The sequence below is a fragment of the Dipteris shenzhenensis genome, chromosome 27 (assembly GCF_047967505.1).
Source record: "Dipteris shenzhenensis isolate YYH24624 ecotype China chromosome 27, Dip_SZ_1.0, whole genome shotgun sequence".
NCBI lineage: Eukaryota > Viridiplantae > Streptophyta > Polypodiopsida > Gleicheniales > Dipteridaceae > Dipteris > Dipteris shenzhenensis.
Genome location: NC_141622.1, coordinates 4,406,484 through 4,478,572, shown reverse-complemented (window position 1 = coordinate 4,478,572; position 72,089 = coordinate 4,406,484). Strand labels below are relative to the sequence as shown.

Sequence of the window (72,089 nt, the reverse complement as noted above, 5' to 3'; positions counted from 1 at the left end):
CAGTATCTTCAAGATTAAATTCACATAATGGAATGGTGAGAAGCTCCCTGATGAAAGGGTCATACACATGGGCACCCATGGTGGACCATCCTTTCACCTAATGAACATGGTCAAAGTGCAACCATTGAAAACCCAAGTTACCACTTGGCCTCATCCTATTCACCAAGTCAAGCCCAGAACCTGGACCAATAGTTGACATCTTAAAGACATGAGGTTGTTGATTAGCTGATAGTTGTCTTGGGAAAAGGATACTTTGCAAAAAAGGGTATCTACATCGACGTTTCAACTCCAACAGTGAATCTAGGCCACAATCGAATCATTCTGATCCAGATGATTGCACAGCTCTTTGAAGCCTCCTCCTTTGTGACAATGGTGTTATTGTGTCAAGAACTTCATGGAAGCCAGCTTCATCCATCTCCTCTATGGCTTCCTCTTTGCCATCAAGCATCATTTCCATAACAATATCTTTGGCAACATCCACCTCGATATTTTTGCAAGAGAGTGCAGGGTTCTTTCTAGCATGGTCAGATACCATTTCATCCACTTTTCTCCATTTACCTCGACTACTTCCCTCACCAATTGGATGCTCATGTACTCCCACATGAATGGCACATCTTGTAGTATGTTCATGATCATGTGGAATGCAATAGTATATATAAGCTTTACATTGCGAAACATATATAGGAATCTGACTTTATAACCGCTTTTTCCTTATTTTTCAATTCTCTCTAGGCCCCTTTTATTACACCTTTAAAGTCCACATCAAGTTGTTTAGGTCTGTGTTTAATAAGCCACTATTTTATTGTGGTCCTGATAACAAGGGAGGGGTGTTTATGACACTTGTCTTCCCAATTAAAGTTAAGCTAGTTCTTACCATGTTTTCTTATTAGATGGTGGTAGGTATGTTGACTCTCCTCTTCAATAAAAGAGATGCTTATCAAGACTTCACATTTGCAAAAATATTATTGTCATTTCTTATCAAAGCTCTTATATACCTTTTATGCAATTTCGTGGGTGCTTTACCTACATACTCAAACTCTTCCTTAATTCTATAATGTTCTCTTTCTATCCTTTACCCTCACTCTTTTCTCTTTTCACTATGCAAAAGGGGTTGTTATCTTGTCTTCTAGACACATGTCCTTTCCCCTACAACTCTGGATGGTTGCACATAGTACACTTAAGTCATTAAGACCTTTTTTGGCTTCTTGACTCCTTTCTCTAACTTGTGTCCTGTTTTCCTTTCAAAATTCTTCATGGGATGTTTCGCTCTAATCAGAAGCTCTCAACAACCCTATTCTGGCTCCTTCTCCCTCATCCCAAGCATCTTTGCATGGTTGCACCTATTACATTTCAGTCATCATGGGGTTGGCTTTTGACTCACTTCATTGCTCACCGAGCAATTTTCTCTTTCTTTTGGTTTTTTCTTATTTCTAAGAAGTCTTCCACTCTAAACAATTCCCAAATTAGCCAACTCCATCCTTGTTATGGCTATCATATAAACATTCTTTTTTCCCCTGGTTACTTGCAAAACTAACAGCTCCCATTGCTCCAAAATCGCATGTCTTACTCAAGCACTTCTCTTACTCTTTTTCCACTGCTTATTTGACAATTCTAAAACATTACTAGTCCTGTTCGGGTAGAGAATAGGTCATCACACTAGGTGATGACCTACTGTCTCAGCTAGTGTGTTGTATCCTACTGGGGCAAAGGTGGTGGCTACATACACATACACACACACTTACTATTATCCTTTTTCTTTTGCATCCACTTAATTTCTTAAGTTTCCCTTTTCCTATTTTTCCTAATTCCTTTTCCTTCTATCGCACAAACACTTCCTAATTTTTCATGATTCCTCCTAAATTTTTTTCAATTTCTTTCTTAAAGCTCTCTCTCTCTCTCTCTCTCTCTCTCCCCCCCCATCGCCCCCCCTGGTGTGCATCTTTAACCAAATTTCTCCTATTTTCTTTCTTATTTTTTTCTCTTCCTTCCTCATAATTTTCCCTAGTTTCACTTGCTTTCCCCCAATTTTTTAAATTAATTTTTTAAAATTAACTTTTTAAATCCTTTTTCCTTTTTTTCAAATTCTCTATAGGTCCCTTTTTTTACACCTTTAAAGTCTATATCGAGCTGTTTAAGTCTGTGTTTAAGCCACTATTTTATAGTGACCCCGATAACAAGGGACGGGTGTTTAGGACACTGGTTCTTACCATGTTTTCTTGTTGGATGGTGGGAGGTATGTAGACTCTCCTCTTCAAACAAAGAGATGCTTATTAGGACTTTACCAAGCTCTAATTCTTTTTGCAAAAACATTATTGTCATTTCTTATCAAAGCTCTTATATACTTTTTATGCAATTTCATAGGTGCTTTACCTACATACTCAAACTCTTCCTTCATTATATAATGTTCTCTTTCTATCCTTTACCCTCACTCTTTTGTCTTTTCACTATACAAAAGGGGTTGTTGTCTTGTCTTGTCTTCCACACACACACACACACACACACACACACAATTCTCCTTTTTCTTTTGCATCCACTTAATTTCTTAATTTTTCATTTTTTTATTTTTTCTAATTCCTTTTCCTTCTATCTCGCAACAATCCCTAATTTTTCCTGATGCCTCCTATTTTTTTTCAATTTATTTCTTAAAGTTCTAAATCTCTCTCTCTCCCCCCCGCCCTCCCCCACATCTTTAACCAAGTTCCTCCTATTTTCTTTCCTATTTGTTTGTCATCCTTCCCCATAATTTTCCCTAATTTCATTAGATTTCCCTCCAATTATTTCATTAATTTTTTAAAACTAACTTTTTAAATCCCTTTTTCCTTTTTTTCAAAATTTCTCTATAGGCCCCTTTTTTTACACCTTTAAAGTCCACATCAAGCTATTTAAGTCTGTGTCTAAGCCACTATTTTATTGTGACAAGGGAGTGGTGTTTTCGATACCTATCTTCCCAATTAAAGTTAAGATGGTTCTTACCATGTTTTCTTGTTGGATGGAGGCAGGTATGCAGACTCTACTCTTTAATAAAAGAGATGCTTATCAGGACTTCACCAAACTCCAATTTTTTTTGCAAAAACATTATTGTCATTTCTTATCAAAGCTCTTATATTCTTTTTATGCAATTTCATTGGTGCTTTACCCACATACTCAAACTCTTCCTTAATTCTATAATATTCTCTTTCTATCCTTTACCCTCACTCTTTTGTCTCTTCACTATGCAAAAGGGGTTGTTGTCTTGTCTTCCACACATGTCCTTTCCCTTGCAACTATGGACGGTTGCACATAGTACACTTAAGTCATTAAGACCTTTTTTGGCTTCTTGACTCCTTTCTCTAACTTGTGTCTTGTTTTCCTTTCAGAATTCTTCATGGGATGTTTCGCTCCAATCAGAAGCTCTCAACAACCCTCTTTTGGCTCCTTCTCCCTCATCTTAAGCATCTTTGCATGGTTGCACTTATTACAGTTAAGTCATCATGGGGTGGCTTTTGACTCACTTCATTGCTCACCAAGCAATTTTTCTTTCTTTTGGTTTTTTCTTCTTTCTAAGAAGTCTTCCACTCTAAACAATTCCCAGATTAGCCAACTTCATCCCTGTTATAGCTATCATATAAACTCTTTTTTCCCCTAGTGCTAGGTGCTCCATTACCACCTTTCGATCGTCCACATCATGAGCCCAAGAATGCATCCAAACTCGAGTATTACGTGCACGTAGAGTGATGAGGCTACTCACCATGATCAATTACCTTCCACAGTGGGTGCATCCATAGTTTGGTAAAAAGAAAAAAACGTATGGGATGGTATGGGCAGTAATGAATCATGGCTAGACACAACCTTGGTTCTTGTAAAGTGAGTGAGCCTATTATAAGAGTAGTGTTGTTATTATGTAATGAGAGTACAATGCAAGTGACTTTTTTTGAAAGCAAAGAACTATCAGTTTGTGTTACTACTTTTGAGAGCTCCCTTGCTCTGTAAGCTACCATAGCTTGACCTCTTTCAATGGTTCAAGGACACCTTTCCAGAGATCAAAATTCAGCAATACTCAATTGAGTCATTCCGTGATAAAACTAAAGGATAGGTAGATTTATCATGTGTAATGGCTTTTTTCAAGGATATAGTCAATTAGATAAGGACCCAGAGTTTGGGTCTTCATGGAGCGTCTTGCAATTGTAGCTATCATATATGCAAAAGTGAGGGTGGATGTAAAGCTTTAGAATGTGCTTACAAGGGTGTCATGGCTCTTTGGTATTCTTTGGTGTGTCCCAAACATTTTTGGAGAACCATTCCACCATTGTCAATATCTATTGGGTGAGTGCAAAAAATGTGGTCCAAAGAAAATGTCATGTCGCTCTCGCAAGATGAATAAAGTTTCTAAAAAGGTGATGGTGAAGGTCTTCCAATTTGTGGATTTAGGCACCACTATGCAGGGGGGGAAGAAGCAAAGGAGATGCATTGCATTGATCTTATATGGTTAATAAAGGCTCACCTCAAAATATTCATCAAGCAAAATTACATTTGTAAGTGGTAGGTTGAACAATTTAAAGAGTGCGTGCTAAGGTTTCCTAAAGATATGGTAGTTCAGTGGTGGAGTTTATCAAAAACTACTCTTTTAAGGAGCAAAATGAGATTCAGTCCATGCATTGGCACTCCAGGTAGGTTATAATTTTTGTGCACACAACATGCATTTGTATCAAAACTAAGGTGAAGAAGATATTTTCACTACTTTATTTTGGATAAGGTGCACCCTCTTTGTCCAACATTGTTTTATGATACAGCATAGGTGTTGAAAGATCAAGGGTTGGAGCTTACCAGGCATTGGGTTTGGTCATATGGAGGAGCCTCCCAATTTAAGGCTTGAAGACCTTTCTACTTTATTTCTAAATTTGAATAGCTCACAGGTTTGCAAATGACATGAAATTTCTTAGATCTAGCATGGCAAGGACGAGCACAGTGGAGCTAGGGCTGTTGTGAAGAGAGCATTAACACATGAACAACCAAAGAAAAATGGATTCACCTTAGAACATGCAACAACTGATGTCATGGGTTTCTTGAGGACCAACTTGTCTCATGGGGTACTACAAGCTATGCATCTAAGGAAAGGAATGTAGATGAGTGTTTTGGGAGGCTAGAAAGGAGATGTTGATGCATCTATCTAGTGGGACTATCAACTTATGCCCACGACACAATCTATGCACTGTATTAGAGGAGCTTCACAGGGGGCTAGTAGGAAAATAGCAATCAAAACATTGTCATGCTACTACAATGCTTGTATCCCCAAGAGTCTTGGAGAAACTATAGCAAAATAAAGCATATGTCCATCTGGGAATACCACATCATTGTTCCTAGTAATGCAGATGATTTAGGAAGTGATGAGGAGCTCATTGATGAACCTATGTATGCTGAGGGTATCATGATGCGATTAGTGATGCTCTTTGCATGGCGAAAAATTTCATAGTGAAAGTAGAGGTAGACAATGAAGAAGGTGCAAACTTTTACATTTTGGAGTGTACCAAAGCTAAAGAGTGGAGTGAAAAGGCTATGTATGATGGTTGGGGCAACATAATAGCAGAAGGCTTCTATGTTGTGAAGGGCTTATTCTATGTCCATCAAGGTCACCATTGCTATAAGCTGCTTAATGATCAACTGGAGATATTATTATACTCTCATTTTATAAGGTCAATCAAGTTTCCACTAGAAGCCATTGAGGGAGAGAGCAACTTGTACTTGCTTTCATTTGAAGTGTATGAGGTAGTCTACAAGAGTATGCCTTATGATCTTTTATAGATTTATTTCCCTACCTTGCTTTTATGGTCCTATTCCCAAGTGTTTGCCTTCCATGTAAGCGTTGTAGTGTGCACTTTGAAGCACAGACATTGCCAAATCTGTTGCGGTGGCCTCATATAAGCTTATGTATTTAGCATACCCATGAGCAGCCCTCATGCTAGAGTGCTTGGTCTCAGCTAAATTCATAGAGGGCACAAATCCAGTGTCCTTATGTTGTTGCATGAATGAACCTCCCCACTGGGAAACCCGCACATCCCACCATGCCAATCATGTCTCAAGGGCAGACTCATCCTCCTTAACATGAGTAGGTGTCCAAAATTCCTTTATTGCCTCCTTACAAATTCTTGCACTACTATCTGATGTTGCTCTTCTCCAATTCCTACACAGATGCTTATGCTCTTCCTGAAATGGACCCCTGATGCATCTTCTAGTATGCTCTACCATGCTCATCTCCCAGTGAAAACCACATGTTCTCTCTTTACCTTCCATGACATTGTCTGGTCCACCATTATATACTGTTGTAACTCCAAGCCAATTCGCTCCCGCACCATCTGCCATGAACCCTCTGAATTCAGGCAAAGGGAATCCATTCTTCAACATTTGCTCATTCATTAGTTGCCAAAACTTTACTTGTGCACCAGTATCTTCAAGATTAAATTCACATAATGGAATGGTGAGAAGCTCCCTGATGAAAGGGTCATACACATGGGCACCCATGGTGGACCATCCTTTCACCTAATGAACATGGTCAAAGTGCAACCATTGAAAACCCAAGTTACCACTTGGCCTCATCCTATTCACCAAGTCAAGCCCAGAACCTGGACCAATAGTTGACATCTTAAAGACATGAGGTTGTTGATTAGCTGATAGTTGTCTTGGGAAAAGGATACTTTGCAAAAAAGGGTATCTACATCGACGTTTCAACTCCAACAGTGAATCTAGGCCACAATCGAATCATTCTGATCCAGATGATTGCACAGCTCTTTGAAGCCTCCTCCTTTGTGACAATGGTGTTATTGTGTCAAGAACTTCATGGAAGCCAGCTTCATCCATCTCCTCTATGGCTTCCTCTTTGCCATCAAGCATCATTTCCATAACAATATCTTTGGCAACATCCACCTCGATATTTTTGCAAGAGAGTGCAGGGTTCTTTCTAGCATGGTCAGATACCATTTCATCCACTTTTCTCCATTTACCTCGACTACTTCCCTCACCAATTGGATGCTCATGTACTCCCACATGAATGGCACATCTTGTAGTATGTTCATGATCATGTGGAATGCAATAGTATATATAAGCTTTACATTGCGAAACATATATAGGAATCTGACTTTATAACCGCTTTTTCCTTATTTTTCAATTCTCTCTAGGCCCCTTTTATTACACCTTTAAAGTCCACATCAAGTTGTTTAGGTCTGTGTTTAATAAGCCACTATTTTATTGTGGTCCTGATAACAAGGGAGGGGTGTTTATGACACTTGTCTTCCCAATTAAAGTTAAGCTAGTTCTTACCATGTTTTCTTATTAGATGGTGGTAGGTATGTTGACTCTCCTCTTCAATAAAAGAGATGCTTATCAAGACTTCACATTTGCAAAAATATTATTGTCATTTCTTATCAAAGCTCTTATATACCTTTTATGCAATTTCGTGGGTGCTTTACCTACATACTCAAACTCTTCCTTAATTCTATAATGTTCTCTTTCTATCCTTTACCCTCACTCTTTTCTCTTTTCACTATGCAAAAGGGGTTGTTATCTTGTCTTCTAGACACATGTCCTTTCCCCTACAACTCTGGATGGTTGCACATAGTACACTTAAGTCATTAAGACCTTTTTTGGCTTCTTGACTCCTTTCTCTAACTTGTGTCCTGTTTTCCTTTCAAAATTCTTCATGGGATGTTTCGCTCTAATCAGAAGCTCTCAACAACCCTATTCTGGCTCCTTCTCCCTCATCCCAAGCATCTTTGCATGGTTGCACCTATTACATTTCAGTCATCATGGGGTTGGCTTTTGACTCACTTCATTGCTCACCGAGCAATTTTCTCTTTCTTTTGGTTTTTTCTTATTTCTAAGAAGTCTTCCACTCTAAACAATTCCCAAATTAGCCAACTCCATCCTTGTTATGGCTATCATATAAACATTCTTTTTTCCCCTGGTTACTTGCAAAACTAACAGCTCCCATTGCTCCAAAATCGCATGTCTTACTCAAGCACTTCTCTTACTCTTTTTCCACTGCTTATTTGACAATTCTAAAACATTACTAGTCCTGTTCGGGTAGAGAATAGGTCATCACACTAGGTGATGACCTACTGTCTCAGCTAGTGTGTTGTATCCTACTGGGGCAAAGGTGGTGGCTACATACACATACACACACACTTACTATTATCCTTTTTCTTTTGCATCCACTTAATTTCTTAAGTTTCCCTTTTCCTATTTTTCCTAATTCCTTTTCCTTCTATCGCACAAACACTTCCTAATTTTTCATGATTCCTCCTAAATTTTTTTCAATTTCTTTCTTAAAGCTCTCTCTCTCTCTCTCTCTCTCTCTCCCCCCCCATCGCCCCCCCTGGTGTGCATCTTTAACCAAATTTCTCCTATTTTCTTTCTTATTTTTTTCTCTTCCTTCCTCATAATTTTCCCTAGTTTCACTTGCTTTCCCCCAAATTTTTAAATTAATTTTTTAAAATTAACTTTTTAAATCCTTTTTCCTTTTTTTCAAATTCTCTATAGGTCCCTTTTTTTACACCTTTAAAGTCTATATCGAGCTGTTTAAGTCTGTGTTTAAGCCACTATTTTATAGTGACCCCGATAACAAGGGACGGGTGTTTAGGACACTGGTTCTTACCATGTTTTCTTGTTGGATGGTGGGAGGTATGTAGACTCTCCTCTTCAAACAAAGAGATGCTTATTAGGACTTTACCAAGCTCTAATTCTTTTTGCAAAAACATTATTGTCATTTCTTATCAAAGCTCTTATATACTTTTTATGCAATTTCATAGGTGCTTTACCTACATACTCAAACTCTTCCTTCATTATATAATGTTCTCTTTCTATCCTTTACCCTCACTCTTTTGTCTTTTCACTATACAAAAGGGGTTGTTGTCTTCTCTTGTCTTCCACACACACACACACACACACACACACACAATTCTCCTTTTTCTTTTGCATCCACTTAATTTCTTAATTTTTCATTTTTTTATTTTTTCTAATTCCTTTTCCTTCTATCTCGCAACAATCCCTAATTTTTCCTGATGCCTCCTATTTTTTTTCAATTTATTTCTTAAAGTTCTAAATCTCTCTCTCTCCCCCCCGCCCTCCCCCACATCTTTAACCAAGTTCCTCCTATTTTCTTTCCTATTTGTTTGTCATCCTTCCCCATAATTTTCCCTAATTTCATTAGATTTCCCTCCAATTATTTCATTAATTTTTTAAAACTAACTTTTTAAATCCCTTTTTCCTTTTTTTCAAAATTTCTCTATAGGCCCCTTTTTTTACACCTTTAAAGTCCACATCAAGCTATTTAAGTCTGTGTCTAAGCCACTATTTTATTGTGACAAGGGAGTGGTGTTTTCGATACCTATCTTCCCAATTAAAGTTAAGATGGTTCTTACCATGTTTTCTTGTTGGATGGAGGCAGGTATGCAGACTCTACTCTTTAATAAAAGAGATGCTTATCAGGACTTCACCAAACTCCAATTTTTTTTGCAAAAACATTATTGTCATTTCTTATCAAAGCTCTTATATTCTTTTTATGCAATTTCATTGGTGCTTTACCCACATACTCAAACTCTTCCTTAATTCTATAATATTCTCTTTCTATCCTTTACCCTCACTCTTTTGTCTCTTCACTATGCAAAAGGGGTTGTTGTCTTGTCTTCCACACATGTCCTTTCCCTTGCAACTATGGACGGTTGCACATAGTACACTTAAGTCATTAAGACCTTTTTTGGCTTCTTGACTCCTTTCTCTAACTTGTGTCTTGTTTTCCTTTCAGAATTCTTCATGGGATGTTTCGCTCCAATCAGAAGCTCTCAACAACCCTCTTTTGGCTCCTTCTCCCTCATCTTAAGCATCTTTGCATGGTTGCACTTATTACAGTTAAGTCATCATGGGGTGGCTTTTGACTCACTTCATTGCTCACCAAGCAATTTTTCTTTCTTTTGGTTTTTTCTTCTTTCTAAGAAGTCTTCCACTCTAAACAATTCCCAGATTAGCCAACTTCATCCCTGTTATAGCTATCATATAAACTCTTTTTTCCCCTAGTGCTAGGTGCTCCATTACCACCTTTCGATCGTCCACATCATGAGCCCAAGAATGCATCCAAACTCGAGTATTACGTGCACGTAGAGTGATGAGGCTACTCACCATGATCAATTACCTTCCACAGTGGGTGCATCCATAGTTTGGTAAAAAGAAAAAAACGTATGGGATGGTATGGGCAGTAATGAATCATGGCTAGACACAACCTTGGTTCTTGTAAAGTGAGTGAGCCTATTATAAGAGTAGTGTTGTTATTATGTAATGAGAGTACAATGCAAGTGACTTTTTTTGAAAGCAAAGAACTATCAGTTTGTGTTACTACTTTTGAGAGCTCCCTTGCTCTGTAAGCTACCATAGCTTGACCTCTTTCAATGGTTCAAGGACACCTTTCCAGAGATCAAAATTCAGCAATACTCAATTGAGTCATTCCGTGATAAAACTAAAGGATAGGTAGATTTATCATGTGTAATGGCTTTTTTCAAGGATATAGTCAATTAGATAAGGACCCAGAGTTTGGGTCTTCATGGAGCGTCTTGCAATTGTAGCTATCATATATGCAAAAGTGAGGGTGGATGTAAAGCTTTAGAATGTGCTTACAAGGGTGTCATGGCTCTTTGGTATTCTTTGGTGTGTCCCAAACATTTTTGGAGAACCATTCCACCATTGTCAATATCTATTGGGTGAGTGCAAAAAATGTGGTCCAAAGAAAATGTCATGTCGCTCTCGCAAGATGAATAAAGTTTCTAAAAAGGTGATGGTGAAGGTCTTCCAATTTGTGGATTTAGGCACCACTATGCAGGGGGGGAAGAAGCAAAGGAGATGCATTGCATTGATCTTATATGGTTAATAAAGGCTCACCTCAAAATATTCATCAAGCAAAATTACATTTGTAAGTGGTAGGTTGAACAATTTAAAGAGTGCGTGCTAAGGTTTCCTAAAGATATGGTAGTTCAGTGGTGGAGTTTATCAAAAACTACTCTTTTAAGGAGCAAAATGAGATTCAGTCCATGCATTGGCACTCCAGGTAGGTTATAATTTTTGTGCACACAACATGCATTTGTATCAAAACTAAGGTGAAGAAGATATTTTCACTACTTTATTTTGGATAAGGTGCACCCTCTTTGTCCAACATTGTTTTATGATACAGCATAGGTGTTGAAAGATCAAGGGTTGGAGCTTACCAGGCATTGGGTTTGGTCATATGGAGGAGCCTCCCAATTTAAGGCTTGAAGACCTTTCTACTTTATTTCTAAATTTGAATAGCTCACAGGTTTGCAAATGACATGAAATTTCTTAGATCTAGCATGGCAAGGACGAGCACAGTGGAGCTAGGGCTGTTGTGAAGAGAGCATTAACACATGAACAACCAAAGAAAAATGGATTCACCTTAGAACATGCAACAACTGATGTCATGGGTTTCTTGAGGACCAACTTGTCTCATGGGGTACTACAAGCTATGCATCTAAGGAAAGGAATGTAGATGAGTGTTTTGGGAGGCTAGAAAGGAGATGTTGATGCATCTATCTAGTGGGACTATCAACTTATGCCCACGACACAATCTATGCACTGTATTAGAGGAGCTTCACAGGGGGCTAGTAGGAAAATAGCAATCAAAACATTGTCATGCTACTACAATGCTTGTATCCCCAAGAGTCTTGGAGAAACTATAGCAAAATAAAGCATATGTCCATCTGGGAATACCACATCATTGTTCCTAGTAATGCAGATGATTTAGGAAGTGATGAGGAGCTCATTGATGAACCTATGTATGCTGAGGGTATCATGATGCGATTAGTGATGCTCTTTGCATGGCGAAAAATTTCATAGTGAAAGTAGAGGTAGACAATGAAGAAGGTGCAAACTTTTACATTTTGGAGTGTACCAAAGCTAAAGAGTGGAGTGAAAAGGCTATGTATGATGGTTGGGGCAACATAATAGCAGAAGGCTTCTATGTTGTGAAGGGCTTATTCTATGTCCATCAAGGTCACCATTGCTATAAGCTGCTTAATGATCAACTGGAGATATTATTATACTCTCATTTTATAAGGTCAATCAAGTTTCCACTAGAAGCCATTGAGGGAGAGAGCAACTTGTACTTGCTTTCATTTGAAGTGTATGAGGTAGTCTACAAGAGTATGCCTTATGATCTTTTATAGATTTATTTCCCTACCTTGCTTTTATGGTCCTATTCCCAAGTGTTTGCCTTCCATGTAAGCGTTGTAGTGTGCACTTTGAAGCACAGACATTGCCAAATCTGTTGCGGTGGCCTCATATAAGCTTATGTATTTAGCATACCCATGAGCAGCCCTCATGCTAGAGTGCTTGGTCTCAGCTAAATTCATAGAGGGCACAAATCCAGTGTCCTTATGTTGTTGCATGAATGAACCTCCCCACTGGGAAACCCGCACATCCCACCATGCCAATCATGTCTCAAGGGCAGACTCATCCTCCTTAACATGAGTAGGTGTCCAAAATTCCTTTATTGCCTCCTTACAAATTCTTGCACTACTATCTGATGTTGCTCTTCTCCAATTCCTACACAGATGCTTATGCTCTTCCTGAAATGGACCCCTGATGCATCTTCTAGTATGCTCTACCATGCTCATCTCCCAGTGAAAACCACATGTTCTCTCTTTACCTTCCATGACATTGTCTGGTCCACCATTATATACTGTTGTAACTCCAAGCCAATTCGCTCCCGCACCATCTGCCATGAACCCTCTGAATTCAGGCAAAGGGAATCCATTCTTCAACATTTGCTCATTCATTAGTTGCCAAAACTTTACTTGTGCACCAGTATCTTCAAGATTAAATTCACATAATGGAATGGTGAGAAGCTCCCTGATGAAAGGGTCATACACATGGGCACCCATGGTGGACCATCCTTTCACCTAATGAACATGGTCAAAGTGCAACCATTGAAAACCCAAGTTACCACTTGGCCTCATCCTATTCACCAAGTCAAGCCCAGAACCTGGACCAATAGTTGACATCTTAAAGACATGAGGTTGTTGATTAGCTGATAGTTGTCTTGGGAAAAGGATACTTTGCAAAAAAGGGTATCTACATCGACGTTTCAACTCCAACAGTGAATCTAGGCCACAATCGAATCATTCTGATCCAGATGATTGCACAGCTCTTTGAAGCCTCCTCCTTTGTGACAATGGTGTTATTGTGTCAAGAACTTCATGGAAGCCAGCTTCATCCATCTCCTCTATGGCTTCCTCTTTGCCATCAAGCATCATTTCCATAACAATATCTTTGGCAACATCCACCTCGATATTTTTGCAAGAGAGTGCAGGGTTCTTTCTAGCATGGTCAGATACCATTTCATCCACTTTTCTCCATTTACCTCGACTACTTCCCTCACCAATTGGATGCTCATGTACTCCCACATGAATGGCACATCTTGTAGTATGTTCATGATCATGTGGAATGCAATAGTATATATAAGCTTTACATTGCGAAACATATATAGGAATCTGACAACAATGAATGCAAAGCAAGGAACCACATTCCCTTTCAACTGGACCCACATGACATATTTTTCTTAGTTTTCCCCTCCATGTGTCTCATTGTAGAGATCAATCCGTTCCATATATGGACAATCCAAATTGCAACACCTCAAGTAGCCTATACACCTACTTATTCTAACCATCCCGTTGAATGACTCTTGTGAGCTAGTAGAGTACAATGTCCAAGCACGACCATCATTCTTTTGGTCCATTCCAATCATAGAAGACCCTTCAAGACAAGGTGGGAGCTCAAACAAAACATAACCATTATAGTTTTGTGGCAACTCTGATACTTGCTCTATAGTCTGAGCAGAGGCAAAGGCAACATGCAAAGCGCTACTAAGTGGGAGCTGTCTGAGTAAGGTCATCACACTTACAGTCTCCTTACATGTCAAAATAGGTGCATGCCTTTGCTCTGTGACGATAGAAAAAACACATTCTGACTTTGCTTCTATCTTGAACCCAATGAACCCAAGCTCTCCTGCTTCAAGCTCAATGGGTCGATGAATGACACCACCATCCTCTAGTCCAATCTCCTCTTGGAGAAGAATGTTATTGTTTTGCAGTTGAAAGAAATCTCTTAACTCCAAAAGAGAAACCTCACAGATACTTGTGTCATATCTGATATCCAAAGTTTGAGCTCCATGCTTGATCACAAGGAAAGATGGCATAGCTAGATACGAGTATGGATAGCAAGCGAAAAGCAATCCAAGTGGTCTAAGGGCTAGGATGACTGGCAAGAAGGAGATTCAACTGAGTATCAAAGAAGGAGACACGAATGACTAGCTAGAAGGAGATTCAGCTGAGTATCCATGAAGGAGACCCAAATGACGTGAAAGAAGGAGACTCAGCTGAGTATCCAAGAAGGAGTTTCAACAGAATATCCAAATCAATGACGTAGCAGAGTATCCAAGGTTTGGTGGCCGCCATCCAATAAATCTTTGAATAGGACACCACATAGCCGCCATCTAATAAATCTTTGAATAGGACATCTTATCATTACATGGGATGTGCAAAGATCACGTATAAATGCTCACAAGGAGGCATTACCCTATATGATGGCAAGTCGTTGATGCTCACAAGGTGGCAGTAGCCTAAATGATGGCAATTGACGTGTCAACAAATTCAGCCATTCAAAACTAACCAGATAGTGCTAGTGCCCTAAACCCAATCCCATCATCTTTGGACACCTCTCTCCTCTCCTACACCTCCTTCCCCTCCTCCTAACCATCTCCTTCGCCATCACCTCCTTTGGGTCCCCCACCTCCTCCACCTCCTTTGCCATCACCTCGTTTGGGTCACCCACCTCCTTTGGAACACCAAAAACCCTAACGTGGCTACTTCCTGCCTAAAGAGTCACCGTCAAATGCATGCCTGCCTCATTTGAGGTCTTGGTCTTTTTACCAAACATAGACATAGACTCTTTCCATTCTCAATTTCTCACATATACTTTTTTAACGTAGAGTGAGATTTAAGTTAGAATGCAAACGAGTGCTTAACAGCGAACTTGTTAAGCACTAAAGAGAGGTGGTTGCGGCTATAATAGAAATCAGACAGACGTGGCAGCTAGGCCCATCGTGCATCCTTGGCTAGGACCAATTCACAGTCCCCATCATAATGTCGCCATTGCTGAAGTCGATAATGCGCCTTGCAGTACGAATGTCGATAGCAGATTGGCCGTAAGTTTCTATGACAACTTAGGACTGAACATTGCAATACTCATAACGTATAGATCGATGCATAAGGATGCAGAGAGTGTTGCAAGTTCACTAACCAAGTCTATGGCAGAAGGTATCCCAAATGCTGAGTCTGCATCCCTACTCCTTGATTGCACCTTCGACCTGTGGATATGTAGCTGATATAATAAGAGATCCAGGTAGGACAGCAAGAGTAACCTGATGGCGAGTCAGAACACCACCATCATAGGCTAGCCGATCTATGTGCTACAAATGATCTTGGTGGATCCAAACGTCTGGGCAGTGCACAATTTTGTGGATCGAGATCCGCATATAGTGATTTTCGACCGATCTTATTAAAGGGCATGGATAGAGTTGTGTGTGTCCCAGAGGGGAGGAAGCATGCATCTTCCTAACTTATTAGGTTTTATGAGAGCGCCAAATACAAATCCAGGAGGGAAGCTTTGTCTGGAGAAGAGAGATGCACAGGTATGATTCATTGTTTTCTTATGAATTATTTTGGGTAGCGATGCGGGGAGGCCTGAATTTTTGAATTGATACCTTTTTCCTTCTCTTCTCATTCCAACTCTCTCTTCTACTTTCTTCTCTCCACACATGTGCGAGCTCGATTAAACTCTCTCTGACTTGTGGTTGTCTCCTTGCATCCAACATGTCTTTTCTACCTTTGGCTAAGAGTAGCTTCGTCTCCCTTTCTTCTTATGCTCAACATGTCTTTTCTACCTCTGGCTAAGAGTAGCTTCGTCTTCCATTTTGTCATGACATATCTAACCTGTCATGCATAGCTGATCACGTGTCTTCAACGTCTTAGCATGTGGCTCCTTCATTGCAATTTAGATTTTTGGCTTATGCCAGCGCTTTTGCTTCGTATTTGCATATGGGCTCTTAAAGATTTTTGGTAGGTTGACGACGGTAATTAGTTTGTTGATAATCGTTGTTCATTAGTGCCTCTTCTAGCAACACAAATCTTCTTCGTGTGCCTGTTCTGATCTCTTCTAGCAACACAAAGCTCCTTGCAACTTGGCCACGACCACCCGAGGCTCGCTGCTCAGTAAACAGATCCCCCCAACTACTCATGAGAGCCCCATTTCATGGGGCTCTCAAGAGCATCCCAACAGCCCATAAAATGGGGCAAAGCATGCTCTTGAGAGGATGGGGCTCTCATGAGCAGCCCAACATCCCATGAAATGGGGCAAAGCATGCTCCCAGGGGGCCATGATATCGCAGCCCCCTGGGAGCATGCTTTGCTGGGTGGGGCTCTCAAGAGCATCCCAGCAGCCCATAAAATGGGGCAAAGCATGCTCTTGAGAGCCCCATGAAATGGGGCAAAGCATGCTCCTAGGGGGCCACGATATTGCCGCCCCCTGGGAGCATGCCTTGCCCCATTTCATGGGGCTCTCATGAGCAGCCCAGTAGCCCATGAAATGGGGCAAAGCATGCTCCCAGGGGACCGCGATATCGTGGCCCCCTGGGAGCATGCTTTGCCCCATTTCATGGGGCTCTCAAGAGCAGCCTATGTGGCTAGAAGCCACTTCAAAATCTCTTTCGTATACTATTTTTTGGAATGGTTCCTCCCTCATATTGGCTGAATTGTTAAGCAAATTCCATCCAGTTCAATTCCCTATAACTATAACTAGTTTCATCTTAGTACATTTTAGCTACAACTAGTTATATGTTAGTAAACTTTTACTAGTCTATTAACTAGTCTGAGCTGTGTATATGTTAGTTGTATGTTTGTATATTTCTTAGATGTAAGTATATTCTAGTGGTTACGTATATGTTATTGGACTATAACTAGTATATTAACTAGTTATACTTACATATGTAGTTATGATATATCAGACTAGTGTTAGATGTCACAATACTAACAAATCCATAATGACAAAATAGTGACTAGTCAGTAGTCTACTTACTTTACTCACATATAGTTAGTATACTTACGAATTAACATGGATGTTACTATGAGATGTTATTGGTATACCTGTGTTATTATACTATGTGACTAACATAACCGAGCTTCGCGTGTGCAGATGGAAACAGGAGAAAGTGTGAGTCCTACCAAGATGAGAGGGACGGGCAAAGAGAAATCCCGGACACCTCCTTAAAAAAAATGGGGAAAGAGGACCAGAAAGGTTCAAGAGGAACTCGAGGCGGGAGATCAAGGTTGGGATAAATCAGAGATGGATGTTCCTGCTAGCACAGAAGACATGACTACTGATGTGCATGATGCAGATGTGGATGATGAGATGGACTCAGTGGTGGAAGATATTTCCTTGGATCTTGTTAGTGGCGGTGATGCTATTTTAAGATGCAGGATTCTCAGTTCAGATGAGTGTTCTAGGTTGCCCTTGTGTAGACTTCTTACATATGCCAGGGTTAGGGGTTTGAGAAGTGATGTGGCTGCACTTAAGAGTACTTTCCAGTATGAGGGATATCTCCCTGAGAAGGGTGCATTTATAGTTTCTGTTTGCACTGGGAGTGGAGAGGAGACAAAGGTTACATTAGAGATCAGGCAGACTTGGTCACCGATGTGGCGAGAAGTTGAAGAAGTATTCGAGAAGGAACTTGCATTAAAGCCTGATTTGCTATACCTATCTAACAAGATGTTCTATGTGTGGGAAGGAAACCATAGAACCATGGCTTGGATGGCTGTGATTGAGGAATCATATAGAGAGACCAAAGCACGGCATATTAGGGTGATGTGCACCTTGATTGACCCACAAAAGACAACATTTGTGAGTGCGATGCCCAAGCTTTCATGAACTCCTTGTCCTCTTAAGAGCGCAAGGCAATTAACAATGCCAGAACCAAGGAGGTTAAGGGGAATGCTGGTTGGTACCCTTTGAGTAGAGGGTATTTGGCACGGCTTGTATTCCAGGTGATACTAATATTTCTATCCACCCTAAGATTTTTTTGTTATGAAAAGCCTCATTGATTGTCTGTCAATGCTAAAAGGTGCATTTTGGTTGCTTTCATTATGTCTTGCAAGTTGAATTTAACACTGATGTCAAGAGAGCTCTAGAGAGGATCAAATATGTAGTTCTAATAGAGGAGAGAGCAGTGGCGGAGAGGAAGGAGATAGATGCAGTGCAAAGAAAAATATCCGATCGGATGGGATGGGTAACTTCAATCTTGGTTTATGGCTCAAGTACATTGGTCAATTTAAAAAGTTCCAGAAATCATGCCCAGTAATGTTTTGTAGGTGCTCAATTGTCTTGAACCCCAACAAGGGGATGTTTGGAAAGCCAAGCTATTTTCTTTGAACTTTGATGCGGCAGAGAAGGTTCTCACTCTTGAAAAGATTAAGTGCATTGCCCTTGCACCATTGAAATCAGAGAAGAAAATTCAGTACCTATCTTTGTTGGAGGCTAGCACAATCATGCGAAATATGTATCACATGCCTCCTTCAGATATTCCATACCGAGCGTAAGCCAATTAAGTCTCCTTTTTTTGTCCTATTGTTTCGGCAATCATAATATTACTTCTTGTGTTTTGTTATTCCAATGCGATGGCATATTGCTATTACAGGTGGCTGGCCCGAGAAATTTTCTCGGAGAAGATTGAAACTCATGCCATTGGTGTGCTTGAGGAGCTTAAAAGCATTGGGCGGTTGTTTGCCCTACCTTCTGAGTACAGTCTTGGTCAGTATTTTGATGACATCAAATTGAAGGGAAGAAAGTGTATGTTTACCTCTTTGAAAATTAGAGAGTGTAGTGAACTCAGTGGTGTTGGGAAGGGGAAGGTAGCTACCAATTTGACAGAACTGGATCAGGCAGCTCACCGAGTCGTCTTTAGGTGAACACTTTGTTGATTCCTTTAACATGTATTCTTTTCCATTCATTGTTTGCCTCGTAATTCTGACCACTGTTACCATTGGGAATGGCTCAGATATCTCAGATGTTTGAAGAATGAGGGCAAGATCAATGAGCTTCTGAGACATTGCAAGGGTTGGACAGAGATGGCCAATCCAACTACCTGTATGTATCCTAAGTCCATGCATGGACACTCACAGTGGGAGCTTGTCAATTGCCCTTGGTGGTTAGATTTTTTAGGTGGTAATGTGCTTACATGAGAGCTTGTTTTGTACAAGCAATATTCTACAACAAAAAAGACCATAGAAATAAGCAAGGATTAGGATAATCCAAGAAGAACAACACGAAAAATAGAGAAGAAAGACTGCAAGGAAGGTTAGTTTATTTGGTGTCTTTGAAACATGCTACAGGGGGGTAGGGTCAATCAAACTAGTTGTAAATCAAAAGTATTTTGAGCTCATTTGCCCTTTTTTTCTTGACAGATAAGGATGTGGAGAGGACACCATCTCCACTGCCTACAAAGCCTTCTATTGATGTTGGTGATGGGATAGATGGTATTATTTCAATTCCATCAATCTTTGAGTTTTTTAATTTGAAGTGCATAAGACTTGGGATGAGCTTCTTGCATATGTTTAGCAATGGATTGTTTTTGTCAACAGGAAAAAAGATAGTGAAAGTTGTCACTCCATTTATCTTCTGTCCACCACTATCTCTAGAACATGCTATGCATTATGGAGGGTTGGCTACGTATGGATGCTCTGTGGGAGACTACATTTTGATGGGCCAGGACTTTGCATGTGCTAGAAAAAATGATATGTATGCTAAGATCCATGAGTTCTTTTTGTCCGCACGTGACCCTTCTATGGAATACAAGAAAAAGGGGAGAAAAGTTAAATGAGCAACAGATTTTATTTTCCTAGACTTTCCCACAGGACAAAACTTGGGTGTCAGTATTCCATTACCTTCTTGGAGTATTCTTTCTGAGGACCATGTGAAGTATGGTTTGGCCACAGCTGCAGCCACCATAGGAGATAATGGATGGCTTGCCATGCTTTGTCCCATTGCAGGTGGTGTGAGATGTTAGTAGGATTCTTGATATGTATATGTGCATTTGTTAAGCTTTCTACTATGATTTGAACTAATGCAATGAATTTCCAGGCCCTTGCTTGACATGGATGGAGAGGTATATCAAAGTCAAAGACCTTCAGATAGCAAGAAGAGTGATGGTGTTGGACAAGAATGAGTACGGCTTCGTAAAACAATTAGGGAAGGACATGCCGATATATGCTTCATCTACTTTTTTGAAAGCCTTTTGCAATTGGAAAAGTGAACAATGAAGCTGATTTAAGTATTTTTATGTAGATTCGTACTTCCATGCTGGTATTTGCATGTCGCAATGGAGCCTCCACACCCATTTTCAAGGCTGAGAGCCGTTCTCTATTTGATATGCATGGGGTGGAGTGAGCGATGACATGTGGACCCACTACATGCCTGAGATAGAGCGGACTCATGGTGCCTCATCTTCTAGCTCACAGCTTCAGGGTGCTAGGGGTGCTCTCAAGTGCTCCTTAGGATTTGTCTCTATGATTTTGGCTTTGCTATGTGTGCCAAGAGGTCTAGTTCTAGAGATGGGATGTGGCACAGGCCCTCTCATGAGGGCATGCCCGGCTAGTGGAAGATGTTGTTATTGATTTGATGTGGATACAATCATGGTGGATACATATGTGCTGCCACTAGTGCAGGCATCCCTAGCAAAGAGGCCTCATAGGGATGACAAGGATATGGGGGAGGATGAATATTCTTCAAATCCCACTTATAATCCCTTTGATGACTAGTGAGACACTTTGCTTTCCTATTGTCATGCTTTACATTGGCTAGTGGCACACTTTTTATATTTTGTGCTTGAAAATTACATTTTCAGAGAAGATTGTCATCCTTGAAGTTAGACGTTTGATTTTCGTTGGCATGGTGGAATGGTTGACTTGTCTTCATTATCTTGTTCCTCTGTGGTCAATGTTATGCAGTTCCAACTTTCTCTCTATTAATTTTGCCCCTGTAGTGCTTTGCCTACATATGCTGAAGGAATGGCTAGAGCCATGGTGAAGGACAAGCGGTTTGATCAACTTGGAACATAATGTTCACGCATTTGTAGCCCTTTTGTAGATGATGAGTGTGAAGATAGTGGTTGAAGTGTTTTGTGAATCTTTGTGCCTTTTGGAGTATTGAGTATATTGTAGGCCCCAAAGCCATATTAGCATTGCATAATGTAAAATGACATGGATTGAATGAAAGAATGGATTTATATTGTATTAAAGGCTACTCTTCATTTTGTGTTAAAGAGTATGTTGCTGTCTTGGACTCCATTGGGAAACCTGCACTATAGAACACCATGGAGTTATAAACCCCAAATGCATATTTTTTGGCTTTCCATAAAGTTTGATAGGGCTCAAAGATTTTGATTGGGCTTGTTAAAGCAAATGTTGAAGTCACCAACTATGTAAACAGGCTCCTGGGGATGGATGTATTGGAGGAGCTAATCCATAGTGGCTATCAGGTTGAGTGCGCTTGCTTTTGGTGGTTTATACACATTGATTATGGTGCATTCATGGGTTTGATATTTTTGAAGGTCGTTAGCAGACATTCGACTCCTTCATAGTGAATAAAATGTTTTGTTACAAGCACAATGTCGGTTTTATGAAATGTGGCCATCTCAATGATACCACATAGCATGACAAGTGGTTTAAACGGGAGGCACAAACTACATTCATTGGTCTGACCACTCTTTGGTCTACACCATCATCCCCAACACATGAATGCACTACATTCTCGTGTGCTAAAGAAATGAATTAAAAATTTGCCCATTATAATTTCCAAACCAACAATATACAACTTCTACCAACTTGGGTAGGCCATATGAATAACATTCATCTTGTTCCTTAATTGTTCATTCAGCCTTCGCACATTCTTTGCCTTGCAAGCTGTTGTCGTTCATTGCCAGGACCTTATTGCCCATACTTATGTGCCCTTTGCTTCCACAACTTCCATCGCCTCCCTCTATTCGTATACTTCCAGCATTTACATGCTTCCTTCCAATCCTTCCAGCCATCCTTTGCTATAGCATCATGGCAGAGTGACAGAGCCACAAATGTACAACTGGGACATCACCGATAAGGATGGTGGTGTTGTTGGTGTCATGGGAATGCGGAAGGTCTTTTGAAGCTTTATGAACTTAAGTAGCCCATTTCTTCTCAAAAGGTTTTGCACTCTATGGGCCTGAAGTTTGTAATGGGATGGGGAGGGGAGATGCACAAAGTCATGGTTTATCACATAGGTTATTCTCAAATTGCATTAATGAAAATATTAATCAAGACAGGCACATATGTAATGTGAATATTAAACTGAAATAAAATCAAATGATGAAAATATTCAAAATTAACATTGGATTCCATGTATATATAATATGATTAAAATCAACTTATTTGAGTAGTGCTTGACACCAGAACTGCTTGGACAGGTGTTTCGACTCAAGAAGCCAACCACCACTGCCATCCTTGCCACTAACAAAGAATGTGACGAGTGTTTCATGGAAGACAGCTTCTCTGGCACAAAGGAATACCTTATTAGTAAGGTGGCAAAGAGAGCTTGTGTACCTACCTTTGATTCATCTCTAAATTCATCAGATTGAAGAAGAGAACGGGGTATGTCTCTTACTGCCGTTTCATGGCTTGGATATTGGTAGCCATAGAGTTCGAGTAGGAAGTGAATTGGCTAACAACTTTCACATCAATTGTGGAGCAACAACAGTTGAAGGCAGTGGGTCAAGGCTAGAGTCACTGCTACTGAGTTGCGTCGCACCTCTGTCTCCTCTTATCTTTGACTGATTTTGGGTGACCTTCCCACCCCTGATCTCCAACCTAAATAGGAAACCGGAGGGAAAGGCAACCTAGTGCAGCCACCGGCATGAGCAAGAAGCAGAAGCACATGTTCAAGAAAAAGGGTGAAGAATCTAGGCCTACGACTAGCTCCCCTCCCCTAGGAGATCATGAGGAACAAAGAAGAGGCATCCCAACAACAAGGAGCCTCGGACAAAAAAGAGGCTTCCCAGCAACAGGAAGCCTCAACAGATAAAAAGGCTTCATAGCTCTACAAGCCTCGACCTAGGAGCTCAAGGAAGAGATACATGTGGTATGAGTACCACCCCAGCCCCAAGCCAAGTTCCTAGGAGGAGCTCAAGGTACGAGAGGAGCTACTCAAGGCAAAAAAGTTGAATCCACCTTGGGACCCCTCGTGCCCCCCCAATTATTAGGCCCAATGCACACATGACCACTGGAGTGGCGCTAGTTGCCCTTGTGATCGTTCATGTGCATTAATGTGAGTGGCACTTTGAAGCACCCTCAAGCATCCATCGGGGCACATGGAATTTGGAGGTGCTAAAAACAATACATGCATTGGGTGATGATTAGTGCCGTCAACCACTAACACGAGTCGGTATGAGCATGCCACGTGGCGTGGTTAGTGGAGAGTCCACGTGCTCCCACCGACCTTTATCATTATCTCCGTTGCAGACTCCAGAGGTCTGTTACGAGAGGAGCTCCCTCTCTAGATCTCTCGAACTCCCTCTCTCACCTCGCCTCGCGTTGCCTCCTGTACTCTCGCCTCCTCCACTCTTGTTTCTTCTCCCGTCCCTCTGTGCCTCAACCCTCTTGTCCCTTTGTGCCTCACCCCTCCCTGCCTCATCCCATGCTCCCACCTTGCCGTTCTGTTCTTCCCTGCCTCACCATGGCCATCTGCAACACTGTCGACCACCATCTATTGTGTAGCCTCTCCATCGCCCTATGTTGTGCAACCTCGTCGTCAAGCACCGACCTCCGCTACTCTATGGCTCCCATCCTCTGTGCATGGCCTGGCCTGTGCATTCAATGCTCCGTTGTGGTGTTTTGTTGTGGTGCTTAGGCCCTCAGGTGGGAGCTCGGATATATGATGGTGGCTCTTCTCCTTCGTCTCGGCAGTGCATCTGTCTTCAACCAGCTGTCTGCTCGCTTTGCTGCCATGTCTCGCTACGAGGTGCTCGACCTTAACGAAGCACTGGAGGACTTTGACCTTGACTTGAAGTTCGTCCCTAGTTTGCAACTGGAGGACCTCGCCTCTAGATGGGCTCGGACCTATGCTGATGTGTTGCTATCCTCCTCACCTTGTGGCAAGAGAGTGTTCATTGTTCCTATTCCCATGCTCTTGCCAAAGCAAGCCGATTGCCCGTCGACTGCACTAATGGACATCACCAACATGACTAGAGCTCCGCAGTGCCCTGCTGACTACCATGCTATGGAGGAGCCTGTGGAGAAATGTGACGACGATGCTGTGAAGGCTCCTGCGAAGGTACATGTTGCAAAGACCTGTGAAGACTATCAGGCTTCATGTGATGGCAACTACGAAGAGGGCTTCAGCTGGAACTATGAAGAAGTCCTTTGTGGTGTTTCTATTGCTTCTAATGGATTTGTCTATGGTCACGATGTGGGCTTTGATGGTCGCTGCTTTGTTCTAGTGAAAACCGAGTAGGTTGGTTTACTGTGTTTTCTTTCTGGGGGGCTGCCTAGCTAGAGGGCATATTATGATACACGACTATATAATGGTTTTTGACTTTTGGGCTGCAAAATGTCTCGAATTTTTTAATCTGCCCCATTTTTCGTAACAGAAGTCCACCTTTTCAGTGTAAATACTAACTATGCTATTTTCTATGTGTGCTGAGTGGCACTCCCTAAATTTTCAGCAATATATACTGAACCTATTAGCACTATTTTTGAAGCACTAAATTAATGGGGTTAGAGACAGACACAGAGAGAGAGAGAGAGAGAGAGAGAGTTGCAACCTCCTTTTCATTTCATAACTATTTCAAGATCTTGACTACATGGGGAGAGAGCTAGACAAGGGGGAGAAAGATAGAGGGCACCAACAGCAGGTTCCATGGCAGTTATACCTAAATGCCATCTACACCATTTCCTTGAGTTCTCCTCCCATTATCTTAAGGGAGAGACAGAGAGAGGGGGTGGGCTACTTGGCTCTATTTTTGCAAGTATCTGGTTGTGTTAAATAGCTCATTTATTAACTTCATAGTAGTACATGGGATGCTCCAAGGCTTGCCCACCATCATGTGGCAACACTCATGGCCCCAATCTATCACTCACTCCTAGGAATCTTGGTTTATAAGTGGATAGTGTCACTAGAACTACCTAGTATATGGACATCAAACATACTCAACTGACTAGAAAAGAAAGCATATCATATCCATGGCAGAGCACCTTATTGACTCAAAACACATAAAGATTCATTTTATGCATAGCAAGGGCAAAAAACCCATGGTAGAAAAAATATTTCTTTCTCGAGTGAGAGATGTCCTCCGCACAACTGCTACATATAAAGGTATGCACATTCGGCATTCGAATGAAGTGTAGATGAAGCTCTTGACATGAATGTCCTCAAAGGATATGTTGATGACAACCGTAGGAGCAGCTGCATAGAGCAATCATACCAAGACTCTCAAAATGTCAAATTTGGAGGACACTCCAACGATATGTAAACCAAGAGGATTCCAAAATCTACCCACAAAGTCAAAGCAGATCTTTGATTTTAAGAACATTGTATCAGCTTCAGATCAAGGCAAGTTCAGCAACAACAGTTCAAATGGAAACTATAGATTTTGAATGTATAAAACTGTGTATGTTTTCCTTCAAGTCTCAGGTCTCCTTAACACAATCCTTCGAGGCCGCATGCTGACATAATTGAACTCAACAAGTAGTACAAGAAGGAAGAAGGACGAAGATCAAAAGCCCTCAAGTTACATGTAAGGTTGAGCAACTGTAGTTTTCACAGATAAGCAAGGTTGAGCAGCATCTCAATCTGTCCATGACCACACTAACGAGAGATTAAACATGATTGCACTCAATAAGATTGTGATGCATCTTCTCCAGGCTGAGCTCAGGTTGCATAGCTATGTAGCTTCTAGTAGATTTACACCTTTTATGCCCACTATTGCAAGTCATCAAAATAACAGCATTGAGAAGAAACTTGTCACTTGTTATTTCAGAAGTAAGTAGCCTGGAGCAGTTGCAAAAACAACTCGCCTTTCTGCCCTAAGCCACATCCAGCAAGCTTCTCAAGGCAATCTTGCTACCCTCCCATGCGTAGAAACGATTGCTGAACTGTTCACGTAGAAGACTTGGTGCTAATACATGAGCATGTTATTAGTGTCCTTCACGGAGTAGCAAACTCGTAGTCAAACTCTCGCTGCTTATAAGATTAACTAAGTGCTGGTTTTCGTGGCTCCTTCCGAAGCTTGATGGCTGCTCAGAGTTATTTGAAAGTTTCGCCCACGATCCAAAGTCACACTTGAGTATCACTGAGACTCACTGATATAATCAGCATAGCTCCTAAGGCTTGGGTGAGCTAACAAAAGAAGCGCCGATTGTATGAGACAATAGCCAAACCAGTGACTAGCTTTCCAGACATGGGTACTATTGGAATCGTGATATTGTCATAAACAGCAGACAATCGAACTCGATTAAATATTATATCTCCAGCCAGTCTTCAAGCAAAAACAATAGCATACACTTAAGTAGGAATGTCAATCCCTTCATTCTCACACAAAGTGGATCAACGCAACAGCACCTCCAGCCTTTAGCTCATCAAACTGGGCTCTAGTACCAATTGTCAGAATTGTGATGAGAAGGAAGTGAACTGAGAATCACATGATGGAGACAATAGATGAAGCGCAAAGTGATGCAATAGATGATAGATAATAGATAGTGAAAGATACATGCCACATATAAAGGTTGGGCAAGGCCTCTCACCACCTCACACATGAGGTCATGCTAGAGAATCTAGCCACACCTACCTCATAGGTGGCACACCTACCACATAGGTGGCACACTAGTGACACACCATACAGGCACACATATGGTCACACTACACACACTGTCCTATATTCAATAATGTCTAGACCATATGCTAAGCTCGTAAAATTTGTTCTAACAGTAATGTGGCCCTATCTACCAACTAAGCTATGTAATCAATTAGCAACTTTTTGTTGGCCTTGCCTATTTTAGGGTTGCGGCATTATTTTGACTATGAAGCACTTTATGATGTATGGTCCTTTCTTTTTTAATGCTATAAATACACTTTTTCAATTTGTAATTAATATATGCAGACCTTTCATGACAACTTATAGCATTGGGTTTATTTTTAATGAAATTGTCTTTTATAAATTTCCAAAAGTTGCAATTACAAAATGATATTGCTAGCAAATGCAGATGTTGTGCTATTTCTATTCTAGGATCTTAGGTTATTTCCATTTTTCCCAGGGTAGTCACTAATTTCAGGGCATCCATTAAATTTTTGTTTATTTCAAGGTAGCCAATAATTTATGGTTATTTCAGGGCAGCGAAAAATTTATGGGTTGTTTCTTGGCAGCCAATGTTGTAGGGTATTTTTTCAAAAACAAAGGTAGCATTTTACTGGTTTAGTTTGGACAAATCTATGAGATGTATTAAGCCTCAATAATGTAATTTATTTTAGTGTTTCATTCCCCCAAACTGGTTGCAGGATTAGTATAATTGCAGTAGTGGAATAATGTTACTTTACTATATGGGTTTTTCTATCATATAACATGATTGCTCTCTGGATGTTGAATTTGAAGCAGGATGTTCCATTCTCTGTTCTTCAAAGTTCTCTATTCTTCTTCTTTTTGTTCAGTTCTTTAAGTTCATATACTGTCAATGATGCTAAATAGGAAGCAAGAGTTTCCATTTTCTTAATGTTTCTTGTGGCACTTTTCCATCTAGAGGACATTTGTAAATCTGGGTTTCCTCATGCCTCTAAGCCATCTTTGAGGTCCTTGATGCACTTTCCCTCTAAGCCATCTTTGAGATCCTCGATGCACTCTTCTCAGAAAACTCGAGGTTTAATTTTTGTTGAATAGCACATTATGGAAATTAACGTTCAAATTGTGAAAATTACCAGGCATTTGAGTTATAACTTTGCGCAGAGTTTGCAAAGTAAAAAAAAAAAAGGTTAAGGTTTTCAACTTGAACTGTGTGCTTCAACTAAGATAGAATTCACTATGGTAACCTCGCCCTCAAAAGTAATGCTCATGTCATGGTCATGATGGTTTTCCAGTTTATTAATGGCCAAATAAATGATAATCTTCATCATATGTGTCTTTATGCTTTCTCTCAACATGCAAACGTCTAGTTTATTAGAAATCTTATTCATGGCAAGCAAGTTAAAGCTAAGATTAGAACTGTATTTTGTGGGATGGGAAAAGAAAACGTCTCCTACATGATGGAAATGTATCTTTATCAAGGATGTTGAATGTTCATTTTTGTTACTTGTATTTACAAGAGCATTACAATCCCATGGTCATTGTTTTGCAAACATTATATGTGAACCATACGATGCACTATTTATATCGCCACTTCATTTTGAGATGCCCAAAAGGTTGCTCAACCACAATACGCGTCAAAGATAACCAAAAATTGTAGTCCTTATGCTTGAGAGTGGATGGCAACTCATAAGGCACCATAAGCCATGGCTTGATGCCATATCCACCGTCAACAATGATGTACTCACGTATGCGAAACGTGTCATCTACGAATTGCTCGCCACCAAGATATGCACTGCACTACACACAATGGAAGATATGCACTGTGTAGCCATGATGTATTGATTCCACCAATCTAGTGATTGGGGTTTGACATAATATCCAGAGATAGATTGAATTGCACCAGCTTGTGTGGCAAGGTCCATGAGGGTGGTCTTTAGTTGTAAGTGGATAAAGGCAAGAAGGAAGGGTGTGTGAAAGTTGGAGGTAGAAAGAGTAGCTTGCATAGGCAAGAAGGAAAATTGTGCAAGGAGTGAGCTCCTAGAACGACATGAGGAGATGGAATCTCTACGAGAAGCATGCACGCGACACAAATAAGCATCTAAGGTGAACACAAGGGAAAGAAAGGTGACAGAAAAAGCCCTCACAAGTTGGATTGAGGGCATGGTGCCTTCGATGGAGAGAAAGAAGGAGAGTGAGGGGGTGGAGTGGAAGGAGGGAGTGAAGAGGGAAGAAGAGAGTGAGGGAGTTGATGGAAGGAGGGAGTGAAGAGGGAGGAAGAGAGTGACAGAGTGAGGAGGGAGGAAGAGAGTGAGGGAGTTATGTGGAAGGAGAAAGTGAAGAGGGGTCAAGAGGGTGAGGGAGTGGGGTGGAAGGAGGGTGTGGGGTAGAAGGAAGTGGAACTGAAGGAGTAGGGTAGAAGGAAGGAGTGAGGGACTCTAGTGGAAGGAGGTAGGTGTGTGGAGGAAGGCGAAGGAGCTATCTGCAGGTGGCGAAAGATGGAAGGAGGGGGTGGAAGAAGGTGCAGTAGGTGGAAATTCAAGGGTGGGAGAGTCCCTGTTTTAAAAAAATGGGGGGAGAAAGGGGAAATGAATGTGTACAGCAGGTCACCAAAGTGCAGTGCCGCCTAAAAACATTGTGACACGTGAACAGGATGGAGATTCGTAGCTCGCCTCCAGGCCACCCTTGGGTTTGCCACTAGGCCGCGCACAGGCTACGCATCAGCCTGTGTGTGTGCACTGGCTCTTATGATCATTGCCCTCTTTTGTCGAGCAGTATCTCTCAAATTCTCCCCATCGACCCTGTCCTAATCCTGATAGACACTAGGACTATGAGGCCACCCAGGAGTAGTGGCAGACCATGCATCATGAGAACATGAGACTCACGGCTCGAGGACTTGACTGGCTCATGAACAATTGGCTTCCCCAACAAGTACTTGCCTATAATGTATATGTGCAGAGTAAGTACCAGGACCAGTTGATGTCATTCTTTAAAGAACAGTTGGATCTCTTGAAGGCCGATCAAATGACCCTCTGCACGAAACGTGATGATCTCTATGTTCACTTGACAGTGAACGACTTGTTTAGAGGGATTCCCCATGTAGGCTAGTAGGGCTATGCCAACCCCACTAGCAGCAAAATTCCATGTCCCCATGGCTATCTTCTCTTCCAACCAACTAACCTCTCGGAAGTGACAGCTTCCCCATCGTACCAAGGAAAATTTGCTTACCTATGTTGGCCTAACCCAGGGCCAATATTTTGCCTTGGCTTTATTGACTAGCTTTATTGTTTGCCAAAGGCTGATACTCTAGGGTTTAAGCCTTGGGGTCTACGAGCTTTGTCGCAGGGCTTGGGAGGGCAAAGGGGTTTTCTTTGAGGCTTGGAGGAAGTGGGGGTATCTTTTAGGGTTTGAGAAGAAGTACTAGGCTTAGGAAGAGGTGGATTGACGTGGTTAGCAAGAAACTGCATACATGGGGAAGGCCAAGGGTACAACGGTGAGATATTAATGGTGGCTGACCGATTGGGGTGGGTGTGCCAATGTAGTGACCACATCTTAGTGAATGATCATCATTCTCGAGGTCCTCTATTCCAAACACGTGTTCTAGGTGGAACTCATATTGACGGGCTCGGTGTAGAGGATTTTGCCACCTCAAGAGGGGATCACCACATAGTTGCCAAATATTTTTCTGCCAGTTGATTCAGAGATGTGCCTGCCTGGTAGTTGTTCCAGATGCCAAAGGAGGGTACCATAGTATTGCAAAAGGGTCTCCATGGTGGGTCGTTCGAGCCCATTGATCCATTCTTCAAGTTTCTTGTGCTCCTCCTTGAAGAGTGCATGCTGGCAAGCCACATGATCTTGAACACGGATTCAAAATCATGCAAGGTACGATTGTAGATAGAGATCGTTGGGCCAACCAGCCTGATCTGTGTATGTAATGGGAGTTGTGTCTAGGGCGTGCTGATCTCTTCGACGATGTCGATGCTACTACACCGAGTAGCGAATGGCAAGGTCGTGCTAGGATGACACTCGATGAATAGTCATGGCAGTGGCTGTAGAGTTAGGTGCCTTTGGTGCAATGATAATAGCATCAAATGAACCGTAGATGTCAGCACCTCTTTATTGACCGGCTTGAACTTGGGAAAATCAGCCGAGGAGACTTGAGTGCCTTGGTTGCAAAATAAGGCCTCAATTTCCAAGTCTTATTTGTTTCGGTGAGGAGAGTGTGGACTAGCTTTAGTTCCTCAGTCGCCACAGTGGTACATGAACTGGTAGTGGCCTTCTAAATGGAGGGGTGGCTTTTGGTAGTGTGCTAGGGAATTAGCTTGGTACTTTGTCCTACAACAGTAGAATCTAACTCATGTCAATGAGGCTACTTTGGAGGATGCTTGTTCGACTCTCCTTGGAGGTTGTCATTCTTGGCCTGGAGCTATTTGTTGGTCTTTTGCATCTGCTCCATTGCCTGCTGCACATTCGATGGAAGCAAAAGAGGGGAGTTCACTTTTAGTTGGGCCAACTCTACTGTGACCTGGGCCTATTCTGTCCTCGAGCCCTCGATAGTAGCTGCCAACCTAGCCTTGTCCTTTTGCAAATGCTTGGCTTTGCACTAGAGGTTGGGGTAGTCAACTTGTAACTTTGAGTGTGCAATTTGCAGCTTGTTGCTTTCCTCTTTCAACTCTTGGTAAACAAGTCGTTCACTATTGTCGAGCTGAATGTAGAGATCATCGCGTTTTGAGCAGACCCTTGGGGTCCACCCTATCCAACCAAGGTTAGTGAAACCATTCTCACAATTCCTCTTAGAAGAAGATTCCCCATAAAACCCAAAAGATATATCTACATAATGAATATTAATGCAAATGCTTCCTTCATTAACATTGCAATACCTTCCCTTCCAATGAGCATAGCAATGCCCTAGAATATCTTATTTAAGAGCAGACTAATATGCCAATGTCCTCGAGGCCCTGTAACATAAAACCAAATTGTATCTTTCCAATAAATTTTTGTTAAAGAAAAGGTACATGAAAGCCTATTAGAATTCCAACTGCTCTTTAAAGAATGACATCAACTAGTCCTAGTACTTACTTTGCACTACTTACTTTGCACATATACATTATTGTCTTTCAACTCTGAGTGCACAATCCACAGCTTGCTACTGCTATCCTCTTTCAGCTCTTGGTAAGAGGGCCTCCATCATGGTTGAGGCTAGGGAGGCTATTGGTTCAACATAATAGGAGTCCCGTCCCCGTGTGCCTGCTCTAGGAGGCTAAGTCTATGTGTGCAGTGACTGTTACATCCATGCAGGCTGTCTCAGCAAATGGCATGGAGGATGGAAGGAGATGGGCCAATCAGAAGCCAAGGCAACTTATTGTAACTGGTTTTGATACTTAATACATTGGCTCTCTTTCCTTAGTGTACTTGTTTTCCAATACTATTGTCCCATGATTTCTATCCGGTTCCAGTCCATCATGTCACCATACAGTTGCCTCGATTGTAATCTTCCCTAATTCCCCATGTCTAATCTATTGTTGACGATTGCACACATTCGGCAACATGATTGCACAACAACCTGAGGACTGCAAGAAAGGCATCTTCCACTAGTAGCTCAGCATGACACCGCTAACTTCCAGCAATGAGCACTTCACTCAGGATGCACAAGCACGATGCAATTTGGTTTTGAACACCTTAGTGTGAAACCCTGTGTGCAAGGCGGCTCTTTCCCCAAGCAATTACACATTGATTCGTGAAGCAACTAGTATCACATAGATAATGCTTATGAGTACTTCAAGAGATTGCCTCGAATGGTCTAGCTAAGTGGCAAAATCTTGTATATTTCTTAATGGTTCAAAGCCCAAAGCACTTCAAAAGCTCTATTTTATCATCCATGTGTATTCAAACTGCATTTTCATGACCAAAATCTTTAGCGATGATTTTTCAACTTGCTTACAAACTCATTTTTGCTACTGCTTGTGTATAAAGAGCATTATAAGGTTGAGACGTGCATGGGGTCATTAGATGTTGTCACCTACGAGCTATACCTCTAGAGGGTGTCAGTCGGCTCACAAATAGTAATAGGGCACTAAGGAGGGTGGACGATCATTACATAGCTATAGTCATGCACCAATAGCTTGTCCTTAGAGAATCCTTGAATACTATGCAACTTCACAGGATTTAGAATGGCTACTTAACATAGCTTGCTCTTATTCCCATGGATTACCACTATCATTTCCATGAACCTTGCTGGCCATTTGCAAAGGTGGTTAAGCATATCATCGATGACTCAAGCTTACAAATGCTCAAGGAATAAATTCATGAAAGCTTATGCCAACCAAAAAGCACCTCAAGTCTGCATCCGCTCAATAGCGGGCGATGATGTTGGAAGCTTGTATTTATAGTCGCAAAGCCTAAGGACCAACTCGAATGGTTTTTTGTGCCATTGACAATTCAATCGACTTGGCGTGCATGTATGTGTTGATAACATAAGTCGACTCAACAAAATGTAATTTCATAGTTTTGGGCAAGAATATTATTGAATATACCCTTCAGTTTGGCTAATCGGTCTTCGTTGTTCTCTAACCATCTCGCCTTATGGACCGCGAATCCGTGGTTTCTAATTTCCCAACTTAGCGTGTGGGCATCATGAATTGAGTTGACATCCTTGCACTCATGGACTATTTGTACAAGCGTAATATATACCTCTTTTTATAAAAGGTCATGGTAATAAAGAATATCATTCCATATGAGCGTAAAGGACTCACAATACCATTATTTTGCACCAATGTACGTATAAAAAATCCTATAAGTATATCCCTTGGATGTTAAGGGAAATTGTATATCCCTTGTATGTTAAGGGAAATTTTTTGCTATGGTAGTTAATAACCATGTTCAAGGCTAGGTTCTTGCTTTTTTGGATCAACTATTTCAAGACTGTCAAAACCTCATGCCATATATAGATTACAAATGATAAATTTAACACATTATGTGTATGTGTGTGTGTGTTATTGACTTTCTTCAATTGTATCCTCTTTGTCTCTCTCATTTCATCAAGTTAAGATCCTTGTATGAAACATTATTACCATTTTTACTCCATCATGCTTCTCATGGTGCTAAGCTATTGTCCAATATACCCTAGCTGCAGCGAGTTCCATCCCATTTTGACAAGTGAATAAAAAGTTAGGAGTTTTTACCACAAGAGAGCTCCTCAATAGGTGCCCCCAATTGGAAATAATTACAAAATTTATTAATTAGTAGAAACTGAAGAAGGGAGGGATGGTAAACACAAGAGGAAAGGGGGATGTAAAGTGTGGAGTGAATAATGAGGACGTCCCTATATTTATGAGGAAAGGGGCCTCTTATTTATGAGGTAATAATCTACAACCCTTTTACAATAATTTTGCCACAACATCTCATGTAGGCTAGTCAAGAGACCCTATGAGGTCTTGAGTTTAAATCCCCCTTTGCACGAGATTATGAAGATCTCTCTTTGACCTTAGCTTAAGTGGGCTATCTCCACCTTTCCACCTAAGAATCAAATTGAATTGCTCCATTGAAAAATAAAGGCCTTTTCAATTTCATTTGCCTTAGACCAAGTTATATGTATGGAATAATTTATTGAGATTAAGGGCTTTTAGAATAGGTGGATAGGAAGTATAAGTCACTAACAAATGGAGGAATAAGGTGAGAGCCAAAGAGGTCCCCTAACTGAAAAAAATTGAAAATGCATTAATTAATACTTAGAGTTTCGGGTTCCAAAGTTGTATGTCTGACCAAAACGACCTATGGGACCTATAAATTAAGCATTCTATAAGAGCTCTAGGTGGGAGTGCATATAGCATCTTTTTCGGAGTCCATGAAGCCCCTCCAAGATTATTACATGGCATTCCTAACTTGTTTTTCTTCTTCTTTTTTAGCAAATAAAAGTATTTGTTTTAGATTTATTTATACTTATAATAACTAATTTACATAGATGATTTTTATCACATAGCTAGCCCTATCAAGCAAGGAGAATAGTCTAGATAGTCCACTAAGGGTAGACCCCAAAGATGATTTTTATCACATAGCTAGCCCTATCAAGCAAGGAGAATAGTCTAGATAGTCCACTAAGGGTAGACCCCAAAAACTAGGCAAAACAAAAGGCCTCGTTAGAGAGCCAGGCGGCCTATACCCCATTTAATATCTCAGCATAAGTAGGTTCTTACTATTTGTGGGTTTGGATATACTTTTGCAAATGAAAAAAGCTGCTCATTACACTCGTCGATTTTATGCATCAACCTTGATTTTTATTGTTCAATGAAGAAGCAGCCCTTTAGTGTTAATGTTCACATTGCTGAATAAATTATCTTTGGAAATACAAATAAACCACAAAGCATGGAAGTGCTCCAAGATTTTGGTAAACCTCAAAACGTGAGAGAGACACAATAGCCAAGATCTATCTAACCTATTTCATTCCACACCACACACTTCAACTTGTGTATACAAATATTTGGATTGTGGTCCTCATCCCCAAATCCACACACTCTCACCTCATTGGCTCTTCACATACTTAGCCAACACCACTCAACCATGCACTCTTCTTTCTTACATCTCATGTAGATATTCCAACATCACCTCTCAATGGCAACATGTGGCATACACATGATGAGCATTGCACTCTTCTCTAATACATACAAGATTACAAGGCATGTGACAAGCACAATGTTCACATGACAATATTGCAAACATTCATATCTTTCTGTTTAGAGAAGTCCATCAAGGTTTCAACACTCATCCCCTCTTGGTACATACATGCTCCTCTTGCAATTGGAGGATTCCTACTCTCTCTTCTTCTCTTGCACTATTCGGATCCAAAACTTATCCCAAAAGCATATGGTAGTATGCTCTTTGCCATTTTTAAAAAATACTTGCCAATACGAATTTCTTGAGCCATCAATGCCCAAGGACAAAAGGAAAAATACTTCTAAATTTTGGCATATAAATAGTTAGGTCAAAATGCTAGCTAGTGGCTAAAATTAGGTAGTTAACCATACAATTGACCAATCTTAGTAAACTTTGCAAAGATGCGCTTAAGGGCCAAACAATTACAATAAACATGTGTCAAACACTTAGAGACCCTTGAGACCTTATAAAAAAAAATTGCAAACAAGAGAAGAGAAGCTTGCTGATATCATGGTTTCGAGATAGAGGAGAACTTCACATAAAGAACTTCACATTTCTTTTGCAGAATATCGTGATGCTAAGAGTAGCTACAAATTAGAGAAGTTTTTATAATGAGCAAAGAGGATGCCTGGCCTAATTTGTCGATGGTAGCAACAGAGACAATATATCTAACAGATTAATAGCAGCATGAGAAGCTTCAGAGAGACTCCGACAACTACTCAAACTTTAGTGACTTCTTCAAACAACTATTGAAAGAAACAAGCTTTGTGAAGAGAACTTTTGTGAAACATGGGCAACTATAAAATCCCAAAGAGTGCCAATAGTGCAGCCTTCAATACTTTTGTTTGTAATTTCCTCCAGCACTTATACTCAGTCTCCTTCAAAAAACCAAACCCATAATTCCATCAAATGACTATTGTTGGCCGTTGCATAGGTAATATTGACAAAATCAATAATATATGAACAAGCTCTCTCCACAAGTCATCAAATGACTTGTTTCTTAGCAAGCAAACATTTGCGAAATAGCCAGCAAATGGCAAAGGCATTTGATCTCCTTCTCAAATGTTCAAGATGTCCATCAATAAATTGTGGCATCAACAACATAACCTGCTAGAAACATAGTCCTTTCTTACAAACTTCTGTGAAGCTTAGTAGATGAGCAAATTCCTCTTTTGTAAAAACCATGGCAGTAGCATCCTAGTAAATGCACACGGTATGTGCAACTTTTTTAAAAAAATGATGCGACAAAGTAGCGAATAGCAGAGACCTTCTTTTGATAAGTTGAAATTGGGAGCACAAGGCTCTAATACCATGCAAAAAAATGGGAGTGCAAATGGAGAGAGCTCAAGAATTTTGCAAAACATCAAAATGTGAGAAAGGCACAGTAGCCGAGATCTACATAAATTTAAGTGTTGGACTTATTTCACACCAAGCACTGTAACGTGTGTGTGTGTGTGTACTTATACAAGTATTTGGGTTGGGATCCTCACTCCCAAATCCACACACTCACACCTCATTGGCTTGTCACATGCTTAGCCAAAACCGCTCGTCTTGCTTACATTTCATGGAGATATTCCAATAATAAGCTCCCCCATTTGGATTTGAACCAACTTCTAGATTCTCCTATCACGAGGAAAGGTTGTGAGAAAGACCCATGCACTCCTCTTGCTTACGTTACATGGAGATATTTCAACAAGAGGTTTCCCTATTTGAATTTGAACAAGCTTCTAGATTCTCCTAGCATGGAAAAGGTCATGAACGAATGGAATAATAAGTCTTCCTGGTGGTCTTGGCAAAGATATCATACACATCCCCTCTAGTATTAGACCATCTTACTTTGTGAAGGATCATCCATAAAATAATTGACATATTGTCATGGATATTCTTGTGCCATATCCTAGAGAATTCAACATTCCAATATGTAAAATTATCAACTCTTTTCCACCTCTACCTTAAGACTCTACCAAGACATCATGAGAAGCCAAGATAGGGAAAAATGGGGGGCTTTTAGTCCAATTAAATCTTTGACATAGACAAGGCATCGACACTCTTTCCCATTGGCTATTGCGATGACAAAGATCTAGTCTTCTCGTCACTAGCTATTGGTCTTGATTGGACAACAAAAAATCTATTTTGTTCTCTACCTAGCTCTTCCATTCGAGCTGACAAGGCATCTACACCCTTTCAATTGAGTGTTGCCCTGACAAAGATCTAGTTAGCTCATCACCAACTATTGGGCTTGAATAAAAAATCTCTATCTAACTCTTCCATTCGAGCTCACTATTGGCCCAAAAGGACAATATATCAATTAGCAGAAAAGTGAGGATGAAAAGGCAAGGAGGGGAAAAGAGGAGAGTGATTAATGAGGACATCCCTCTATTTATGAGGGCCCCCTCTTGTTTATGAAGGTAATAGTTCAAAACATTTATACTATACTTCTTATTTAAGTGGAAAGGCCTTCTAGTGGGTAGTGGATGTCTTGTTTAAGTCCCCCCTTTACATGAAAATTTAAAGCCATCCCTTTGACCTAGATTAATTTGGTACTCCACCTTTTCACCTAAGAAATGAATTGTATTTCTCAATATAAAAATAAAGGTCTTGTCAATGAAATTTTATCCATAGTTTAAGTTATATGATCTAATAATTTGTTGAGATTAAGGGCCTTTAGGTCCCCCCAATTAAAAATAATTCCCTTTAGGTCCTCCCAATTGAAAATAATTAAAAGATGTATTAATTTATTAGTCGGGTAAAGGAAGAAGGGTGGTTGTGATTAAATGGGACTCTTATTTATGTTTTACAATAATTTTTGCACAACATCTCCATATACCCTAGTGAAAGATCTTATGACTTGAATTTTGAACCTATCTACATTTGACCTTAGCTTAAGTGGTTGTTGCTCCTAGCGTAGCTTTGAGTCGTAAGTGGGGCTATATTTTGTAGGGGTTTTTTTGGGGGTGCCCCGCTATCTATAACAAGGGGCATACACGTGCCTAGTGCAGTGCCCCCGCTTTCAATGGGCCTCTAAATTAGAAACTTTGTAGTAGCTAGAGCTTTGCCCCAATAAAAGCCGCATGTAAAAAAAAACCAAAAGACCTTATGACCTGAATTTTGAACCAAGTGTGCTATCGCCAACTCAACTTCTCTATTGAAAATTTATCTATCCTTCACTCCGCCTCTAGAATGTTAGTGTAGCAAGTGCATAGGACGCGAATTGCTGCCGGTGCAACAAAACCAGGTAAACGCTCCAACGTACCGGCTTGTAATTCGATAATCGTTTGCAAGGGCAATACGATGTAGAAACGTGCTGTTGCCGCATCGACGTGTTGGGACCGTTCAAAGACGGATGTACTCGCCCGTTCCACTTTTTGCTCTCACGTCCTCACGATGGCAATTGATCTCCCGCTTTGCACTATGGTATTCATCCTGGTCTGGTCATTGCACGATTCTATTTGACAGAGGTCAGGTTATGCTGATGCCTCTTCCGCACGAATACACTACCTTCCACTGAACATTCGGAATACACTACCTTCCACTGCACGAATGTTCATAGGACCCTATATAAATGAAAAAGGAATCGTGTAGCTTGCAAATGCCACAACTTTTTAGTGAATGCTTGCACGCTGGCGTGGCTGTTGGTAACAAACTAAATGCAATCTTTGAGTCGGGCAGCTGGTGAGGCATTGGTAAGCCGTATGTGCACTTCTGTGCCAAAAACCGTTTATTTTCAAAGATGATTTTTTGGACGAGTAGATTTCTACACGCGATCGATACATCACATGGTTTCCATAGCTGACTAGTATCATGTGTATGGTTACTGCGTAAATTTGGTATTAGAGCAAACATGGAATGGATAGCTTAACACATCACATTTTGTCTGACTGCAGGGTTTTTTCCAATGGGCAAGGATTCCAAACCTAAAGGGAGTGCAAAAGGCAAGGGCAAGCAAGCAAGTACCGCTGATGAGGGAGCTTCCAAAGGAAATGGGAAAGGCGGAAAGGTAGCTGATGGGTTGGGCACATGCACATATGTAAAAGGTAACTTTGAAAATGCTCAAATGTCTCTGATGTTTGGTGACACACTTGTGCATATGCTGCAGCTTTGACACGTATTCTTTTTGCATGGGATGTTGCACATATAGTCAGCAGAACGCATGCAACAAGGAAATGAAGAATAGAGTAGGATACTTTAAATGTCACTTAAATTTAAAAATGAGGTACATGAACCAGTGGGTATACAGTTAAATGTATCAAGGTGATTGAGATCGTGCAATATGATAAGCCACAATTTGTGGTTTGAATTGATAATCAGTGTTTCAACAGATGGACTTATGTCTGTCAGTGCTAAGGGGTGGGAGGATTGCTGAAACGCAAGAATTTCACTTGGGTTGTTGTAAGCTTTGTAAAGGTACCTAGGTATCTAAACTTAATCACAGTAAGACAGCTTTATAAATCACGAAAATCCATAGCCAGAAGATTTGACGAAGACAATCATGTTCATGAACATTAGGACGCTTGTCCTCAGGTTTCCAGTTTTTTGGTCACAGACTGATGGAAGCTGAATGTTCTGTCTTTTGGGCTGAAAGAAAGACAGTATTGTAAAAAAAGTGTCTTGAAGCATGTTGAATGAGAACCCAATCACCTTGAAGTTAATGTCTTTTCAATGTTCGTTTGCTTGCATTTCTTGTTATTCTTGATGAGCCTGATAGCCTCTTTTATTTTGACTAGAGTAGTTTGGCAATCAGCAATGAATTTGTTGGCTGCAGTTTCTTTTTTTGTTCGATGTCTATGATAGGTGTAGGCAAAGAGTGGCAATGCACTATCTCACTTGAGCTTTGCCGATGAATGATGGCTTGTGTTATGGTTGGCAAAAAATGTAGGTCATTCTATGGGCTATCCATAGGTGCCACTCATTCCTTGGTATGTGCCTTGTAGGCCTAGTCACAGCCAGTTAGGTCAGTTGGTATAGTTAGTACATGTACCACTTAGGACACTTAGTCGAGTTAGGGCACTTTGCCCTAGGGTTTTGTTATATTGGCTCTTTCTTGAGCCTCCACTCAGTTTTTGCAGCAATTCATTACAACAGCTCGTTTTTTGTCTTCTCCTCTTCATTTTTGAGGTTCCATTGCTTGCCCTAGCCTACAGTGGTATCAGAACAGCTCGGGGATCCATTCCGTCAGCCATTGGCAGCTTGTTCAAGCTGTTTGGCAGCCCTTGGAGCTCTCATTCCTGCTAGTCGGTCCATTCTCAAGGCATTTGCAGCAAGCTGAAGCAGTTTGGGGCTGTTTCGAGCAATTCCATCGCTGGAAAACGTGTTTTTGGGGCTCCTCCAGCCAAGGCGCCTTAAGAGTGTATTTGCTGCTGTTTTTGGGCATTTTCTCAGCATTTTCGATTGGTTCCAGCCTGCTACAGCTGTGTACTGTTCATTTATTGCTGTCATCTCCACACGTGTGAGCCGTACAGCTGTACGGACAGCTGTATGGCGCATTTATTGCATGCTTGAGGTTGTACTGAGCTGTTCAGGGTGATTTCAGAGCTGTTTTCAGACCCTGCAGCAGCCGATTTGACACACATGTGAATTCCCGAGCTGCTTCATGAAGCGTGACATCCTCAAGCTCTACTTCAGCTGATTTTCAGCTTTGGGACTTCCTGCTGCATTTCTAAGTGCCCACAACCACAAAAATTAGCGTTCGAAGCTTGCTGCTGCGATCCAGAGGTCTCTCCTTGAGCCCATTCCTTCTCATTTGGCTTTCCCTTGCCTCGGGCTGCGAGTTCCCCTCCATTGGATCACCTTCCTCTCTTTTTGAAGTGTTCCTCCTCGTAGGAGCACTTTCTCTTGCTGTAACTCTCATTTCCAGCCCTCTCTTGGCATCTCTCATTGCCATTTGTTATCTTTTTCGCCTCTCCCTCAAGGCTGAAACCCTCTGCTCACATTTGGAGCCCTTTACCTGCTGTATTTTCGAGCTACATCGTTGGGGGTAAGACTTTGTTGCATTGGTTCTTTCCAATTTCTGCAAATTAACCCTTTCTTTGCTTCATTTGCATTTTGGAAAGGCCTCGTGTTGCCTTGGAAGGCCTCGTGTTACCTGTTGGGAATTTTTGCAATAGGTACACCTTGAGACAGCAGAGTATTTTGCAATGAAAAGCTTTGCTTGAGCAGTGTTTTACCTTTTGATTTTGAGAGGTTGCCCTTCTCTCATTTGCCTTGAATTTCAGCACCATGACTAGTATAGCAAGGATGATTTGTTTGGGATGCTTGGGATGCTTGGGGCTGAGGACAAGCTTGATGGCACAAATTACCCCATGTGGGCCTATATGATGGGACATGTTTTGGTTGCCAAGAATTTGGGGAATATTGTTTCAGGTGTTGAGGTCAGGCCTACTCGTAATGCTGCTTTTGGTATTGCCTCTGGTACTACATATAGTGCCTTTAGTACTATAGGTACTGCCTCAGGCTCATCTGGTGATGGGTCTAATGCTACTTTTGGTGCAGCTGCATCTTCTACTACAGGTACTTTGCCTCCTACACGAGCAGATTTAGTGGAATGGTCGTGATGCCAAAGCACATGCCTTGACTGCTCTTTTAATTAAAAGGGTCATTATGTCTCATATCTGGTCTTGCAAGACAACAAAACAAGCGTGGGATCAGCTTGCATTCTTATATCAGGTGCAGAATGAGGCGAGGGTTGCCTATCTTCGCAAGTAGTTGAAGGACTTGAAGCTTGAAGAGGGTTGTAATATGGATGCCGATCTTACTAGTGTGAAAGATTTGAAAGAGTAGTTGGCTAACATTGATGAGGTGGTGCCTGATTCTCAGCTTGTTTCTAATACCCTTGATGGGTTGCCTACCTCTTATCAAAGCTTTGCCACTCTACATTGAGGTTGGTTGCAGGTGGCAATGCCAACCATTATTCCTTTGACCAGTTGGTTGCCATCTTACTTCAGGTGGAACAAAGCCGTGCAAACCGCAATGCTTCTATGGCTAGTGATCAAGCCTTTGCTGTCGAGCATAAAAACAAAGGCAAAGGCAAGGGTTCAGCCGGTAAATCCCCTCATTAACATGCTGGTCACTCCCATGATGCGTCTTCTCCGGGGGATAAGAAGAAGAAGAGATGCAACTATTGCAGGAAACCTGGGCATGACATTTCTGAATGCAGGAAAAGAATTGCATCCGAGAAGAAAAAGAAATAGTCTGGTCTTGCAGTATCTGGTTCTCCTAGTTCAGATGATCGACATGAGTCAGCTAACTTTGCTCAAGACCAGCATTGGGCTTTTCTTGTCACATGTCAGTATAATCTTGATGTTCATGATGTTCATGATGCCTACATGACAATTTCTGATGTATATGATGCTTGGTTCTTTGATAGTGGTGCTAGCAAGCACATTACTTCCTGTAGGAAGTTATTTAGCTCACTTGAGTATGCATCTAAGGGTTGGACAGTCACATGTGCCAATAATGCATCATATACAATGAAAGGCATTGGGCAAGTTGCTCTTACATCTGTTTGTGGTGGTGTTGTCACTCTAGAGAATGTGCTTTATGTTCCGGGCATTCGCAAGAACTTCATCTTTATTTCAGCCATAGCTACTCGTGGCTATCAGGTTCTCTTTGATGGTGTTCGGTGTGTAGTCTATGATGCTACACATGCCTTTACCATGGTCTTGACTGGGACATTGACTAGAGGGCTGTATAGACTTGATGCCTATGACAGATTCTTGGATGATGTTGGGCTTGTAGATGCAGATGCCTTTGTTGTTGATTCCTCTACCATGGCAGATACCCATTGTGGCATGAGAGGTTTGGACACCTCAACTTTGGGGCTTTGGTGAAGCTACATAAGGATGGTATGGTTCTTGATCTTCCCAAAATGCATATGCCTTCAAAGCATGTTGTGAAGCTTGTTTGCTTGGTAAGATGCACTGTTTTGCATTTCCCAAGGATGAGAGAGTTGGTGCCTCACGCAAGCTTTATTTGGTTCATAGTGATGTTTGTGGACATGGCCATGCAAGTTGCAACTCTTGGGGGGGATTCTATTATTTTGTCACATTCATTGATGACTTCACCAGGTATACTTGGATTTTCGCATTGAAATCCAAGTCTGAAGTTTTTGCATGCTTCTGGCATTTTATTGCCTTGGTTGAGAATGAGAGTAGGCTGAAAATTGCTCACATTAATACAGATAAGGGGGTGAATATATATTTTTGACCTCACGTGGCATTCATCATTAGTGCATGGTGTCTTACCATCCTCAACAGAATCCCGTGGCTGAGAGAGCGATGTACATGATCAGGTGTATGTTGAAAGGCAAGTACTTGTGTAACAAGTTGTGGTTGGATGCCTCTGAGGGGTGTACCAAGGTTTATTTCAATTAATCAGGTTTGACTTGACTTCTGTGCAAAAACCCCCTTCTGCGAGGCGCTACTGCCATTTGAACGTGGTACTCGCAAGTTTTCAAAAGTTTTGGGGATTACCTGTGATCATCTATTCTCACGTGCTATTAAATCATGTTCATGTTTTTAGTTTGTAGGTTGATTGAGCTTCAGCGCAAAAATCAGCAAAAAGGGGAAAATCTATGAATTTTCAAAATTAGGATTTTAAGGCTAATTTCTTTGAATCCATTTCCTACTGCAATGGTGAGCTTGACTTATTGATTATAATGAGATTTAGTCTTCTTGTAGTAAAGAGAGATTTCAGAAGATATAATGGCTAACAGGAAATTGGGAACCACTCCAAAAAATAGGGGATATTTGAAATAGCTCCTATAATGGAGGTTGACTTAAACGAGGAGACTATTAGGTCTTGAGGCATCGCTCTTTCAGGATCACAGTGGCAGAGGAGTTGACTGGAGGTTCCAATCAAAGGGGAGTGCCTGCGGGTAATACTTCTGTTATTATGGAGGCTAATTCAGTCAAAATCAGAACAAATCATATCAGGAGCAATCAATTATAAGGGATTGTTTGGATCTGATGCTCAAAGTTTTTAAGGAATTGGCATATGAAGCTTAATAATTAGATAATGGATCTCAGGTTGCAAAATCTCATGTCAACTATGAATAAATGGTTTGACTTTTAAAGAAAAGTCAAGTCATGAAGTCAAGAGGCCCCTTAAGCCTACATTTGAAGAGGATTTTGATTCAGATGAGGAACTAATGCATAGAACTAACCTAAGGGTTTCATGGCATCCACTAGGAAGGTTCACCATATTTTGGGGATCAAAGCTCATAAAACAAATGTCCATCCAGAGGTCATAACTTCTAGAAGTGAAAGACCTGACACAAGGAACATTGAAAATTTATGTTAGGCAGCTCTGAAAATTCTCTCTTTTTATCTATTGTATTGATGGAAAAAGTAGGATGCTAAAATTTATTCATGGTCTTGCCTTAGGTGTTTCAGCCCAAAGGCCAAGCACTCTCAAGGAGGCCATGAGATTGGCTTAGCTACGTTTGGTACCATGCCTTCAATCAAGGTCAGCATTTCAGATGACAACAAAGCAGTTATTTCTTTAACAATGCCTTCTATTCCTAGGTATCCTACTATTGTATATGGTAGTAATTTGGGGCATACCAAGACCAAGAAGGCTGAGGATGCAAAGGCCTCATTCAAACCTCTTCTAAAGGATGACATGATCGATAAAAAAGATTGGGTGATGTTTTCTCTGTGGACAAAAGTGTACTTGAGAGCATCGAAGTGTATGCAAGGCCAAATCTGGGGCAAAGGTTATGAAGGGCCTGATGGGGAAATGAGAGCAAGAGGGAGAGAGTGAGAGAGAGAGAAGACTCCAAATGTGCGGGTGTGAAGTGATGAGCCACACCACAAAACTCTTTAGTTTTATTAGGATTAGGTTTTACCCTATGACTGTCTTAAGATAGTCATAGGTGTCCTATCTTTAATGAAGGGTTGGCAATGTGCCTTTACCCCAACAACCTCCCACCTAAAGGCCAATGTGCCTAAAGGGGAGAAAAGAATAAAAAATTACAGCAATATACAGTTATTGTATACAAGACCATATAATAAGAATGGTCTCATCCTAATCCCATGATGTGGCGGCAATGTGCAAACCGCTCTGTAGGCAAGCTCTTAGTGAGCAAATCTGCAGGATTATCATCAGTATGCACTTTCACAAGCTCAAGTCGCTTGTCTTCCAGTACCTCCCTGATGAAATGATATTTCACTTCTATGTGCTTGGTCTTCTGATGAAAGACCAGATTCTTTGCCAACATGATAGCACTCTGACTATCACAATGCAAAACTGGCATATCTCCTGTAATGCCCAAATCTCCCACCAGCCGAGTAAGCCATATTGCTTCCTTGCAAGCCTCAGTGGCTGCAACATATTCAGCTTCAGTAGTTGACAGTGAAACGCATTTCTGCAACCGAGACACCCATGATATAGCACCTCCTGCAAATGTGAAAATATAACCGGTAGTAGACTTCCGGTTATCTGCATTCCCTGCATAGTCTGAATCTTTGAGGTGGGAGTCATCAGCAGGTACATGGCAAATCCAGGCAAGCGGCACTGGGAAGCAGTGAAAGGTGTCTTGAGGTATCTCAAAGGTACCAAAGACTTGTGCATATGCTATGGTAGGCAGGATGCATTGGTGCATGGTTTTACAGATTCAGACTATGCAGGGAATGCAGATAACCGGAAGTCTACTACCGGTTATATTTTCACATTTGCAGGAGGTGCTATATCATGGGTGTCTCGGTTGCAGAAATGCGTTGCACTGTCAACCACAGAAGCTGAATATGTTGCAGCCACTGAGGCCTGCAAGGAAGCAATATGGCTTACTCGGCTGGTGGGAGATTTGGGCATTACAGGAGATATGCCAGTTTTGCATTGTGATAGTCAGAGTGCTATCATGTTGGCAAAGAATCCGGTCTTTCATCAGAAGAGCAAGCACATTGAAGTGAAATATCATTTCATCAGGGAGGTACTGGAAGACAAGTGACTTGAGCTTGTGAAAGTGCATACTGATGATAATCCTGCAGATTTGCTCACTAAGAGCTTGCCTACAGAGCGGTTTGGACATTGCCGCCACATCATGGGATTAGGATGAGACCATTCTTATTTTATGGTCTTGTATGCAGTAACTGTATATTGCTGTAATTTTTATTCTTTTCTCCCCTTTAGGCACATTGGCCTTTAGGTGGGAGGTTGTTGGGGTAAAGGCACATTGCCAACCCTTCATTAAAAGATAGGACACCTATGACTGTCTTAAGACAGTCATAGGGTAAACCTAATCCTAATAAAACACAACTGAGTTTGTGGTGTGGCTCATCATTTTCACACTCGCATTTTGAGTGTCTCTCTCTCTCACTCTCTTCCTCTTGCTCTCATTCCCCCTTCAGGGCCCTTCAAGACTGAATCCCTTGGAGTTGCTGTGTCAACCCCGTTTGATTTGTGTTAACCTGCTCAAACTTTTCATCGAGAGCAGTGGTGAATTCACTGAAGGCAGTCTTCGTAATCAAATCATCGTAGAGGCCTTGGTCATCCTCAGCATGGTAGTTTATATCTTGATCACCCATAGCGAGCCCAGGGTCTACAGAATCAGCGATAACTGAAATCGGATCTGATGAGGGAAAGTAGGCTGAGAGAAGAGAAGCAATAGGTGGGATCGGAGCTAGGAGATTGGAACAGAGAAAGAAGTGGCGAGATGGGAGGTGATGAAAGAAAGGCTGGCTGGACGAAAGGAAGAGGGTTTGGTGGAGGCTGTCAATCTCGGGGCCGAGCTCCTTGCTGTCTCGTATGGAGGACTGCAGCAGGCGGAACAGAGGGTGAAATCGGCAAGGGGATGTGGAGGGGTGTAGACTTGCGCACAATTCAAGAAAAGGGGAGGAGCTGCTGCTGCGATAAGCTCTAGAGTGGGTGGGCGATGCTTTTAGAGGGCTCAGCTTCTAAGAAAGCCCCCCCTCCCAACTTGGAGGGGTGGTGCTTTTTTAAAGCATCCAGGCCCCCCGAATTAGCTCAGCCTTGCCTGCAAACTGCTCCAACCCATGGCGCACCCCTTGACTCCCTCCTTGGCTGCGAACTGCTCCAGCCCTTGGCGCCCTCGTGGTCACTGCTTAGCCGGCCGTACCTGGGTTCAACTGAAGCTCCCCCTCAGCCCATCACTCCTCTCCTACCATCGCTTCTCTCCTGCAATTGCTCTCTGCCCCTCCAAGTTACACCTCGCTCTCTCTCTCTCTCACCTAGTGCCTCAGTTCAACATTGAATTCACTCACTCTCTGCCTTCTCCTACCTTCTTTCATCACTCCCCTTAACCGATGAACCGGCAGGCACTTGCAAGGTATGAACACGAATTTCGAAATTGAGGCATACCTGGAGAAAAATTCGTCCAAAATTCTCGCAACAGAAGTTCCTACCTCAGGAGTTGGCTTTGATACCAACTGACATGACCCTAGCACTCCTGAAACCTCTGATCTGCAAGCAAATACAAGAACACACTAAACGTGAGGAAACTGAGCAGGCTACTTACCACCCAACCATGACATCTACGGGATGCGATCCCGAATCAGGTGGCACGAACTCCCAACAGATCCTAACCAGCCTGGTGTCCCATACCACCAGGTGGTGTTGTGAAGCTTGGGATCTGCTGTTGGGCCTTGGGCTACGCTCTGATGCAGGCGCGCGTCCGCGACTCAATCCAAGATCAGACCTAGCACATGGGAACGAGACTTGCTCCCATCGGCTCCCTGAGAACTGAACCTCTGGGCCCCTTACATAGACTCGGGCCCAATGCAACAAAAATAGCAAAGACCTCTAATTGGTTCGTACCCTTGCCACTCAACCCAAGAATCAAGCCTGCCTAGCTCTAAGCCTCCCCAGGTTATCTGAGCTAGTCTTGTGTACCCAGTACATGTCGGATACCAATCCGTGCACACGACAACTAGTCGCGCTGGAGCAACTGCTTCAGACGGCATCAAATTTGGTCATGTGACACTTATTTTATTAATAAAGATGTGCACACACATGCCCAGGTCCTAGGGGCAATAGGAAGGGAAGGGTGCATTAAGGTGCATTGAATGGTAGTTGCATGGGGCATAGGCTAAGGGTAGGTATAAATGGGAAGATGGAACTTGAGTGATCTCAAGGGACATTAATGAAAGGGTATCACCTGTTCATTGTGAATCACGTAGCATTCTCTCTATTCACCTTGCATATATTCGTTCTCTCTCTCCCACCTTGCATGTAGGTCAAAAAGAGAAACAAGTACTCTCACGAGGGTGCTCTTCTTTGTTGGAGGCCAACTCTACAACAGTTGACTTATTCTGTAAAATAAACCCCTTTTCTGAAATTACAGCAAGTCATTTTCTCTCTTGTATTACTAAAAGGTATGAATGGAAGGGAAAGGGATACTTAATAATGAACCTGTCCTTTTTCCTCTAGTACCAGAAGGAGATAGGGAGAGAACACTATCACCTCCTTCTGAAGAGGATTGAGAGTTACACACATATTGAGTATGATAACCCACGTATAGAATTACCTTCATCTCTCCTTCAAGAATCTCTTTATAGGGACTTTTCCATTAGAATGAAGGAAGAAGTGAGTCCATCCAAGAGCAAGGCGTTGAGTTTACACCTTTAACTGAAAATACCTTACACATGGATTCTAATCCAAGTGCAAGAGTGAGAGAGGAGTCTCCCGTTGATAAGCTGGTTTCTCAGCTTAGCAATATGATTGAACAATCTGTTATGACAAAATTTGGGACTAAGAGAGTGCTGAATTTTGGAGATGAAGATTTAGGTACTTTCTCGAAGAGGGCCGAATTTCAACCTCGAGAGAGAATAGAATTCCCAAAGTATGATGGAGTAAGAGAGGCGGATAAAATTCTTTATTGGATTCATTATTTTGAGCTATATTTTGCCCATCAAGCTAAGACCGATCACGAGAAACTTGCTCTTGCCACACTGCAGCTATAGAAGGATGCTTTGATGAAGAATTGACCTTCCGTTGGGAAAAGTTCAAGCAATTCGATAATGAGAGTAATGCCGACTTTATGGCCAGGTTCTAGAAACTCTCTTTAGAGTTATTTGAGAAGAGTGAGGATGATAGAAGGAAGAAGTATTTAGCAGCCCTAACCTTGAAAGTGAGATATGAGGTTGAAATGTTCAACCCAACCACCCTTGGAGACCTCACTAAATTATCCTTATAGACCCTTCAACAAAGGAAAGGAGAAAGAAAGAAAGAAAGTCTATTAATGTCCACGGGAGACCAAGAGGTCTATGGGACAACATGAAAGCCATCTAGTACATCAGCTTAGGGAGGGCGCAGGGCAGCTCCCAAGGAGTGCAAAAGCAGCTTCATTTATTTAGAGAGTACCTATATTGTAGTCTAGATAAAACACACACACATATATATATATAGTTGGCCTTACATCAGTTTAAGACTGAGAGTCTTTTGGTTTTGATTTAAATCTCTAATGAGTGCTATCCCGTCCCGGTAGACTGCCCATTTGCCATCCTTTCTGGCAGCCCGAACCTTTGCTAATTCCTTTGCCTTATCCTTCAGTTGAGCCTTGGTGAGTTCCTCGGCTATCCATATCTTCGTCCCTTTCAGCTTGTGAGATTGTCGCAGTACTTTTATACGTATGTCTCGTGAGTTGAACGTAATGATAGCATGGCCACTACGTTGACCGATATGAACTACTCGAGCTTCACCGTCATCATTTGGGTTGTCAGGATTGTCATCGGCATCTGCTGTCTAGTCAACAGTAGGCATGGCTGTTTGGACATGTGCTAAGGTATCACTAAAAGATTCATCTTCTTTATACCATCCATCTGGAAGCCCCCCAATTCTGATTTTCAAAGCATTATCCTTTCTAGCTGCATGTTCTTTAATCTCTTCCTGAATATCAGCTTTGTTGACCTTTGCATCAAACTCCACAGTCACTTCTTGCTTGGCTGTCTGCATTTCAGTATGAACTAGATTCTTGACTGCAGAGACTAGTTGGGGGTTAGGGGGGGAAGCATTGCATGACTTTATAACCTCGTCAATGACTTCCTTCTTACCAGGTCCTTCCAAGACTTGAATTCTAGCTATGGCATTCGTTAACTGCATCCTCAGCTCTCTCACTTGATCCTGTAGGAAGTAAATTTGTTCATGATATCCAAGAATTGGTCTGTCAAAAAGACCACCTTGTTCATATATATGTGCATATGGGGACGGCGTCCTGGCTGCCACTGTGGAGTATCTGGCTTTGTTATTGGAGGCTGCTGGAGTGGAAGGGGTTTTTGAAGAGGAGGAAGGTAGGCTGGGCCATGCTTTGCTGGCCATATCTCCTGCTACCCCCTGGCTGAGCTAACCCCCTAGTTGGGCTGGGGGTTCAGCCCAGCTAGGGGTTCCTAATTCAAGAGCTTGCTACAACCAACTAGGGGAGCAGGGAGCAGAAGCGGAACGGGAGCAAGAGGTACGGGCGTACGGGTACGGACGGGAGTGGGAGCAAGAGCAAGTACGGGCAGGAGCGGGTATGGACGGGAGAAGGTACAGGTACGGACAGGAGCGGGAGCAGGAGCAGGAGCATGAGCAAGTACGGGTGGGAGCGGGAGCAGGTACGGATAGGAGGGAGGGGGGGCAGGGGGCTAGCAGAGAGGCTACGAGAGGGGGGTTTGGAGAGGCTACGAGAGGGGGGGAGCGGAGAGGCTACAGGAGGGGGGGCGGAGAGGCTACGAAAAGGGAGTTGGAGAGGCTATGGGAGGAGATGAAGCACTCATAGAAGGTTGAGAAAGCTATTGTACAAAATGTTAATAGCCAATCACGTCCTAGATGGATATCATTTCCTTCCATGATTGACGATGAGAAGAAAAAGCTAATTAAGGAGGGTAAATGTTTCGGATGTAAGAAACATAAGCTAGGGCATCCATGGCATAAATGTCCTACTCTATTAGCCAAAATTGCCAAAACCAATTCTGTAAAAGGGAAAGGCAAAGCATCTAAGCTGGAGAGTGAGGTTTCTACCTCCTCATTCCAAGAATCTACGGTGAACATAGAACCAAGAGTAAATGCTATCCATTCAGCCAACATTGGTGTATGGATGTGTGAACTGAATAGAGAGTAGGCATATATATTGTCGAGTATGTACAGAGAATAAAGAATTTTCTCCTCCATGTAGAGCGTCTTATAGGATGAATAGGGCTGAAATAGAAGAGTTGAAAAAAAAGAGAGATTGAAGGTCTATAGTTTCTATAGACTAAGTAGTTCTCCATGGCAAAATCAACTATGACCAAGGTCTACCTAGTTCAATAACACATTTGGGTGAGAGAATCTTTTTAATACTCACTAGTTTGTTGAGAATATGTCTAAGCTTATTGAGCAGGTTGTTATGAAGGGATTTCAGCTGCTTCGTATTAAGAAGAGGATTCTGAGCATGAAGAGATATTGAAGAGGCATTGCAGTGGTACTTCTGCTTTTGGATATTCAGCATCAGGAGGAGTCATAACTTGAAGATGAGATTTAAGTTCTGATTCAAAAGAGATCGTGTACTATCAAGAAAAGACGGATTATGAAGAGGTGTGCAAATGTAGAAGTAAAAGTAAAAGTAAAAAGCGTACGCAAGAGAGAGACAAGAGAGGATCCAGAATAGGACTTCTGTCCATTGAAGCAAGAGGGAGTGTCATGACAAGAGAAATCACTAATCCGTGATTAGTAGACATTAGAACATTATTATATTATACGCCAATGGCGTAACATGTATTTATATTTATGATGGACACCGATTGATTTATTATGGTGGTGGATCATCTCAGTAGATAGAACTCGTCGAGTTGGAGCCACTGCTTCAGCCGGCATCAAATTTGGACAGAGTGTTTTTACCCATAGTGCAATTGTCCCAAGCCTCCTATGCTCTTTCTAATTCATTCTTCGGTAAAAACTCTTTTAGGAAGACTTGTTCAAACTCAGTCCAATACCTAGGAATTCAATCACTCTCCCTGAGGCTCATCCACCATTTATAGGCTTTATTTCCAATGGAAAGACTTGCTTCCATGACTTGATTTTTAGGAGGAGTATTCCTGAGTTGATGGAAGTCTTGCCACTTTTGCAAGAACGTATTAATCGCATCTTTATTACGCTCCTTTTCTTTCCCATTGAGGATTGGTGGTTTTAAGTCCTTAAGGATGTTCGAGGTTTCTCTAAGTTGAGAGGTGGACCTCTCAACTTGATTAGGAGGAATCGATGATTTTTTTGTAATAGTTACCGATTGAGAATTTGCTAACTTAGTTATAGCTTCAGCTAGGGTTTTCACTTTATCACTGATAACTCCTAGCTGTGTTTCTATATTTTGCATTCGAGTTTCAAGTTTAGTGAATTCCATATACGGAATTTCATAATCACAGTACTCTGTGTCCTCCATTTCCACGTTATCCTCTTGATTTTCAATTTGTACCTCCTCATGTGTTTTCTCTCCAACTATTGCTTTTCCTTTTCTAACCCTTTCCTCGGCCTCCCTAATCATATCATCTCTTTCTGGAGTTGTCATTTTAAAGATGTGTATTTTCTAGAAATTATAAAGCAAAAAGCTCTATATTAGAGAGAAAAATGCGATGCCCACTTCCCTGGTATTTGTTCGAGGCGTTGAATTCGTCTTCGAAGTCGTCTCGATTTCTTTAATTCACGGATTCGCCTTTCAATCCAGCTCTTTCACTCCCTTCGATCTCGAACTACTCATCCTAATCTTTATTCGTCTTCTTTGAGTTTGGAGAGGCTAAGGAGGTTGGAAGAGTTAGGGGCCTTTAGGAAAGATGAGATTGCTTTTTCTTTAAGTCCTTGGTGGTGAAAACAAGAACCTTAGAGATGAGAGGGGTAAAAAGAGGAAAGGATGACGTGGCTTTTTCTAAAGGTTAAAAGACCTTAGATGATGTGGCACGTCTTTGTTTCTTGCGCCTCGCCTCTTAAAGACCATGTTGATCTTGATTTTCAAACTCTGCGGAACTTTTGCGCCATCGCTCAGGCCGGTAGAAGGGAATAGCTAAGTGTACGCATTAGCTGTGGGCTGTAGCTTGTCTCTAGGCTGTGGGACGAAGCTGGGCTCACAAATGAGTCAGACGACCATTCAAGATGCTAAAAGTCTTGATTAATGCTTGCTGTCGCGCCGATTCGCGGATCCTTCCTCCTATATGTAGGTAGCAGGTCGCTCGATATGCAAGACCATTGTAGGTGACTTCGCTGCTCTCAGTCAAGGCTTCCGTTGCGCACGAGTGTTGTCTCACTCCTCTGATTCTTTTAGTACTAGTAGCCTACTAGTACTAGATTGCAGTGCGCACGGCTCTCCAGAGACCAGAGTCCATCATTCCGGGCTGCTGCTACGCCATTGCTGAGGGGCTAGGGCTATAGATTAAAGGATTGACAACGGGATTTGTGCCGTGCGCTGTTTCTCACAGTCACCAACTTCAATAGCAGCCTCCATCTTCATAGTGCACACGCCTCCATCTTCATAATTGCCGTTGTATATTTGTAATAGCTCGCGAATCGAGTCGAAGGCGTTGGAGATGGCACTCTAGTGACTCTAGTCTCTAACTCCCGGCAGCCGATTGTGATGGTGCAATTGATCCCTCTGCAGTCTCTGTTGGTGATTGCGGGCAGCGCTCAAGCTTCTGCTTCTGTCTTCATCCTTTCATTCGTCATTGAACCTTAGGCTCTGATATCAATGATACAACTACTGAATAAGAGGGCTTTCTGTTGATTCCTCCCAGCCACGGTTTCACAGGATCTCGTGAGTCCTTTTTCCTTTTTCATCACCCTAGAGATCTCTCTCTGGAAACCTCCCCCTAGCCCAATGCTTGCAAAGTGGCCTCCTTCCTTGGTGCCATGTGTCCTACAAGGGACCTTACCCTTCTAGCCCCCTCATGGGCTCCCCTTTGCACCTGTTAACTAATGTCTAGGCCTAGGCGTGACCCTAGACCCAAACCATGTAGGCCTCATAGTATGCAAGCACCGTTAAGCCCTCTGGTTTTCCGCCTAACCACAATCACAATACATGGTTCCGAGATTATGGCTGACGTAACAGCAAGGGCAGAGAACCCATGAGCCCGAAGTAGCTACCGCACAAGAGTGTGCACATGCTGATGCGAAGAGGTATGTCGGTGAAGAACCAGGCGAGGAACTCGTCCACCTTTTGAGTTTCTCTAATCTCGGTCATTAGAGCACTCTCTAACATCGTGAAACTCATGTTATGCATAATGCGTGACAACGCATCAGCAACTTTATTATCCTTCCCTCTTCGGTACCGGATCGTCAAATTAAACTCTTGCATGAGTTATGCCCACCTAGCTTGGCGGCCTCTCAAGTCAGGTTGTTTACAAAAATGTTTCGGAGTATCATGATCAACATTTTCATAAAACTCTGATCCATACAAATAATGTCTCCATGTTTTCAAAGCATGGACAACAGCATACAACTCTAATTCATGAGTTGGCCAATTTCGTTGAGAGGGAGAAAGCTTCTTGCTTTCAAAGGCTAATGGCCTTCCCTCTTGGAGGAGAACTGCTCCTACCGCAATGCCACTTGCATCGGTTTCAAGGAAAAACGGTTTTTGGGGATCAACTATTTTTAACACCGGTCCTGAGACCACAGCTTGTTTTATGGTGTTAAAACTTTCCTGTTAATTCTGTCCCCATATAAAAGGTACTTTATCTGAGGTCAGATCAGTCAATGGCGATACTATTTTGGAATATCCTTTGATATGCCTTCGATAAAATTGGACAAATCCCAAGAATGATCGCAAAGCGGTCAGACTTTGAGGGATTGGCCAAGTCAGTATCGTAGCCACTTTCTTTGGATCCATTTCTACCCCCTCAGGAGTAATTATGAATCCTAAATATTCAAGTCTTACCATACACAGTATAGTTTTCTTTTTATTTACATAAAGACTGGCCTTCCTCAAAGTACTGAACACTATTCTTAAGTGTTCATAATGCTCAGTAATACTTTTACTGAATACCAGAATATGGTCAATAAAGTGTACTACAAGCTTTTCGATATACGGACGTAGTAAATCGTTCATAAGCATGACGAATGTAGCTGGAGCATTGGTTAGTCCAAAGGGCATTACCAAAAACTCATAATGTCCAAATTTGCTTTTAAAAGCGGTTTTATGCACATCCTCGGCTTTGATACGGATCTGATGGTAGCCACACTTAAGATCTATCTTACTGAAAATTACGACCCCATGTAATGCATCTAGCAAATCATCGATCCGAGCCATCGGATACCTGTGCTTAATAGTGATATTATTCAATGCTCTATAATCTATACAGAGACGAAAAGTATCATCTTTCTTCTTCTTTAATATCACTGGCGAAGCAAAAGGTGAGAAACTTGGTTGAATCTGCCCCAACTTGAGGTATTCTTCCAATTGTCTTCGTACCTCCGCTTCTTCGGTAAAACTCAACCTATAGGGAGGTCTATTTACAGGTTCTGCCCCCGGGATTAGTTCAATCTTATGCTGAACATTCCGCTCTGGAGGTAACCCATAAGGTAGCTCATCCCTAAAATGATCAGAGAACTCCTCTGCTATTTGATCAGCCAGCTTGGCCATCTCTCCATTTTGAGCAACATCAGTGCTAGCCGAAGAATCATCAATCGGCTCTACGGATGCTGTACAAGGAAAACAAAACTCTTCTTGAGCTTTTCGAATTTCCATCACGGAAATCAACGGTCCTTGAGGTATATCCCTCTCACCTCGTAAGACATACATTACATCATTCATCTTGAATTGATAAATGTGCTTTTTCCAATCTATGGTTGGATTCTTCCTGGAATGCCAAGCCTTATCCAGGGCTATGTCTGCATGAGCAAGCTTAGTCATTTCAAAATCAAGCTTCTCAGCATAGTCCTGAATTCGAAGCTCCAACTGGGTAACCCTTTGGTCCCATACTTCAGTTGAACTTCCGTCTGCCATCCTGACTGTATATGCATAGTTAGATGGGCTAGTCTTTAGTTTCAGCCTCTTTATGAGCTTGGAGTTAATTACATTGTGCGTTGATGCTGAGTCAAACAACACAATGACATCATGATTAGCTACTTGCCCTTTCATCTTAATTAACTCTGTATCACTAAAGGCTGTATACCCCATTGCTACGGGCTTTGACAGGATATTATCAGGTGCACGCGTTACTAACTTAGCAACAGACACACACAACAAAAAATGTACTGACCTTTGAGAAGATCCCGCTAGTTGAATCTGCATCTGTTTTGCTCTGGGACTTCCCTCCATTTCCACGTCGCATTTTTAAATCATCATCTCAGCCATCCGACGATCTTTGTTCTGTGGACAATCTTTCCACTGATGAGGCTGAAGGCAACCAAAACACAAGCCTTCTCTCCTCGCTTTTTCCCTTTGCTCTGGGTTCAGAGAGGACTTTGACCAAGCCCGAGCTGCCATTGGTGTTACTTTTCTTTTCATTCCAATGGTGGTACTTGATTTAGGAGTCTCACCTGGTTTCGCCTGCTTGGCTTGACCACTAGACTGTGAGGCACCCCCTTTGCTAATCCACTTCTTCTTAAACCCAGTTTTCTTCGGGTACCCATACTGAGTTCCAATCTGCACAAACCCACTTGGTCTTTTCCCTTTTGCATCTTCATAGTTCAGGGCTATGGCAATTGCTTCATCTAGCGTGTTCGCATACTTAGCCCGAACTTTCATCTTTATCCGATCATTCAGTCCAAAGATAAAATCTTTTACTTGGATTGACTGAGGTAGGGGTTCATCAACCTTCATTACACTTTCTCTGAACTTATCAGTGTATTCTGCCACTGATAAATTTCTCTGACGAAGGTTTCGATACTGATCCCAAGCTCGGGATGCTTCGTTAGGAGGTAGGAAGTGTTTTCTAAATTCCTTTTTAAACCCCTCCCAGATAGTGGATGCTACTCCATCTTTCTGCTGTTTTATCCACCACCTATCCGCTGCCTCATTAAACATATGGGTGGCCTCGCGGGTTTTCTTCATATCATTCCTGATTTCACAAATGGCGAATGCCTCGTCCGATTTGTGTAACCAGGTGTCAATGATATCGGAACTACGGTCAGACATCTGACCAGAATACTTTTTTGGCCTATAATTGGCAATATTAGGCACCTTAGTCCTCCTAGGCTCGACCGTACGAACACTGGACTCCGGTTCCATCAGAGATTTACCTTTCTCCTCACGAGATGGTCTGGCAGACATACTATGCACCATTTTTCTGAGTTCAGACTGCCTCACATTTGTTTGTAACTGATGCGCTAAAATCTGTTGCAAGGCATCCTCTAACATTGCAATTCTGCCAGACAGTGTATGACCTGCTGGGTGCGACACTTGCGGGGTCGGTCGGACTCCCGACTCTACGGGATCCATCCTGGAAGCTTCCTCTCTTACTTCCATTCAGGTCAATGGGATTGTGTATGTTTGTTTTAAAAAAAAGAAAAAGAAAATAAAACACTGCTTACAACTGTAATTACAAATTGAAAGTCTAACCTCCAATTTCACAGTTAACGAAATATATATCACACTGTAACTAAAACCACTTTTCCCTATACTAGGGAAACTCCTGCAACCAAATTAACTCAAACACGGAAGCAAGCAAACTTAGAAGGCACAGAAAGCTCCCTGGTTATATCTTTGCTGCATGAAGAGGTCAACTAGTTCCCGTAAGCCACTCCGACACGCATTTATGACCAGCCTTGTGATCACGAACATGTTGTACTGTCATAACGCCCGAACCTTGCAGAGAAACTGAACCACAACCTTTGTTACGCTCCACCCTTTGGTGTTAGTAACGTACGTAACTCTCATGGATACCATGACTTGCAAAATCCAAAGTACTACGGGTTTTTTCTACACCCAGCATCAATAACGTTGAAGGACCTACACGCAACGCAGATATCCAGATTAATTTCCCTAGTCCTAAGCTACCTGCAGGTTGACGAACAGAATCACGATATAATTAATTACAAACTAGCCCATGCTCACTGGCTCTTGTAATCCTGTCTTCGATGCCTTTAAATCAACGACAAGATACACGATACCACAAGATTACGACAGCTAGTCCCTTCCTGCAATATCCCGGAGTCCTGGTCCCGAAATCCTTTGCGTGATACCAAGTATGAACCTGCGATGACGTCTGTGACCCCATAGCTGCGCCATCACCTACGGTAGCTGCGATGACGTCCGTGACCCAACAGCCCCTTTGGTCGTGCACTGCTCCTAATACGTAACGCAAATATCACGGGCCAAAGTTCCCTGGCCCTAAGCTAACTATAAACCAGCGGGTGTAAAAAAAATACGCCTGCCTTCTGTCACCTGCCTACGTAAACCGCACGCTCCTGCGACAGCTAGTCCCGTGACCACCTGATAGCACAGCTGGTCCTTCGATGCGTCGAACATCCCGCCAGTCCGAGACCGCTTGCACTGTACTCACCGCTCTGATACCAAATATAACACTGCAATCTATTTGCTTCTAGTTTTACGTTGAATCATTGGCGAAGGCACTTAGTCTATCCTCCCAGCCAACCTCGTTGGTTGCAAGCTTCTCTGCTGAAATCCCAAAAAGATTCACTTTCAAAGCTCTCTGCTTGCTTAATTTCAACGAGCCCCAAACTCCCTAGATGGATCTAGTATGCCACATGTCCTCAATTTAGGGCCCTTTCTTAATGCATTATTTACCCCTCTCTTGGGATATCTTTGAAACATTTGCCCCTAGGCACATTTAATGCATTAAAGTCCCTTAGCCTTAGATCCACCTAGTCTAGTGCCATGTTACCCTCACCAAGGACCTTGACCTTATTCCTTTTTGATCTTTTACATGAAGCCCAAACAAATATAATACAAACATTGATCCTTTAAAGGAAAATGTCGACTGATCCTTCCGAGGTCATGTTACCTCGACTTGAGCGTAACACGAGGATGCCCTCGAATGATGTGTCGATGAAGGCCATAGGAGCAGCTACCAAGGGAGATCACATCACGACTCTCAATGTGCCGATCGGAGAGTCACCAAATGCGAAGAAGAGGCTCAAAAAAATGAGTGAAAGTGCTCAAGGGAGCTGTCCAGTTGAAGATGCAAATCGTGGCTCAAATCAACTTCGTGACCACCGACGGGAAGGCCAGAATGAAGGTGGTAAGAGAGGCAATCTATGGCGGAATCAGGAGCAAGTTTTGGCGGACTGTTTGGCAGCGTGGGTAGGAAGCATGGACAGCAGGAGGCAGCGCGATTTAGGAGAGATTCATGGTCGGCAGATGGAGCAGCAAATTGTGGGAGCTGAGGGAGTGATTGGAGTGGCAAAGGGCTGGAACGGAGTTGTTGTTTGCGATGGCAGGAGCAGCAGCAGTTGGCCACAGTCCCGAGGGCTGGTACGGCCTGTTGTAGGCCCTGGTGCGGATCAGTCCGTACAGTCTGTCCGGACTGTACGGACTGGGACTGTATGGCCTGCTTGCAGCGGGCTGGAGCAGTTGGAGGCAAGGCTACTAAGGCGGCTGATGGCAAGGAAAAAGAAGCGGCCACTGGCGAGGCATTTCGGGCTGAAGCAGGGGTAGTTGAAGGCGAGGTAGATCAGCTCGAAGTCAGCTCTGAAGGTGAGGCTAAGGAGTGGAAGGGAGCTCAATCATGGAGGAGAGAGGAGCTTCCATTTGTGGGCTTCTCTCATCCTCTAGGTAGAGCAAGAAGAAGGGGAAGGTAGGAAGGGAGGCTCTGATACCACATGAAGGCACATGGTGGAGAGGGAGAGAGAGAGAAGAAGAAGAAGAAGAAGAATATATTATCGTCCTCTGAAGACAAAAAATCGGCCTATGGGACCTGAAACAATACAAAACCTTACATACATAAAGACTCCTCCCTCAAAGGGGAGGGTAATAAGAGAAACTACCTTTATGTCTAGGTGAGTTTCTGTGCTTGAAAAGCTTAGATACAAATGTTCCTAAAGCTGAGGGTGACGCCTTATGTAGCAAATCAGCCAGTCTGTTATGTCCCTCAAGAAGAGAGCTGAACTTTTTCCTAATGTGTGCATAGTAAGGGCATATCATTACCATGTGTTCTTCTGCTTCTGGCATACCCTGGTCACATAATTGGCATATTCTGCTCTCTCTTGGCACGTCTTTCCAGAGTAGGCTAGGGAGAGAGGAAGTGATACTCAAAGAGAGACATAATGAAATGGAAATGAAATGACTAAAGCAATGAACCAAAAATAAAGCACTCACATGTAGACCAAAGAGCTTGTAGCTTGATACTTGATTGATTTGACACTAGACAAGTACAGCTCTTATATAGAGCACACACACACATATGAACACCAATGCATATGGGATAACTCCCAATGTGACACGTGGCATCCATAGGACATACTAGACTAGAACTCACACTAGAACACACTAGAACATACCAAATTGACTCATCTTGGCTTCATATTCTAACAGGGAATGGGCAGCACAAGAAGAGCTGGATGGCGAAGGACAGCAATGGTTATGGTGGGTACTTGGATACAACGACATGAGGACTCTATGCCAAGGAGAACCGATGCTTCCATTGTCATGTGTCGGGCCATCATAAGAAAGATGTTTGCATTACTAGAAGCTTCTAATAGAAGGAGTTGGTATTGCGATAATTCTTTCTATCTTAAATGGTGCGTTGCCCTATCAGCTAGATTTAGATGCTCGTTTGGGAGAGACTAAAATGAAACGCCGACAGAAACTCAGTACGAAGACTTCGTATAAATAGATGCTCATGTATGTGTGGGTGTGTACACGGATTTGTATGTGTTCCACCTCGACCTTTGATATTAGTCATTCAAGGGGTTCAAGATCGGTGCCAGCAAGACACAGTTGTACAACAGGATACAATATTATAGTAGGCAATAGGGTTACAACAACCTCTCTCAAACCCAGTCTTCCTTGTCCCTATCACCTATATGCACCGAGGAAACCCACATGGAGCATCATCTAGAAGCATTAATCCACACCACATATCCTTAGAAGTTAGCACCAGATCTAGGCATTCAGTACCTAAAGATTAGGATTCACGGGTTTGGCAACCATTTTCGGATTCATTCAGATTAGGATATCATCCGGGTGTACCACAGCCAGTCACCTCCGTCAGCACGATGGGAGGCCCCTTTCATACCCTAGCTCCAGTTTCAGCACAAGGGGATGTCACGGGCATCCTCAAGCCCATGGCCATGCTAGCTGTTGCCAACGCATGCAGCCAAGTCAACTGCCACGTAGGCATCCATACAGCCATACAAGCAGCCTTGCGCCGTTAGCAATCAGCACATTGTCAACAGGTAGTCAAACACCGCATCATCACAAGTAAAAAAACACAGAGTTGTTTTTTGGGCAGAAGTCAACACTTTTTGGTCAACGTTGACTTTTTGACGACATGGTCAACGGTTGGCATGGACCAGCCGACCAGGGTCAATGGTCTGCATTGATCAGGTCGGCCAGGATGACCTAACAGCCTATAAAAGGGCAGCCTTTGGCCCTCATTCTTCATCCCACAGTTGGGCACTTTAGCCCTCAGAATAGCAGCGACAGCAAGGCCTCCCCGTTGCAGACCAAGAGGGTGCCTCATCCTCTCCAGGGATCTAGTGATGATTCACTTCCTCTAGGTAGTCTAGTCTTTTTAGTTTTGCACTGAGGGTTGCAGCCCCTTCATACAGTTGTATTCAGCCCGTTGGGCATTCATTATTTAGTTGTATCTATTTCCTCTCTGGAGGTCCACTACATTCTTTCCCTCTGATTCTCTCACTCACATCCACAGCATCATTTTGTGTATTGAGTGCATCATCTTGCAGTTGCAGTTAGTATTGAGTAGGAGAGAGAGGGAGGATAGTATCTCCCGCTACATTCACCCCAAGATTTATTGTTATCTCCTCATTGTACTTGGTTATCTCCGCTATCACTTCAGTTCTGCCTCCATCATGTGAATAATTGCTCGCCTTCTCACACCATGAAAGTTAACATATCCTCATCTGGCGCTTCAGCCCAAGATTTATTGTCATAGGTATATCAACACTGTAACACGTCTTCTTTATGTACAGATCCGGGATGCAAAGGCATGGCCTTCATATTTGGTGATAGTTTGAAGAGGGATTCTCCTAGCTTTTATCTAAGGCACATAGTGATTTTGTTGAGACACTTCTTGGTAGATCTGTCACCTTGCATGTTTTTGCTGCCTCACGGTCAAGATTAACTGCAATAGAAACTGTTAATTAAACTATATTTTCTTTCGCTTGTCAATTCAATCGATTCCTGTTGTATGTGAGTCTTGAGAAATTCTATTCTGTGAGAGAGAGAGAGAGAGAATTTTTTCATCTGTATCTAACAGACTTTTATATTTATCCATTTTTGCCACATATATAAGCAGCAAGGCATATTCTGTGTGAAAAGCAAGGGAAGATAAATGAAGCATACAAAAAGTTACAAGATGGCTGGCTGAACAATGGTGATAGAGTACCACCTGCAGAGTTTGCAAAGGTAGATGTCACAAGGGGGACTGATGGAAAGGATTTTCATTGTTAGTTTAATGGATACATGCTTGTCAACTTGTGTTTGTACAAAGAAACTATGCAGTTTTGGGTGTCCATGATGCAAGGAAGTGAGAAAAAAAATCCTGCTTTTACTTGATGGAGCATGCCCAATTAAAAACCTGAAATTTTCTGCTTCAAAATTTTGAAATTCATATCTCCGATTGTGTTCAGAAAATACTATGGTAACTGCAATGTTAGGCTATTTGTTGCAAGATTTCTAGAAAGTCCTTAGGTCTTTTGCCATCTTTAACTGCCCATTCAAAAGTTTACTAGGATTGTTTGCCGCCTAAGAAGGAAAAATTGACATATGTTTCTAGTGGAAGAAGTTGGTAGAATGGCAGCCTGTTGTACTAATCCCATAAGCAAAGGTGTTACTGGCCTACTTCCCAAAATTATAAAAGGGGCTTCAACTGTACTTCATTTCCATTCATCATTAATACAAGGGCACACTTTCCATTGAGAGTCGTACCTCCTAAGCATCAGCTACAAGCTGTACATGCAAGAAGGACACTAGCATTTAGCAGCCATGGTAGCCAGCCCCATGGAGCTGCACATCCATGCCCTCTTCCAAGTAAGAGTGACCCTTCCCCTACCCTATTCCTATGTTTTCTTCTAGTTCTTGCTATTCTCATCTTTCCCAGTCCCTAAACTAGTAGTAGATAGCAGAAATAGAAGAACCCTTGCTTCACTTAGAAGCATCCAGATGTTGCCAAGTCATTGGCATGTAATTAGTAGGTAGCTAGGATTTTGACACATGGCAATTGCTACATTGGGAAGCTGGGTCTCCCACCTCCTTGTAATTTTTCCCAGCTTGTGGATTTTGGCACGACCAGCCATGAGCTGCAAAGCTTTGTATTCTGAATTTCATCAATAAATAATATACCTTTTAGGGGGGTCTGGTCTATTGGTTCTAGGCCCTTATGTGGGCATGAATGCTTATGAAGAGGAAAAATTTCAGTTTCTTGAAAATTTTAAAGTTTTTTTTGGGATGTTTTGCCAGGGGAGTTATCCACTAAGAGACCAGAGGACCGCCAAATAGAGCTTATGCCGGGGATTGAGCCACCAAACATGCCACCCTACAGAGTTAGTGCTACACAGAGAGATGAGATCATGGCCCAGGTGTAGGACTTGCTGTCCAAAAGGCTAATTCAGCCCGACTCCCCTCCTTTTTGCTCACTTGATCTTTTGGTTCAGAAGAAAGATGGCTCTTTTCGGATGTGCATGGATTACTACACCTTGAATAAGATCAGGATAGATTTAAAAAGTGGCTATCACTAGGTTCGCATACAGCCACAAGATGTGTACAAGACCGCATTCCGCACTACCTTTGGTCTATATGAGTAATTGGTGATGCCGTTTGGTTTGGCAAATGCCCCTGCCACCATTAACAGAATGATGGATTGTATCTTCCGTGCTTATAGGCACTTCTCTGGTACCTTATTCAATGACATTATAGTATTTTTTAAGTCTAAAGAAGAGCACAGGGAAGACCTTGCTATTGTCTTTCAAGGGTTGCATAATCGTTTCTATGCTGATAGCAAAGAGAGTGAGTTTTTCCTAGAAGAGATTCATTACTTGGGGCATATTATTTCCAAGAATGGGTTACAATGGGTCCTGCTAAGATACAAGCCATTCAAGAATGGCCCGACCTGAAGACTATACATGATTTACACAGCTTTTTGGGTCTCTATTCCTATTATAGGAGGTTTATTAGGCACTTTTCTGATATAGCTGCTCCGCTTCATGAGTTGACCAAGAAAAATACAGCCTTCAGATGGGATGAAGCACAAAAGCCAACATTTAATACCCTCAAAGGGAAGTTGATTGTACAAACGCTTTGATGTGTTTCATCAAAGTCTGATATATTCTTAAACACTCACTTAGTTCTTAGTGAAGCACATGAAAGGGCAAATTTGCTATCCATGTTTCATTCTCAGATTGTCCATACACCAGGAGCTCAAAATAGAGTGGCAAAGGCCCTATCTCCAAGACCCGGGTCAGTAATGTTACCATTGCTTAACACAAGGATCTTGAAGAGATGAGAGAGCAATATGCCAGTGACCCTAACTTTGGAGAAATAATGCTGCGCCATGCACCCACATATGCTGGACATAGAGGTATTGCAGCTATTACTCAAGCTTTGTGTAGAGATTTTTACCGGCAAGCCATGCATAAGGATATACATAAGTTTGTTATAGAATGGCTTATTTGTCAGAAATTTAAGTATGATAGACGGAAGGCACTTGGCTTACTGATGCCTATTCCTGTGCCTCAGGCACCATGGGAGAGTATAGCAATGGACTTTACCTTTGATTTTCCACGATCAAAGACTGAAATATGGACAGTTAACAGATTCAGCAAACAAGTCCATTTATAAAAGTCACCCTTTGGCTGAGGCTAACCCCCGGGCTGGGCTGGGGGTTCAAACCCAGCTCGGGTTTAGAGAACAGAGAAGAGAACTGCTTTCTGAGATCTACATTGAGTGGAAAAGCGGTGTATGGGAGGTTGTACGGAGGCTATGTGAGGCTGTGCGATGACTGTACGGAGGATGTACTGGAGTTGTATAGAGGCTTACGAGAGGTTGTATGGGGGCTGACGGGATGCTGTATGTCGATTGTACGGAATCGGAGTTGGAGAGAGAGAGAGAGAGAGAGAGAGAGAGAGTCTATTAACGTCCATTGGAGACCAAAAGGTCTATGGGACAGCAAGAAACCCTCTAGTACATTTACTTTAAGGAGGGCGCATGGCAGCTCCCAAGGAGTGCAAAAGCAACCCCAACTTATTTAGAGTACTTACATAATAGTCTGAAGACTGAGATCCTTTGGTTTTGATTTAAACTCTCTGATTAGGGCTATGCCTTCACAGTAAACTGCCCATTCTCCATCCTTTCTGGCAGCCCCGACTTTAGCCAATTCAGTTGCCTTATTCTTGAGTTGAGCTTGTGTAAGCTTCTCATCTTTCCATGCTTTGGTACCCTTCAGCTTGTAAGATTGTTGAAGAAGCTTGATTCACATATCTTTTGATTTCAGTGTAAGGATTGCATGACCTTTAGAATGTGTAATAGAAGCTAGCCTAGAGTCGTCATCATCCTGCTCATCATCATCTGTCCATTCAATGTTGGGCAAGCTTGCTTTGATCTTTTTCAATATTTCACTATGAGAGAGAGAGAGAGAGAGAGAAGAGAGAGAGAGAGAGAGAGGTCTTATGTTCATTCTTACAGGTGGCATTGGAATATTCTGAGTGTCCATCTGGCAAAAAAGGTGGAGATCTTGGATGGTTTCCTCGTGGAAAAATGGCAGGCCCTTTCCAAGATGTTGCATTTTCTACGCCTGTGGGAGCTTGTAGTGTTTCTTTCAAATCTACGTAAGTTTTTTGGCTTCCCATCTTCTAATTTTTTTGTTTTGTTTTGGAGTTGTAGACTTGTGGTATCAATTCAAGGCTTGTGATATGAGGTTGGCATGTAAAAAATGTGTCTTTGCCATTGTAGCTTTGGATTGACTCGGCCGTTTTTTGGGGGGGGGGACAAATTTATTCAAGTTATATTATGATACTATGAAGCGATCGGAGGCATTGGATTTCTTAGAGAATATGAATAGGATACCTCAAACTAAAAGCACCCTAACTCTCAAAAAGTACATCTTTAAAGGGTTGTTGCAAGAGTTTATCATTTATCATCAACAGGGATACATGTTTATGGAATGGCAAGAGTTTATCATTAGCAGAGATGCATGTTTATGGAATGCGAGTTTTTTAACTTAGCAACACTAGAAAGTGGACATTATTGTGTATATCCAAGCTCTTAGGGTGCTCTCAAAGAAACGTAAGTGTTCTTCTTTTAGATCATGGGAACTTAGGTGGAGTGTGTTCTTTGTCCCCTCCCATATTACTCTCATTGGGATACTAATGCCCATAGCCCCTTCATAAAGGTCATCCTCCAATCCTATCCCAAATAATATCTTCTCAACTAATACCTTCAATTGGGGAGATCTATTTGTCTAAGCAACAAGGAAAAAACTGCATGCATATTTTGCAATCAAACTTAAGTCTAGTATGACAAAAATAAACAAAATAAAGTATGACTAATTTATCAAGCCAAAGTATATCTGTCGAGAAGAAGTGACAATATATTACCCGTTTAGGTTGAAAGAAGCCTATGGGCAATAGAATTGAACTCTCATTGGTCAAATGATGCATTTTTCCTAGTATAACTTTGAGTTGCATACCATTTCTAATATTGCATTTTAGATGGGTTTTATTGGAGGTCAACTCCTCACTTGTGAGCCCCCACATGAGGAGGACATGGGTGAGTTGTATTAGCAGCATAGGTTGGACTCAAAGGGAGCCCCGTGGGCAATGAGAAAGCTGCCAAGGGGGCAGATCTAAGAGAGGGGACAGAGAGTTGCCAGCAGCATACGGGCTGTCATGTGGGCAGTAGAGACAAAATTTCAGACTACAGCAGTTGGTAGTACAGTAGGTGGCAGGCCAGCTTTTTGTTAGTCAACTCTTCACTTGTGAGCCTCCACATGAGGATGACATGAGGGGATTTTTACCAGCATCATAGGTTGGACACAAAGCATTCTTTATGGAGGAGGGAGGACCAGGTAGATGATGCTGGGTTGACTGCAGGGTGGACATGTTTTCTTGAGCGGGCATATCAGCATGCAAAATTGCAAGATGCTTCATCCGGTGCATGAGGATGATGATGCATCTGCATTCATTGCTGAGGAGTCCGCATAGTTGGCATGTGCTACATGATCTTAGGCATGTAGGCGAGCAGGAACAACAGCACCAGCTTAACAGCAACTGATTGTGAAGAGCAAGAGAGCTCATCATCATCAGATGCAAGCTGTTCCTCAGATTCTGATAGTAGTGATGATGATGCTGATGGGGAGGAGGAGGACCGGGGGCCAGGGGGAAGATTGCCAAGCAGCTTTAGATCTTGCTGATAAAAATTTAAATTTCAAATTCCAATCATTACTAATTAATTAGATATTAGTTGAGTACTCGTTGTTGAGTTGCTCAATGACTCCTGATGCTTCAAACTTGCTACTTCATATATGGGCTTCAAACTAGCTACTTAATATTTCAGAGGAAAGTTTGAAACTTAAGGCTTGAGCTTTATAATCTAGATTCTTATGTAGATTGTAGACTCTATATGTTAGTAGTTACTGGTTTTTGGAGTACTAAATTGCACTTTAAACTTTGTCTCTACCGTCTACACTCTAGATTTCATCAGTTCTATTAATTAACTGATTTCTGTCTACAGTTCTGAAGTCTTAAATCAGAAATCTAAAGTCTAAGGCTTGAGCTTTGAACTTTCACTTTGTAATCTGATTTCTGATTTCTGTCTACTTTACTGAAATCTGAAATGTAAGGTTTTTAAGGCTTGAGCTTTATAATTTGCATTCTAAAATTTGATTTCTGTCTACTGAAATCTGAAATTTAAAGTTCAAGACTTGAACTTTGTAATCTGGTCTCTAATTCTAGAATCCAGTCTAGAGTCTAGACTCTCTAGCCTCTCTATATATAGTAGTATTATTGATTTTGTAAGTACTTGCTACTAGTAACTACTAACATCCACTCTAAATTTTAAAATTCAAATTGCCCTTTAAATTTTCTCTCCTCTAAATGATGAATTCTGCTTTCTGTCTACACTTCTGAATACTTGCAAAATCAATGATGATTGGCATTATAGGCATTGTATGAAGTCTTCTTGTGAGTTTTTAGCTTGCTTTGCATAGTTTTAGCAAAGTAGATATATAAAGGGTGTAAATTTTGCATTTTTGAGTCAAAGAAGTACAAGTTGAGTTTTTGAAACTCCCCTTGATGTTTTGAAACGTTTCACGTTTCGAAATACTGAAAGTTTTCATTGAACTATGTTTTGAACCAGCCACTTTTAACATGACGATGGATAGAACTTTCTGGCCGCACAGACACTTACAGACACTTTCTTTGATGATATCATTGTGTTCTCTAAATCAATTGATGAGCATAGGCAGTATGTAGCCACAGGTTTTTAGGACCTTGGCAACATAAGCTTTATGTACATGGTAAGGAAAGGGATTTTATTTTTAAGGACGGTGTGCAAATGGATTTGCAAAGATCAAGCTATACAGGAATGGCCCAAGCTGAAAACTGTACATGAAGTATGCAGTTTTCTAGGGTTATGTTCTTATTACAGGCTGTTTATCCGTTTTATTAATATTGCAGTGCCACTTCGAGATTTGACCGAGAAAAATACTCTTTTTAGATGGGGGAACGCCAAAGAACAACATTCAGCGCTCTTAAGGAGAAATTGGTCGCTGAGTCCATTCTTGTCATCCCCGATTTGTATAAACCATTTGGTGTGGACTGCGATGCATGTGGGGAAGCAATGATCTCTGTAGGAGTTGAGCTTCACTGGGAGCTCATTTGGTTCTAACTAGGTCCGGAATGTGTATAGTTGTAGCCTGCAGAAGATCCTCATGTATGAATGACCCCATGATACCAGAGTGGGGAGAATGGCGCGTCAATGTTGTAATGGAAGGGAGGAAGTCTATGCATGTGGAGCCCCAGTCGCTCAAACTACCTCTGCGTGTGCAAACCAGCACCTCTAGTCACCTGCAGCCGATAGTGCCATAGAAGAGGACAGAGGTGCAATCCCCTTATCCCCTGAGTAGGTGATGACCTAAAATGCTTTATCGAGCTGCAATGGAGATGACCCAAACTCAACCTGGATGATTTGGTGAGGAACTGACAACTTACTACAAATCATCCGTGATAACATGAGAACCTGTAGGCACTCCACATGAGTCCACTTTGTATCTGATAGATCCGGCCCCGAGCAAGGTCTGCCATACATTCCCGCTGGGTGGACAGTCAAAAAGTAAGCCCTTGGTCCGAGGGTCTTGAAAGCGTTGAGTGGAAGTAGCTCTCCACCCTCTACTCAAGCGAGCCTGCATTGCCGGTCTCATAGTGAAAATAGGTCCGGAGAAGAGAACCCCCAAGTATGTGTATGACGAGACAATCTCAACCTGCGACCCATCAAAAGTGAACTGCTCCCGACGCATAGCGGCCCGAGATGTATTGAAGATCATAACCTTGGTTTACCAAGGTTGACCTTCAAATCATGCGACTCACACAGAAAGACTGTACTGCATCTAAGTGTCTCTGGAGACCCTCAGCCGAGGAAGATAGGAGTACCACGTCATCATATATATATATATATATATAGAGAGAGAGAGAGAGAGAGAGAGAGAGAGAGAGAGAGAGAGTACACAGATCAATCAGGCTGAAAATGAATATCCACCGCGAATAAAACTCCTTTAAACCACAATCTCCTCTATAGGATGTCAGTATCCTTCCTTGCATTACTCTTGAGACAAGAGGTGAAGGAATGGAGTGCTGGAATGTACTATGCCTGATCACTCTAACTCTCTTCGGGAAAGACAATGGATGTTATGGAGAGTTGGATTGAAACTCCCACTTTTATAGCCCAGCAAGTGGGTAGGGGGATTATAATCCCATCTACTAGATCAGCAATGGCAGCTGACTGCCAAATCACCAACTGACAAACCTCGTGGCATTTTTGCCATGGTAGCAGTGTGTGCCTACTACCACGTCACTGTCTGTACAGTGCCACATCAGCACACGCTCCTGCTTCCACACATAATCCGTACAAGGCCATGTGGCAATTTGCCACATCAGTCTCTCAATTGTCCCGCATGCCACGTTTTCTTCTAGGGTGGCTGGCTGCTATGCTACAGCTACTGGGGTTTGAGGACTAGGTGGAATTCTGGTCAGTGAAATTCAACCTCTCTTGGTAAGGCGATTAATCACAATTTAGACCTGGAAAAGAAGAAAAAAGAAGTCAATATCAATGAGCACACCAAGAGGGTTTTGCTTTCATGTTATTCCAAAAATTCAAATGTGCATCTGTGGAATGCACTTGGCTGTAAATTTGTACTCCTGGGATTAGAAGTGAGGGATTGGTTTAGCATGAAAATTTACGTAATGCAATGTAGAGCATTCTGTTAGGACATGTGAGAACAGGATCTAGGTGCAGTCTGCAACATTGGGGCTAGCCTTAGAGTATACTCTGCTTGGTTTTTTTCCCCCTTAAATGTTTTGTCAGTATTTTGCATGCAAACAATATCTTCATGGCATATATGGAAGGAAAGTTGTTGGGTGGACATCTTTCTTTTTGTTTGTACAAGGTTTTTCCTGACAGTCTGTCCATGTTTTCTGAACAGGCATGGCTACCATATTATCCTAGTAGAAGGAAGGAAGAATTGATGGTAATTTCCATGGTAAACAACATTGTTCCTGCTGTATCTGAACTGGGGTTTGTTGAAAGACTGAAAGATGAAGTTGATGTCAGGAAAGAATGATTTATTCTCTGCTTTACTTTCAGATAGATTCTTTCACAACTATTAGAGTTAGTCTTTAGGTGTGGAAGTATAAGATTAATAATCTGCACTAGAGGAGATACAGAGAACTAATAAGAGGCGCACACGTACATGTTTGCAAATTTTTGCAAATTTTTACATTCAGTTTGTGTGTTCACTACTGCTCTTGCCCTCGTGCTGCTCCACTATCAGTCCAGTTTTATTATGTAGTGATTCGCTGATTCTTTGTTGATTTCCCTTATCTGTGGAGTATGATGCTCTGTGAGGCATGTGAGTGTTGTAGGGGCTTGTTCTTACAAACAATTCCAAATCTGATTGATGACTCATCACACCTTGATAGGCAAGCCCCCGTGGAACAAAATAACATTATGGAAGCTATGGTTGAGGTTACCTTCTCCTGCTATTGAAGCTTGTCTGAGGTTGAGCCCTAGGATTTGGTAGCGGACTTAATTATGCCCAATGATTTTTCATCTGCCTGGCTGCTGATACAGAGTTAGTCAATGCTTATTCCTTAGAAACCGTCATTGCTTCTTCTCTGAGAAAAGGAGTTTATGATCCATGCGCCTTCTACCTGCATGCGGTATTGCTTCATCAGGCTTTCATCCATTGCCCAAGATTCCCCACTGCTACAT

General features: G+C 42.0%; 1 protein-coding gene across 2 annotated transcripts; it reads left to right on the top strand.

Moving 5' to 3' along the window:
- Window positions 1-38,693: 38,693 nt before the first annotated feature.
- On the top strand, window positions 38,694-71,614 carry LOC147883761 (FKBP-like peptidyl-prolyl cis-trans isomerase family protein). Of its 2 annotated transcripts, none has more exons than XM_087398777.1 (5): window positions 38,694-38,816; window positions 39,466-39,615; window positions 62,908-63,017; window positions 66,291-66,433; window positions 71,302-71,614. In XM_087398777.1, exons 2-5 carry the CDS (start codon window positions 39,477-39,479, stop codon window positions 71,342-71,344), a joined length of 435 nt encoding a protein of 144 aa, XP_087254903.1. In that variant the 5' UTR covers window positions 38,694-38,816; window positions 39,466-39,476; the 3' UTR covers window positions 71,345-71,614. The 2 variants fall into 2 exon arrangements, with proteins under 2 accessions (XP_087254903.1, XP_087254902.1); XM_087398776.1 differs by lacking the exon at window positions 38,694-38,816 and adding an exon at window positions 38,884-39,039.
- Window positions 71,615-72,089: the final 475 nt, after the last annotated feature.

What these genes read in the sequence shown, in the direction of transcription:
- LOC147883761 (XM_087398776.1), top strand. Translation starts at nt 38,925, where the DNA reads ATGTACTCGCCCGTTCCACTTTTTGCTCTCACGTCCTCACGATGGCAA. An exon ending in CACATGCACATATGTAAAAG is followed by an intron (nt 39,616 to 62,907) that starts GTAACTTTGAAA and finishes ATATATAAGCAG; the next exon opens with CAAGGCATATTCTGTGTGAA. An exon ending in AGTGTTTCTTTCAAATCTAC is followed by an intron (nt 66,434 to 71,301) that starts GTAAGTTTTTTG and finishes TTTTCTGAACAG; the next exon opens with GCATGGCTACCATATTATCC.